This window comes from Oncorhynchus keta, unplaced genomic scaffold, assembly GCF_023373465.1.
Source record: "Oncorhynchus keta strain PuntledgeMale-10-30-2019 unplaced genomic scaffold, Oket_V2 Un_scaffold_1379_pilon_pilon, whole genome shotgun sequence".
NCBI classification, from domain to species: Eukaryota; Metazoa; Chordata; class Actinopteri; order Salmoniformes; family Salmonidae; genus Oncorhynchus; species Oncorhynchus keta.
Window position 1 is genome coordinate 2,624 of NW_026290777.1, and position 63,684 is coordinate 66,307.

The window sequence follows — 63,684 nt, forward strand, 5'->3', positions numbered from 1 at the left end:
GTAGGCAACTAGTTAGATTCAGCTGCAGGCCTGGAACAGTGATTATAATATATTCCAGGGGTAGGCAACTAGTTAGATTCAACTGCAGGCCTGGAACATGATTATAATATATTCCAGGGGTAGGCAACTAGTTAGATTCAGCTGCAGGCCTGGAACATGATTATAATATATTCCAGGGGTAGGCAACTAGTTAGATTCAGCTGCAGGCCTGGAACATGATTATAATATATTCCAGGGGTAGGCAACTAGTTAGATTCAGCTGCAGGCCTGGAACATGATTATAATATATTCCAGGGGTAGGCAACTAGTTAGATTCAGCTGCAGGCCTGGAACATGATTATAATATATTCCAGGGGTAGGCAACTAGTTAGATTCAGCTGCAGGCCGGAACAGTGATTATAATATATTCCAGGGGTAGGCAACTAGTTAGATTCAGCTGCAGGCCGGAACATGATTATAATATATTCCAGGGGTAGGCAACTAGTTAGATTCAGCTGCAGGCCGGAACAGTGATTATAATATATTCCAGGGGTAGGCAACTAGTTAGATTCAGCTGCAGGCCTGGAACATGATTATAATATATTCCAGGGGTAGGCAACTAGTTAGATTCAGCTGCAGGCCTGGAACATGATTATAATATATTCCAGGGGTAGGCAACTAGTTAGATTCAGCTGCAGGCCTGGAACATGATTATAATATATTCCAGGGGTAGGCAATTAGTTAGATTCAGCTGCAGGCCTGGAACATGATTATAATATATTCCAGGGGTAGGCAACTAGTTAGATTCAGCTGCAGGCCTGGAACAGTGATTATAATATATTCCAGGGGTAGGCAACTAGTTAGATTCAGCTGCAGGCCGGAACAGTGATTATAATATATTCCAGGGGTAGGCAACTAGTTAGATTCAGCTGCAGACCTGGAACATGATTATAATATATTCCAGGGGTAGGCAACTAGTTAGATTCAACTGCAGGCCTGGAACATGATTATAATATATTCCAGGGGTAGGCAACTAGTTAGATTCAGCTGCAGGCCGGAACAGTGATTATAATATATTCCAGGGGTAGGCAACTAGTTAGATTCAGCTGCAGGCCTGGAACATGATTATAATATATTCCAGGGGTAGGCAACTAGTTAGATTCAGCTGCAGGCCGGAACAGTGATTATAATATATTCCAGGGGTAGGCAACTAGTTAGATTCAGCTGCAGGCCTGGAACATGATTATAATATATTCCAGGGGTAGGCAACTAGTTAGATTCAGCTGCAGGCCTGGAACATGATTATAATATATTCCAGGGGTAGGCAACTAGTTAGATTCAGCTGCAGGCCTGGAACATGATTATAATATATTCCAGGGGTAGGCAACTAGTTAGATTCAGCTGCAGGCCTGGAACAGTGATTATAATATATTCCAGGGGTAGGCAACTAGTTAGATTCAGCTGCAGGCCGGAACAGTGATTATAATATATTCCAGGGGTAGGCAACTAGTTAGATTCAGCTGCAGGCCTGGAACAGTGATTATAATATATTCCAGGGGTAGGCAACTAGTTAGATTCAGCTGCAGGCCGGAACAGTGATTATAATATATTCCAGGGGTAGGCAACTAGTTAGATTCAGCTGCAGGCCTGGAACATGATTATAATATATTCCAGGGGTAGGCAACTAGTTAGATTCAGCTGCAGGCCTGGAACATGATTATAATATATTCCAGGGGTAGGCAACTAGTTAGATTCAGCTGCAGGCCTGGAACATGATTATAATATATTCCAGGGGTAGGCAACTAGTTAGATTCAGCTGCAGGCCTGGAACATGATTATAATATATTCCAGGGGTAGGCAACTAGTTAGATTCAGCTGCAGGCCTGGAACATGATTATAATATATTCCAGGGGTAGGCAACTAGTTAGATTCAGCTGCAGGCCGGAACAGTGATTATAATATATTCCAGGGGTAGGCAACTAGTTAGATTCAGCTGCAGGCCTGGAACAGTGATTATAATATATTCCAGGGGTAGGCAACTAGTTAGATTCAGCTGCAGGCCGGAACAGTGATTATAATAAATTGTACACTGCAAATTGACCACAACTAAGCCCCAAAATGTACTTAAAAATAACAATAATTTCATACCTTCATTACATTGAGACACAATCACATGTCTTTACCCACTGTTGAATCAATGTGGAACAGACGTTGGAATTGATGCCCCTGCAGCAGCAGTGTTGTAGTACAGTCTGTATCTCGATGTCGAATCCATTTTCATTCGGGTCTTGACTCGCTCGTTCTCGGACAATGAGGACTCGTAAATTCTCTTCCCGAGATCAGCGGGGTAAGACAAATGATCAGGTCCCATTCAGTCAGTGCATGAAACCTCTTGGCCAGGTCAAATATCCACACTCCTTTCATAATACATTATCACCCATTGAAACCTGGGCTTTCTATTTGACACCTAACATTACTGTCCTTTTTATTTTTGTTGAATAATATCCTCAAACCTTATCGCGCTCGTTTGTCCTCTAGTAGGGAAGAGTGGGGGAAATATTTTGAAAGTAGCGCACTCACAGTTAGTAAGAGAGAGGAAGAGGAGTAAGTGGAGACTGACAAAAGTTATAAGACGTTTTGTATTTCTGTCTATTTATTTAGAGAACCGTTTGATAGTTAGTTTGATTGATCGTTAGTGATAATTTGTGGAGAGTCTCTTCAGAATGCATTCTGATGTTGTTCTGAAATATAAACACAGAAATACTGGAAATTTAGAACTTTTCTGGTGGTGATTTGACACAATTACAATCATGGTGTTGAGTTGGACTAGCAGTGTTCTGGTGTTGAGCTGGACTAGCAATGTTCTGGTGTTGAGCTGGACTAGCATTGTTCTGGTCTTGAGCTGGACCAGCATTGTTCTGGTGTTGAGCTGGACAAGCATTGTTCTGGTGTTGAGCTGGTCTAGCATTGTTCTGGTGTTGAGCTGGACTAGCGCTGTTCTGGTCTTGAGCTGGACCAGCATTGTTCTGGTGTTGAGCTGGACTAGCGCTGTTCTAGTGTTGAGCTGGACCAGCATTGTTCTGGTGTTGAGCTGGACTAGCGTTGTTCTGGTGTTGAGCTGGACTAGCATTGTTCTGGTCTTGAGCTGGACCAGCATTGTTCTGGTGTTGAGCTGGACTAGCATTGTTCTGGTGTTGAGCTGGACTAGCAGTGTTCTGGTGTTGAGCTGGACTAGCAGTGTTCTGGTGTTGAGCTGGACTAGCAGTGTTCTGGTGTTGAGCTGGACTAGCGCTGTTCTGGTCTTGAGCTGGACTAGCAGTGTTCTGGTGTTGAGCTGGACTAGCAGTGTTCTGGTCTTGAGCTGGACTAGCAGTGTTCTGGTGTTGAGCTGGACTAGCAGTGTTCTGGTGTTGAGCTGGACCAGCATTGTTCTGGTGTTGAGCTGGACTAGCGCTGTTCTGGTCTTGAGCTGGACTAGCGCTGTTCTGGTGTTGAGCTGGACTAGCGCTGTTCTGGTGTTGAGCTGGACTAGCAGTGTTCTGGTCTTGAGCTGGACTAGCAGTGTTCTGGTGTTGAGCTGGACTAGCGCTGTTCTGGTCTTGAGCTGGACTAGCGCTGTTCTGGTCTTGAGCTGGACTAGCGCTGTTCTGGTCTTGAGCTGGACTAGCAGTGTTCTGGTGTTGAGCTGGACTAGCAGTGTTCTGGTCTTGAGCTGGACTAGCAGTGTTCTGGTGTTGAGCTGGACTAGCGCTGTTCTGGTCTTGAGCTGGACTTGTTTAGCAGTGTTCTGGTGTTGAGCTGGACTAGCAGTGTTCTGGTGTTGAGCTGGACTAGCAGTGTTCTGGTGTTGAGCTGGACTTTAGCAGTGTTCTGGTGTTGAGCTGGACTAGCTAGCACTGTTCTGGTCTTGAGCTGGACTAGCAGTGTTCTGGTGTTGAGCTGGACTAGCAGTGTTCTGGTGTTTGGCTGGACTAGCAGTGTTCTGGTGTTGAGCTGGACTAGCAGTGTTCTGGTGTATTTTGAGCTGGACTAGCTAGCACTGTTCTGGTCTTGAGTTGGACTAGCGCTGTTCTGGTTTGAGTTGGACTTGTTTTGCTGTATTTTCCAGGTCTTGTTCTGGAATCTGTCTCAAGTGGTTTTTATTTTATTTTTTTCTTCTTTTTTAAAAATTCCTGGAAATTTTACAGCCTCTTTTGACCAAAAACTAATATCCCCCAAAGATCACTCCAGAGGGTTGTTTTGGCCCTATTCTATTGTTGACCCTCAATATGTCTTCGTTTTTCCATTGTCTCTTTCAGGTCTTGTCAGAGGCACAAATTATTTCCTTACATCAGAGGCAGGTTTGATAAACAAGTATTTTCCCCCACAAACCTTTATTTCTAATTTCAACATGCACTATTCGGACTGTGGTTTCCATTTCCGTAGTGTTTTTCCAGAGGCAGTGTTGTGGTTTCTGTATTTTCCAGAGGCAGTGTTGTGGTTTCTGTATTTTCCAGAGGCAGTGTTGTGGTTTCCGTATTTTCCAGAGGCAGTGTTGTGGTTTCTGTATTTTCCAGAGGCAGTGTTGTGGTTTCTGTATTTTCCAGAGGTAGTGTTGTGGTTTCCGTATTTTCCAGAGGCAGTGTTGTGGTTTCCATATTTTCCAGAGGCAGTGTTGTGGTTTCCGTATTTTCCAGAGGTAGTGTTGTGGTTTCCGTATTTTCCAGAGGTAGTGTTGTGGTTTCCGTATTTTCCAGAGGTAGTGTTGTGGTTTCTGTATTTTCCAGAGGTAGTGTTGTGGTTTCCGTATTTTCCAGAGGCAGTGTTGTGGTTTCTGTATTTTCCAGAGGCAGTGTTGTGGTTTCTGTATTTTCCAGAGGCAGTGTTGTGGTTTCCATATTTTCCAGAGGCAGTGTTGTGGTTTCCGTATTTTCCAGAGGTAGTGTTGTGGTTTCCGTATTTTCCAGAGGCAGTGTTGTGGTTTCCGTATTTTCCAGAGGTAGTGTTGTGGTTTCTGTATTTTCCAGAGGCAGTGTTGTGGTTTCCGTATTTTCCAGAGGTAGTGTTGTGGTTTCTGTATTTTCCAGAGGCAGTGTTGTGGTTTCCGTATTTTCCAGAGGTAGTGTTGTGGTTTCCGTATTTTCCAGAGGTAGTGTTGTGGTTTCCGTATTTTCCAGAGGCAGTGTTGTGGTTTCCGTATTTTCCAGAGGCAGTGTTGTGGTTTCCGTATTTTCCAGAGGCAGTGTTGTGGTTTCCGTATTTTCCAGAGGTAGTGTTGTGGTTTCCGTATTTTCCAGAGGTAGTGTTGTGGTTTCCGTATTTTCCAGAGGCAGTGTTGTGGTTTCCATATTTTCCAGAGGCAGTGTTGTGGTTTCCATATTTTCCAGAGGCAGTGTTGTGGTTTCCGTATTTTCCAGAGGTAGTGTTGTGGTTTCCGTATTTTCCAGAGGCAGTGTTGTGGTTTCTGTATTTTCCAGAGGCAGTGTTGTGGTTTCTGTATTTTCCAGAGGCAGTGTTGTGGTTTCCATATTTTCCAGAGGCAGTGTTGTGGTTTCCGTATTTTCCAGAGGCAGTGTTGTGGTTTCCGTATTTTCCAGAGGCAGTGTTGTGGTTTCCATATTTTCCAGAGGCAGTGTTGTGGTTTCCATATTTTCCAGAGGCAGTGTTGTGGTTTCTGTATTTTCCAGAGGCAGTATTGTGGTTTCTGTATTTTCCAGAGGCAGTGTTTTCCATATTTTCCAGAGGCAGTGTTGTGGTTTCTGTATTTTCCAGAGGCAGTGTTGTGGTTTCTGTATTTTCCAGAGGCAGTGTTGTGGTTTCCGTATTTTCCAGAGGCAGTGTTGTGGTTTCTGTATTTTCCAGAGGCAGTATTGTGGTTTCTGTATTTTCCAGAGGCAGTGTTGTGGTTTCTGTATTTTCCAGAGGCAGTATTGTGGTTTCTGTATTTTCCAGAGGCAGTGTTTTCCATATTTTCCAGAGGCAGTGTTGTGGTTTCTGTATTTTCCAGAGGCAGTGTTGTGGTTTCCATATTTTCCAGAGGCAGTGTTGTGGTTTCCTTATTTTCCAGAGGCAGTGTTGTGGTTTCTGTATTTTCCAGAGGCAGTGTTGTGGTTTCTGTATTTTCCAGAGGCAGTGTTGTAGTTTCCGTATTTTCCAGAGGCAGTGTTGTGGTTTCTGTATTTTCCAGAGGCAGTGTTGTGGTTTCTGTATTTTCCAGAGGCAGTGTTGTGGTTTCTGTATTTTCCAGAGGCAGTGTTGTGGTTTCTGTATTTTCCAGAGGCAGTGTTGTGGTTTCTGTATTTTCCAGAGGCAGTGTTGTGGTTTCTGTATTTTCCAGAGGCAGTGTTGTGGTTTCTGTATTTTCCAGAGGTAGTGTTGTGGTTTCTGTATTTTCCAGAGGCAGTGTTGTGGTTTCTGTATTTTCCAGAGGCAGTGTTGTGGTTTCCGTATTTTCCAGAGGCAGTGTTGTGGTTTCCATATTTTCCAGAGGCAGTGTTGTGGTTTCCATATTTTCCAGAGGCAGTGTTGTGGTTTCTGTATTTTCCAGAGGCAGTGTTGTGGTTTCCGTATTTTCCAGAGGCAGTGTTGTGGTTTCCGTATTTTCCAGAGGCAGTGTTGTGGTTTCCATATTTTCCAGAGGCAGTGTTGTGGTTTCTGTATTTTCCAGAGGCAGTGTTTTCCATATTTTCCAGAGGCAGTGTTGTGGTTTCTGTATTTTCCAGAGGCAGTGTTGTGGTTTCCGTATTTTCCAGAGGCAGTGTTTTCCATATTTTCCAGAGGCAGTGTTGTGGTTTCTGTATTTTCCAGAGGCAGTGTTGTGGTTTCTGTATTTTCCAGAGGCAGTGTTGTGGTTTCTGTATTTTCCAGAGGCAGTGGTTTCCGTATTTTCCAGAGGCAGTGTTGTGGTTTCTGTATTTTCCAGAGGCAGTGTTTTCCGTATTTTCCAGAGGCAGTGTTGTGGTTTCTGTATTTTCCAGAGGCAGTGTTGTGGTTTCTGTATTTTCCAGAGGCAGTGTTGTGGTTTCTGTATTTTCCAGAGGCAGTGTTGTGGTTTCTGTATTTTCCAGAGGCAGTGTTGTGGTTTCTGTATTTTCCAGAGGCAGTGTTGTGGTTTCTGTATTTTCCAGAGGCAGTGTTGTGGTTTCTGTATTTTCCAGAGGCAGTGTTGTGGTTTCTGTATTTTCCAGAGGCAGTGTTGTGGTTTCTGTATTTTCCAGAGGCAGTGTTGTGGTTTCCGTGGTTTTTTCCAGAGGCAGTGTTGTGGTTTCTGTATTTTCCAGAGGCAGTGTTGTGGTTTCCGTATTTTCCAGAGGCAGTGGTTTCTGTATTTTCCAGAGGCAGTGTTGTGGTTTCTGTATTTTCCAGAGGCAGTGGTTTCTGTATTTTCCAGAGGCAGTGTTTTCCGTATTTTCCAGAGGCAGTGTTTTCCGTATTTTCCAGAGGCAGTGTTTTCCGTATTTTCCAGAGGCAGTGTTTTCCGTATTTTCCAGAGGCAGTGTTTTCCGTATTTTCCAGAGGCAGTGTTGTGGTTTCCATTGTAGACTGTGTTGTATTCACACATCCAGAGAGACTGTGGATGTTTCATTATTAAACTCATTCTGCTTTAGTGGAAACCACATCACCGTCATCATGCCGACGGTGGTCCTGGTGGACACGTCTCTGTCCATGACGCGGCCGGTCTCTCTGGACCAGTGTTCCGAGGAGTTGCAGAGGAAGAACCTAGCTGTGGCCGGACTCACCATGCTGTTTGAGCACATGGCTAACAACTACAGACTGGAATTCACTTCTCTAGTGGCCTTCTCTTCCCTGTGGGAGCTACTGGTACCTTTCACCAGGGACTACAACACCCTACAGGTACACAGGTCTGGCTAACTACCAGGGACTACAACACCCTACAGGTACACAGGTCTGGCTAACACCAGGGACTACAACACCCTACAGGTACACAGGTCTGACTAACACCAGGGACTACAACACCCTACAGGTACACAGGTCTGACTAACACCAGGGACTACAACACCCTACAGGTACACAGGCCTGGCTAACACCAGGGACTACAACACCCTACAGGTACACAGGTCTGGCTAACACCAGGGACTACAACACCCTACAGGTACACAGGTCTGGCTAACACCAGGGATTACAACACCCTACAGGTACACAGGTCTGGCTAATACCAGGGACTACAACACCCTACAGGTACACAGGTCTGGCTAACACCAGGGACTACAACACCCTACAGGTACACAGGTCTGGCTAACACCAGGGACTACAACACCCGACAGGTACACAGGTCTGGCTAATACCAGGGACTACAACACCCTACAGGTACACAGGTCTGGCTAACACCAGGGACTACAACACCCTACAGGTACACAGGTCTGGCTAACACCAGGGACTACAACACCCTACAGGTACACAGGTCTGGCTAACACCAGGGACTACAACACCCGACAGGTACACAGGTCTGGCTAACACCAGGCACTACAACACCCTACAGGTACACAGGTCTGGCTAACACCAGGGACTACAACACCCTACAGGTACACAGGTCTGGCTAACACCAGGGACTACAACACCCTACAGATACACAGGTCTGGCTAACACCAGGGATTACAACACCCTACAGGTACACAGGTCTGGCTAACACCAGGGACTACATCACCCTACAGGTACACAGGTCTGGCTAACACCAGGGACTACAACACCCGACAGGTACACAGGTCTGGCTAACACCAGGGACTACAACACCCTGCAGGTCTGGCTAACACCAGGGACTACAACACCCTACAGGTACACAGGTCTGGCTAACACCAGGGACTACAACACCCTGCAGGTCTGGCTAACACCAGGGACTACAACACCCTACAGGTACACAGGTCTGACTAACACCAGGGACTACATCACCCTACAGGTACACAGGTCTGACTAACACCAGGGACTACAACACCCTACAGGTACACAGGTCTGACTAACACCAGGGACTACAACACCCTACAGGTACACAGGTCTGACTAACACCAGGGACTACAACACCCTGCAGGTACACAGGTCTGACTAACACCAGGGACTACAACACCCTACAGGTACACAGGTCTGACTAACACCAGGGACTACAACACCCTGCAGGTCTGGCTAACACCAGGGACTACAACACCCTGCAGGTACACAGGTCTGACTAACACCAGGGACTACAACACCCTGCAGGTACACAGGTCTGACTAACACCAGGGACTACAACACCCTACAGGTACACAGGTCTGACTAACACCAGGGACTACAACACCCTACAGGTACACAGGTCTGACTAACACCAGGGACTACAACACCCTGCAGGTCTGGCTAACACCAGGGACTACAACACCCTGCAGGTACACAGGTCTGACTAACACCAGGGACTACAACACCCTGCAGGTACACAGGTCTGACTAACACCAGGGACTACAACACCCTACAGGTACACAGGTCTGACTAACACCAGGGACTACAACACCCTGCAGGTACACAGGTCTGACTAACACCAGGGACTACAACACCCTACAGGTACACAGGTCTGGCTAACACCAGGGACTACAACACCCTACAGGTACACAGGTATGACTAACACCAGGGCTTGGAGGCAATATGGTAGTAGCTCTACTTGTTCTCTGATTGGCTAGATATATTTTAGACATTGGTTATGCCTGTCCAATGTTTCAGATCTGATGAAGTGTGCAGCCAGGGTAATGTTCTGTGCAGCCAGGGTAATGCAGCCAGGGTAATGCAGCCAGGGTAATGCAGCCAGGGTAATGCAGACAGGGTAATGTTCTGTGCAGCCAGGGTAATGTTCTGTGCAGCCAGGGTAATGTTCTGTGCAGCCAGGGTAATGTTCTGTGCAGGCAGGGTAATGTTCTGTGCAGACAGGGTAATGTTCTGTGCAGCCAGGGTAATGCAGCCAGGGTAATGTTCTGTGCAGCCAGGGTAATGCTCTGTGCAGCCAGGGTAATGCTCTGTGCAGGCAGGGTAATGTTCTGTGCAGCCAGGGTAATGCAGCCAGAGTAATGTTCTGTGCAGCCAGGGTAATGTTCTGTGCAGACAGGGTAATGTTCTGTGCAGCCAGGGTAATGTTCTGTGCAGACAGGGTAATGTTCTGTGCAGACAGGGTAATGTTCTGTGCAGCCAGGGTAATGTTCTGTGCAGGCAGGGTAATGCAGCCAGGGTAATGTTCTGTGCAGCCAGGGTAATGTTCTGTGCAGGCAGGGTAATGTTCTGTGCAGCCAGGGTAATGTTCTGTGCAGCCAGGGTAATGTTCTGTGCAGCCAGGGTAATGTTCTGTGCAGCCAGGGTAATGTTCTGTGCAGCCAGGGTAATGTTCTGTGCAGCCAGGGTAATGCAGCCAGTGTAATGTTATGTGCAGCCAGGGTAATGCAGCCAGGGTAATGTTCTGTGCAGACAGGGTAATGCAGACAGGGTAATGTTCTGTGCAGGCTGGGTAATGTTCTGTGTGGACAGGGTAATGTTCTGTGCAGACAGGGTAATGCAGCCAGGGTAATGTTCTGTGCAGACAGGGTAATGCAGACAGGGTAATGTTCTGTGCAGACAGGGTAATGTTCTGTGCAGACAGGGTAATGTTCTGTGCAGGCAGGGTAATGTTCTGTGCAGACAGGGTAATGTTCTGTGCAGCCAGGGTAATGTTCTGTGCAGGCAGGGTAATGTTCTGTGCAGCCAGGGTAATGTTCTGTGCAGCCAGGGTAATGTTCTGTGCAGACAGGGTGATGTTCTGTGCAGCCAGGGTAATGCAGCCAGGGTAATGTTCTGTGCAGCCAGGGTAATGTTCTGTGCAGCCAGGGTAATGTTCTGTGCAGACAGGGTAATGTTCTGTGCAGACAGGGTAATGTTCTGTGCAGACAGGGTAATGTTCTGTGCAGACAGGGTAATGCAGCCAGGGTAATGTTCTGTGCAGCCAGGGTAATGTTCTGTGCAGCCAGGGTAATGCCAGGGTAATGTTCTGTGCAGCCAGGGTAATGCAGACAGGGTAATGCAGCCAGGGTAATGTTCTGTGCAGCCAGGGTAATGCAGCCAGGGTAATGTTCTGTGCAGCCAGGGTAATGCAGCCAAGGTAACACTCCTCTGCTCTGCTGTGCAGGAAGCCCTGAACAACCTGGAGGACTATGACAAGACGTGTCTGGAGTCAGCTTTACATGGAGTCAGCAACGTGGTGCAGCAGGAGTGGGGCCACGCCTGTCCCACACAGGTACTATATCAAACCATGATGGTACCACACAGGTACTATATCAAACCACACCTGTCCCTAACAAACAGGTACTATAACAAACCATGCCTGTCCCACACAGGTACTATATCAAACCACGCCTGTCCCACACAGGTACTATAACAAACCACGCCTGTCCCACACAGGTCCTGTCCCACACAGGTACTATATCAAACCACGCCTGTCCCACACAGGTACTATATCAAACCATGCCTGTCCCACACAGGTACTATATCAAACCACGCCTGTCCCACACAGGTACTATATCAAACCACGCCTGTCCCACACAGGTACTATATCAAACCATGACTATGACTGGTCCACCTAGCTATCTGTAGATGAATGTTCTGACTATGACTGGTCCACCTAGCTATCTGGAGATGAATGTACTGACTATGACTGGTCCACCTAGCTATCTGGAGATTAATGTACTGACTATGACTGGTCCACCTAGCTATCTGAAGATGAATGTACTGACTATGACTGGTCCACCTAGCTATCTGGAGATGAATGTACTGACTATGACTGGTCCACCTAGCTATCTGGAGATGAATGTACTGACTATGACTGGTCCACCTAGCTATCTGAAGATGAATGTAGTGACTATGACTGGTCCACCTAGCTATCTGAAGATGAATGTACTGACTATGACTGGTCCACCTAGCTATCTGAAGATGAATGTACTGACTATGACTGGTCCACCTAGCTATCTGGAGATGAATGTACTGAATGTCCTGACTATGACTGGTCCACCTAGCTATCTGGAGATGAATGTACTGACTATGACTGGTCCACCTAGCTATCTGAAGATGAATGTACTGACTATGACTGGTCCACCTAGCTATCTGATGAATGTACTGACTATGACTGGTCCACCTAGCTATCTGGAGATGAATGTACTGACTATGACTGGTCCACCTAGCTATCTGGAGATGAATGTACTGACTATGACTGGTCCACCTAGCTATCTGGAGATGAATGTACTGACTATGACTGGTCCACCTAGCTATCTGAAGATGAATGTAGTGACTATGACTGGTCCACCTAGCTATCTGAAGATGAATGTACTGACTATGACTGGTCCACCTAGCTATCTGAAGATGAATGTACTGACTATGACTGGTCCACCTAGCTATCTGGAGATGAATGTACTGACTATGACTGGTCCACCTAGCTATCTGGAGATGAATGTACTGACTATGACTGGTCCACCTAGCTATCTGAAGATGAATGTAGTGACTATGACTCTGAAGATGAATGTAGTGACTATGACTGGTCCACCTAGCTATCTGAAGATGAATGTACTGACTATGACTGGTCCACCTAGCTATCTGAAGATGAATGTACTGACTATGACTGGTCCACCTAGCTATCTGGAGATGAATGTACTGAATGTCCTGACTATGACTGGTCCACCTAGCTATCTGGAGATGAATGTACTGACTATGACTGGTCCACCTAGCTATCTGGAGATTAATGTACTGACTATGACTGGTCCACCTAGCTATCTGAAGATGAATGTACTGACTATGACTGGTCCACCTAGCTATCTGATGAATGTACTGACTATGACTGGTCCACCTAGCTATCTGGAGATGAATGTACTGACTATGACTGGTCCACCTAGCTATCTGGAGATGAATGTACTGACTATGACTGGTCCACCTAGCTATCTGGAGATGAATGTACTGACTATGACTGGTCCACCTAGCTATCTGAAGATGAATGTAGTGACTATGACTGGTCCACCTAGCTATCTGAAGATGAATGTACTGACTATGACTGGTCCACCTAGCTATCTGAAGATGAATGTACTGACTATGACTGGTCCACCTAGCTATCTGGAGATGAATGTACTGACTATGACTGGTCCACCTAGCTATCTGGAGATGAATGTACTGAATGTCCACCTGACTATGACTGGTCCACCTAGCTATCTGGAGATGAATGTACTGACTATGACTGGTCCACCTAGCTATCTGAAGATGAATGTACTGACTATGACTGGTCCACCTAGCTATCTGAAGATGAATGTACTGACTATGACTGGTCCACCTAGCTATCTGGAGAGATGAATGTACTGACTATATGACTGGTCCACCTAGCTATCTGGAGATGAATGTACTGACTATGACTGGTCCACCTAGCTATCTGGAGATGAATGTACTGACTATGACTGGTCCACCTAGCTATCTGGAGATGATGATGTACTGGAGATGAATGTACTGTGACTGGTCCACCTAGCTATCTGGAGATGAATGTACTGACTGTGACTGGTCCACCTAGCTATCTGGAGATGAATGTACTGACTATGACTGGTCCACCTAGCTATCTGGAGATGAATGTACTGACTATGACTGGTCCACCTAGCTATCTGGAGATGAATGTACTGACTATGACTGGTCCACCTAGCTATCTGGAGATGAATGTTCTGACTATGACTGGTCCACCTAGCTATCTGAAGATGAATGTACTGACTATGACTGGTCCACCTAGCTATCTGGAGATGAATGTACTGACTATGACTGGTCCACCTAGCTATCTGGAGATGAATGTTCTGACTATGACTGGTCCACCTAGCTATCTGGAGATGAATGTACTGACTGTGACTGGTCCACCTAGCTATCTGGAGATGAATGTACTGACTATGACTGGTCCACCTAGCTATCTGAAGATGAATGTACTGACTATGACTGGTCCACCTAGCTATCTGGAGATGAATGTACTGACTATGACTGGTCCACCTAGCTATCTGAAGATGAATGTACTGACTGTAAGTCACTCTGGATAAGAGCGTCTGATAAATTGCTAAAATGTTCAATGCAGGTGAATGTTGGTGAATATGGCTGCAGTTTTCCTCATGGCCACCAGGTGGTGCTCTCTGAGACACTCCCTACACATATTACATTGATTATTGATCTGGTGGCCACCAGGTGGTGCTGAATATCTGAGACACTCCCTACACACTATTACATTGATTATTGATCTGGTGGCCACCAGGTGGTGCTCTCTGAGACACTCCCTACAGACTATTACATTGATTATTGATCTGGTGGCCACCAGGTGGTGCTCGTTGAGACACTCCCTACCCACTATTACATTGATTATTGATCTGGTGGCCACCAGGTGGTGCTCGTTGAGACACTCCCTACAGACTATTACATTGATTGTATATTATTGATCTGGTGGCCTACAGGTGGTGTTGGTAACAGACGGGTCTCTGGGGATCGGTAAAGGCTCTCTGAGACACTCCCTACAGACTCTGAAAGGACGACCGGAGGATAAGAAGTTCCCCTTGCCCTTCCCTTTCCCTGCCAAGCTGTTCATCATGTGCATCGCTAACGCAGAGGAGGTAGGACAGCACTACTCTGAATAGCTACTGATTGTCCTTATAGACCTGATCATAGCTGGTTGTTTAATTGTAAGGTTAGTAAAGGGCAGTAGCTAGATATAGGGGCTAGTGTTGCGCCTGGTTGTTTAATTGTAAGGTTAGTTAAGGGCAGTAGCTAGATATAGGGGCCGGTGTTGCGCCTGGTTGTTTATTTGTAAGGTTAGTTAAGGGCAGTAGCTAGATATAGGGGCCGGTGTTGCACCTGTACATCTTAGACAACAAGCAGATGCACTATGAAACAACTATCTGCTACTGTGTGTTGACAAGGTGACTGATAGGGCTGCACGGTTAATTCGATTTTTATCAAAATTGAGAACTTGATATGGCCAATATCCATATCGCTGTCTGTAACGCTACTTTAGAAAATTAAAAAAATTAAAAACATTTAGGTTGATTGGTCAAGTTGAGGGAGTTCTCTCTCCATCTCTTTTGGCCAATCCCAATCCCACACACAGCAAGCCCCGCCCCTCTCACTCAACCAGGCAGTTCCTCTAGATTCACTCTGCACCTATTGACCAATCAGCACGCAGTCAACAGATTGTTTCAAACAAGAATGACGCAGCTTTCCACATTGCATCTTAATATAAATCTATTTTTTCTATATTATTTGTGTAGTTAGTGGGTGTAGTTAGTGGGTGTAGTTAGTGGGTGTAGTTAGTGGGTGTAGTTAGTGGGTGTAGTTAGTGGGTGTAGTTGGTGGGTGTAGTTGGTGGGTGTAGTTGGTGGGTGTAGTTAGTTGGTGTTAGTGGGTGTAGTTAGTGGGTGTAGTTAGTGGGTGTAGTTAGTGGGTGTAGTTAGTAGGTGGGTGTAGTTGGTGGGTGTAGTTGGTGGGTGTAGTTGGTGGGTGTAGTTAGTTGGTGTAGTTAGTGGGTGTAGTTAGTTGGTGTAGTTAGTTGTAGTTAGTGGGTGTAGTTAGTGGGTGTAGTTAGTGGGTGTAGTTAGTTGGTCTTAGCAAGCTGCAAATGTGTCTCTAAAAAAAAAAATGGTGTTAGCCTCTAATGCTAATGCTAATGCTTGCTAGCTGATTCTACCTGATGTTCTGTTCGCTACCAGAGACCACTGGACTCTCCACTGATATCCCCTGTTGTTCTATAGTTACAGATGACAGACACGATGCATAACCTGGAGCGGCTGCTCCAGCTGAACGGAGGAGACGGACAGATCTTCACTATGGAAGGACAGCTCTGTCTGAAGAGTGTCCAGTCCATGTTCGGGTGCGTATGTCAAAACTCTGCATGTTACGTCTCAGGGTGGAAGCTAAATCTGAACTAGTGGAAACGACACAAGCGCCTGGCCCTTTCTCTGGGACCGAGCTCGGTCTTTGGTCGGGACGATTACCGTGTAACTGCGTAACCGACTGTTATAGATGAAGGTCGTCATGAAATAACAGTCCAAACAGAAAGGGTTTGTGGTAACGTACAGCTGACTGAAGACGTCTCATTCGATTGAGTCAGTTTCTGTGGTAACGTGGATTCTTAACTCCCCATTAAGTCGATGTCCGTGATGGAGAGAGAGATCTATCCACCACATCCCCATTAATAATCTGTCAGGTTAAGATAGAGAGAGAGAGATCTATCCACCACATCCCCATTAATAATCTGTCAGATTAAGGTGGAGAGAGAGATCTATCCACCACATCCCCATTAATAATCTGTCAGGTTAAGATAGAGAGAGAGAGATCTATCCACCACATCCCCATTAATAATCTGTCAGGTTAAGATGGAGAGAGAGATCTATCCACCACATCCCCATTAATAATGTGTCAGGTTAAGATGGAGAGAGAGATCTATCCACCACATCCCCATTAATAATCTGTCAGGTTAAGATGAGAGAGAGAGATCTATCCACCACATCCCCATTAATAATCTGTCAGGTTAAAATGGAGAGAGAGATCTATCCACCACATCCCCATTAATAATCTGTCAGGTTAAGATGGAGAGAGAGAGATCTATCCACCACATCCCCATTAATAATCTGTCAGGTTAAGATGGAGAGAGAGATCTATCCACCACATCCCCATTAATAATCTGTCAGATTAAGATGGGAGAGAGATCTATCCACCACATCCCCATTAATAATCTGTCAGGTTAAAATGGGAGAGAGAGATCTATCCACCACATCCCCATTAATAATCTGTCAGGTTAAGATGGAGAGAGAGATCTATCCACCACATCCCCATTAATAATCTGTCAGGTTAAGATGGAGAGAGAGATCTATCCACCACATCCCCATTAATAATCTGTCAGGTTAAGATGGAGAGAGAGATCTATCCACCACGTCCCCATTAATAATCTGTCAGATTAAGATGTATATGGAGACTGTTTAGTGCCAAAAGCAAGAGGTTAAATACATGTAAGTCTGTCCTAGATCTCTGGTGTTGGACAGACGCTTCAAAAACTTCCTTTAGATTTTTGGGGAGGGGGACCATTGTTCCATGTAGTGAATCTGTTATTCAATGTGTTTCTATTGGCTAATAGCAGTAAGGACTCTCTGTTATTCAATGTGTTTCTATTGGCTAATAGCAGTAAGGACTCTCTGTTATTCAATGTGTTTCTATTGGCTAATAGCAGTAAGGACTCTCTGTTATTCAATGTGTTTCTATGGGCTAATAGCAGTAAGGACTGTCTGTTATTCAATGTGTTTCTATGGGCTAATAGCAGTAAGGACTATCTGTTATTCAATGTGTTTCTATTGGCTAATAGCAGTAAGGACTATCTGTTATTCAATGTGTTTCTATGGGCTAATAGCAGTAAGGACTATCTGTTATTCAATGTGTTTCTAATAGCAGTAAGGACTGTCTGTTATTCAATGTGTTTCTAATGGCTAATAGCAGTAAGGACTATCTGTTATTCAATGTGTTTCTATGGGCTAATAGCAGTAAGGACTATCTGTTATTCAATGTGTTTCTATGGGCTAATAGCAGTAAGGACTGTCTGTTATTCAATGTGTTTCTAATGGCTAATAGCAGTAAGGACTATCTGTTATTCAATGTGTTTCTATTGGCTAATAGCAGTAAGGACTATCTGTTATTCAATGTGTTTCTATTGGCTAATAGCAGTAAGGACTCTCTGTTATTCAATGTGTTTCTATTGGCTAATAGCAGTAAGGACTCTCTGTTATTCAATGTGTTTCTATTGGCTAATAGCAGTAAGGACTCTCTGTTATTCAATGTGTTTCTATGGGCTAATAGCAGTAAGGACTATCTGTTATTCAATGTGTTTCTAATGGCTAATAGCAGTAAGGACTATCTGTTATTCAATGTGTTTCTATTGGCTAATAGCAGTAAGGACTATCTGTTATTCAATGTGTTTCTATGGGCTAATAGCAGTAAGGACTATCTGTTATTCAATGTGTTTCTATGGGCTAATAGCAGTAAGGACTATCTGTTATTCAATGTGTTTCTATGGGCTAATAGCAGTAAGGACTATCTGTTATTCAATGTGTTTCTATGGGCTAATAGCAGTAAGGACTATCTGTTATTCAATGTGTTTCTATTGGCTAATAGCAGTAAGGACTATCTGTTATTCAATGTGTTTCTAATAGCAGTAAGGACTATCTGTTATTCAATGTGTTTCTATTGGCTAATAGCAGTAAGGACTATCTGTTATTCAATGTGTTTCTATTGGCTAATAGCAGTAAGGACTATCTGTTATTCAATGTGTTTCTATTGGCTAATAGCAGTAAGGACTATCTGTTATTCAATGTGTTTCTAATAGCAGTAAGGACTATCTGTTATTCAATGTGTTTCTATGGGCTAATAGCAGTAAGGGCTATCTGTTATTCAATGTGTTTCTATGGGCTAATAGCAGTAAGGACTCTCTGTTATTCAATGTGTTTCTAATAGCAGTAAGGACTATCTGTTATTCAATGTGTTTCTATGGGCTAATAGCAGTAAGGACTATCTGTTATTCAATGTGTTTCTATTGGCTAATAGCAGTAAGGACTATCTGTTATTCAATGTGTTTCTATTGGCTAATAGCAGTAAGGACTATCTGTTATTCAATGTGTTTCTATTAGCTAATAGCAGTAAGGACTATCTGTTATTCAATGTGTTTCTATTGGCTAATAGCAGTAAGGACTATCTGTTATTCAATGTGTTTCTATGGGCTAATAGCAGTAAGGACTATCTGTTATTCAATGTGTTTCTATTGGCTAATAGCAGTAAGGACTATCTGTTATTCAATGTGTTTCTAATAGCAGTAAGGACTATCTGTTATTCAATGTGTTTCTATTGGCTAATAGCAGTAAGGACTATCTGTTATTCAATGTGTTTCTATGGGCTAATAGCAGTAAGGACTATCTGTTATTCTATGTGTTTCTATGGGCTAATAGCAGTAAGGACTATCTGTTATTCAATGTGTTTCTAATGGCTAATAGCAGTAAGGACTATCTGTTATTCAATGTGTTTCTATTGGCTAATAACAGTAAGGACTATCTGTTATTCAATGTGTTTCTATGGGCTAATAGCAGTAAGGGCTATCTGTTATTCAATGTGTTTCTATTGGCTAATAGCAGTAAGGACTATCTGTTATTCAATGTGTTTCTATTGGCTAATAACAGTAAGGACTATCTGTTATTCAATGTGTTTCTATGGGCTAATAGCAGTAAGGACTATCTGTTATTCAATGTGTTTCTATGGGCTAATAGCAGTAAGGACTATCTGTTATTCAATGTGTTTCTATTGGCTAATAGCAGTAAGGACTATCTGTTATTCAATGTGTTTCTATTGGCTAATAGCAGTAAGGACTATCTGTTATTCAATGTGTTTTCTAATAGCAGTAAGGACTATCTGTTATTCAATGTGTTTCTAATAGCAGTAAGGACTATCTGTTATTCAATGTGTCTCTATGAGCTAATAGCAGTAAGGACTATCTGTTATTCAATGTGTTTCTAATAGCAGTAAGGACTATCTGTTATTCAATGTGTTTCTATGAGCTAATAGCAGTAAGGACTATCTGTTATTCAATGTGGTTCTATTGGCTAATAGCAGTAAGGACTATCTGTTATTCAATGTGTTTCTATTGGCTAATAGCAGTAAGGACTATCTGTTATTCAATGTGTTTTCTAATAGCAGTAAGGACTATCTGTTATTCAATGTGTTTCTAATAGCAGTAAGGACTATCTGTTATTCAATGTGTTTCTATTGGCTAATAGCAGTAAGGACTGTCTGTTATTCAATGTGTCTCTATGAGCTAATAGCAGTAAGGACTATCTGTTATTCAATGTGTTTCTATGGGCTAATAGCAGTAAGGACTATCTGTTATTCAATGTGTTTCTATTGGCTAATAGCAGTAAGGACTATCTGTTATTCAATGTGTTTCTATGGGCTAATAGCAGTAAGGACTATCTGTTATTCTATGTGTTTCTATGGGCTAATAGCAGTAAGGACTATCTGTTATTCAATGTGTTTCTAATGGCTAATAGCAGTAAGGACTATCTGTTATTCAATGTGTTTCTATTGGCTAATAACAGTAAGGACTATCTGTTATTCAATGTGTTTCTATGGGCTAATAGCAGTAAGGGCTATCTGTTATTCAATGTGTTTCTATTGGCTAATAGCAGTAAGGACTATCTGTTATTCAATGTGTTTCTATTGGCTAATAACAGTAAGGACTATCTGTTATTCAATGTGTTTCTATGGGCTAATAGCAGTAAGGACTATCTGTTATTCAATGTGTTTCTATGGGCTAATAGCAGTAAGGACTATCTGTTATTCAATGTGTTTCTATTGGCTAATAGCAGTAAGGACTATCTGTTATTCAATGTGTTTTCTAATAGCAGTAAGGACTATCTGTTATTCAATGTGTTTCTAATAGCAGTAAGGACTATCTGTTATTCAATGTGTTTCTAATAGCAGTAAGGACTATCTGTTATTCAATGTGTCTCTATGAGCTAATAGCAGTAAGGACTATCTGTTATTCAATGTGTTTCTAATAGCAGTAAGGACTATCTGTTATTCAATGTGTTTCTATGAGCTAATAGCAGTAAGGACTATCTGTTATTCAATGTGTTTCTATTGGCTAATAGCAGTAAGGACTATCTGTTATTCAATGTGTTTTCTAATAGCAGTAAGGACTATCTGTTATTCAATGTGTTTCTAATAGCAGTAAGGACTATCTGTTATTCAATGTGTTTCTATTGGCTAATAGCAGTAAGGACTGTCTGTTATTCAATGTGTCTCTATGAGCTAATAGCAGTAAGGACTATCTGTTATTCAATGTGTTTCTATGGGCTAATAGCAGTAAGGACTCTCTGTTATTCAATGTGTTTCTATGAGCTAATAGCAGTAAGGACTATATGTTATTCAATGTGTTTCTATGGGCTAATAGCAGTAAGGACTCTCTGTTATTCAATGTGTTTCTAATAGCAGTAAGGACTCTCTGTTATTCAATGTGTTTCTAATAGCAGTAAGGACTCTCTGTTATTCAATGTGTTTCTATTGGCTAATAGCAGTAAGGCCTATCTGTTATTCAGTGTGTTTCTATGGGCTAATAGCAGTAAGGACTATCTGTTATTCAATGTGTTGCTATTGGCTAATAGCAGTAAGGCCTATCTGTTATTCAGTGTGTTTCTAATGGCAGTAAGGACTCTCTGTTATTCAATGTGTTTCTATGGGCTAATAGCAGTAAGGACTATCTGTTATTCAATGTGTTGCTATTGGCTAATAGCAGTAAGGACTATCTGTTATTCAATGTGTTTCTATGGGCTAATAGCAGTAAGGACTATCTGTTATTCAATGTGTTTCTATTGGCTAATAGCAGTAAGGACTATCTGTTATTCAATGTGTTTCTATTAGCTAATAGCAGTAAGGACTATCTGTTATTCAATGTGTTTCTATTGGCTAATAGCAGTAAGGACTATCTGTTATTCAATGTGTTTCTATGGGCTAATAGCAGTAAGGACTATCTGTTATTCAATGTGTTTCTATTAGCTAATAGCAGTAAGGACTATCTGTTATTCAATGTGTTTCTAATAGCAGTAAGGACTATCTGTTATTCAATGTGTTTCTATGGGCTAATAGCAGTAAGGACTATCTGTTATTCAATGTGTTTCTATGGGCTAATAGCAGTAAGGACTATCTGTTATTCAATGTGTTTCTATGGGCTAATAGCAGTAAGGACTCTCTGTTATTCAATGTGTTTCTAATAGCAGTAAGGACTCTCTGTTATTCAATGTGTTTCTATTGGCTAATAGCAGTAAGGACTCTCTGTTATTCAATGTGTTTCTAATAGCAGTAAGGACTCTCTGTTATTCAATGTGTTTCTATGGGCTAATAGCAGTAAGGACTCTCTGTTATTCAATGTGTTTCTAATAGCAGTAAGGACTCTCTGTTATTCAATGTGTTTCTATTGGCTAATAGCAGTAAGGGAATACCCCCTGTATTGGACAAAAATGAATGGCATGTCATTGGCATCGACAAACCATATACACATTGGCCAATACCACCCAATTCGGCGTTGATTCATCCAAAGTGTATTGCAAATGCCATATGGTAATTGCCAGTTGTAACACTTTAAAAATTCAACAGGGGGCAAATGCGCTCCACCGGGGTTTTTCATATTGGATATGTAACCCAAATTAATGTCCAAAAGTAAAATTTTGAAAAAATGAAATTTTTTTCAAAAACTTATCACCCCTTAAAAAAGTGCTTTCTGGACCGTTTTTCGAAATTCTTTCGATTTTTTTGTCAATTACACATGTGTAAGAACTGTATGAATATACTTTTGTCCAATTTTATTATCATAATTTTTTAATTTTTTTTTATATGCGCATAAGGAATATGTTTTGTCCAATTCCAATATGATTTCATAGGAAGTCAAAAGTCAAAAGTCAAAAATGTCAAAATTTTGTAAAAACTTCACACACCCATAAAAAGTGCTTTCTGGACCGTTTTTCGAAATTCTTTCGATTTTTTTGTCAATTACACATGTGTAAGAACTGTATGAATATACTTTTGTCCAATTTTATTATCATAATTTTTTTTTTTTTTTTACATGCGCATAAGGAATATGTTTTGTCCAATTCCAATATGATTTCATAGGAAGTCAAAAGTCAAAAGTCAAAAATGTCAAAATTTTGTAAAAACTTCACACACCCTTAAAAAAGTGCTTTCTGGACCGTTTTTTGAAATTCTTTCAATTTTTTGTCAATTACACATGTGTAAGAACTGTTTGAATATACTTTTGTCCAATTTTATTATCATATTTTTTTATATATTTTTTTTTAAATTGTGCATAAGGATTTTTTTGTGGGCCAAATGACGTAAGAAATTTGACATGCTCAAAAATCCTGCAGAAATGCAAAATTGACTGGCCTGATGAACTCGGGATGGCCGGGCAGTGATAGTTGTTCCTTTCCATCACTCGTTGTGTTGACTTCATCATGTCCATTTTGTGATGTTTTTTCACTATATAATCATATTGCAAGTGCACGTGCATTTGCAATATGTTTCAATGTGCATTTACCATATGAAATTTGACCTTGCTCAAAAATGCAAAATTGACTGGTCTGATGAACACAGGATGGCCGAGCAGTGATAGTTGTACATTTCCATCACTCGTTGTGTTGATTTCATCATCTCCGTTAGGTGATGTTTTTACACTATAGAATCATATTGCAAATGCACGTGCATTGTTGTGCAACTGGTAACCCAAAAATAAAAATATGGTTGTAAATGCATTTACCGGGTCTATTATCCATGCCCGCATGGGAGTACCCTTAATCTATGGGGGCAGTCCTGAGTGCTTTATGGACTGTTTAAAATATTCTGATGGATACGCATGTTGTGCAACTGGTGATTGAAAATAGGCACCTGGTAACCCAAAAATGAAAATATGGTTGTGAATGCATTTACCGGTCATTCTGATATTAATGCCCGCTATGGGAACACAGGATGGCCGAGCAGTGATAGTTGTACATTTCCATCACTCGTTGTGTTGATTTCATCATGTCCATTAGGTGATGTTTTTACACTATAGAATCATATTGCAAGTGCGCGCGCATTTGCAATATGTTTCAATGTGCATTTACCATATGAAATTTGAAATGCTCAAAAATGCAAAATTGACTGGTCTGATGGACACAGGATGGCCGAGCAGTGATAGTTGTACATTTCCATCACTCGTTGTGTTGATTTCATCATGTCCATTAGGTGATGTTTTTTCACTATAGAATCATATTGCAAGTGCACGCGCATTTGCAATATGTTTCAATGTGCATTTACCATATGAAATTTGACATGCTCAAAAATGCAAAATTGACTGGTCTGATGAACACAGGATGGCTGAGCAGTGATAGTTGTACATTTCCATCACCTGTTGTGTTGATTTCATCATGTCCATTTGTTTATGTTTTCTCACTTTTGCAAAGTCACTGTGCATTTGCAATATGGTTCAATGGGCAGGTACCATCACGAATTTGTCATGCTATAAAAATCCTGCAGGAATGTGAAATTGACTGGTCTGATGAACACAGGATGGCCGAGCAGTGATAGTTGTACATTTCCATCACTTGTTGTGTTGATTTCATCATGTCCATTAGGTGATGTTTTTTCACTATAGAATCATATTGCAAATGCACGTGCATTGTTGTGCAACTGGTAACCCAAAAATTAAAATATGGTTGTAAATGCATTTACCGGGACTCCTATTATCCATGCCCGCTATGGGAGTACTATAGAATGGGGGCAGTCCTGAGTGCTTTATGGACTGTTTAAAATATTCTGATGGATACGCATGTTGTGCAACTGGTGATTGAAAATAGGCACCTGGTAACCCAAAAATGAAAATATGGTTGTAAATGCATTTACCGGTCATTCTGATATTAATGCCCGCTATGGGAACACAGGATGGCCGGGCAGTACATTTCCATCACTACAGTTGATAGTTGTACATTTCCATCACTCGTTGTGTTGATTTCATCATGTCCATTAGGTGATGTTTTTACACTATAGAATCATATTGCAAGTGCGCGCGCATTTGCAATATGTTTCAATGTGCATTTACCATATGAAATTTGACATGCTCAAAAATGCAAAATTGACTGGTCTGATGGACACAGGATGGCCGAGCAGTGATAGTTGTACATTTCCATCACTCGTTGTGTTGATTTCATCATGTCCATTAGGTGATGTTTTTCACTATAGAATCATATTGCAAGTGCGCGCGCATTTGCAATATGTTTCAATGTGCATTTACCATATGAAATTTGACATGCTCAAAAATGCAAAATTGACTGGTCTGATGGACACAGGATGGCCGAGCAGTGATAGTTGTACATTTCCATCACTGTTGTGTTGATTTCATCATGTCCATTAGGTGATGTTTTTTCACTATAGAATCATATTGCAAAGTGCGCGCGCATTTGCAATATGTTTCAATGTGCATTTACCATATGAAATTTGACATGCTCAAAAATGCAAAATTGACTGGTCTGATGGACACAGGATGGCCGAGCAGTGATAGTTGTACATTTCCATCACTCGTTGTGTTGATTTCATCATGTCCATTAGGTGATGTTTTTACACTATAGAATCATATTGCAAGTGCGCGCGCATTTGCAATATGTTTCAATGTGCATTTACCATATGAAATTTGACATGCTCAAAAATGCAAAATTGACTGGTCTGATGGACACAGGATGGCCGAGCAGTGATAGTTGTACATTTCCATCACTCGTTGTGTTGATTTCATCATGTCCATTAGGTGATGTTTTTTCACTATAGAATCATATTGCAAGTGCGCGCGCATTTGCAATATGTTTCAATGTGCATTTACCATATGAAATTTGACATGCTCAAAAATGCAAAATTGACTGGTCTGATGGACACAGGATGGCCGAGCAGTGATAGTTGTACATTTCCATCACTCGTTGTGTTGATTTCATCATGTCCATTAGGTGATGTTTTTACACTATAGAATCATATTGCAAGTGCGCGCGCATTTGCAATATGTTTCAATGTGCATTTACCATATGAAATTTGACATGCTCAAAAATGCAAAATTGACTGGTCTGATGAACACAGGATGGCTGAGCAGTGATAGTTGTACATTTCCATCACTCGTTGTGTTGATTTCATCATGTCCATTTGTTTATGTTTTCTCACTTTTGCAAAGTCACTGTGCATTTGCAATATGGTTCAATGGGCAGGTACCATCACGAATTTGTCATGCTATAAAAATCCTGCAGGAATGTGAAATTGACTGGCCCGATGAACTCGGATAGCTGGGCAGTGATTCTGGTTCATCTCCATGGCTCGTTAGGGTTGATTTCAGAATGTCACTTTTGGTGATGGTCCCTCTCCGTTTAAACATATTGCTAATGTACAAAAGTCAACTAGCAAGTCAGTGTCCATCAGTCAATTAGATGTCATTTTGACACCAAACTGATACCAATTGACACCAAACCCACTTTTTCCAACTCATTTAGAAGCCAACTATCATATATGTCAGAGCAGGCCCATAATTCACAGCGCCTTTAGTTTAAAACATAATAAAAACGTAAAACACATAGTTACGTTCTAGCTGCGGGTCCAGGTCAGACATTATGTGAAGGCCTATGTGAGGCGACCCCGAATCCCGAGTTTCGGCTCGATAGGTCCTTCGGTGCCCGAGTAAAACCCTAATTGGTGCTGAAAATCCACTTTTTCCATGCCTTGCTATGGGGTCCTTGAATGAGCTATCGGACCGAAACGTTGGGGTCCGTCTCTATGGGCCGAGCCGGTTCCAATGCACCTAGTCTTGTGTCTCTGAGACTTTTCTAAATGTCGCCATTTTCGTAATGGTCAAAATGAATTGAAATCATTGCAAATGTACGAGGCTATTTCTCGGTCCGAGAACCTTCTAGAGCCACCTAACTCACCACGCACTATCGACCCGAGGTCTAGAACAGGTTTCTAAAGTTTCGGAACTCTAGGTCTGACGGTTCTTTTAGCTCGAACAAAGCTAACTATTGGAGGCACTGTCTGTCTCTACAACCCCCAATACGTCCCTCCTTCCAAGTTGTGTGTCTGTGTGATTTAGTTTTCCTTTGAAATTTTATGGGAAAAATGACTGATTTACAGTTCATGGGGGTTGCCTAATCACACATATGAAGTTTTGGACAGATCTGACTTTTTTAACCCCTCGAAACAGCCCCTGAGACACCAATTAAGGCACTTCCGGTTGGCACAGGAAGCTATAAGTCAACACATATCCTCACTGGGCTATGCTTTTACAGAATCCTGTGTTTTAAGTCCTTACGTTAAGAATTGACTGATTTACACAGGGTTGAATGCACTATGTCTATCAAACTGCAGGCAGGTAATGGAAAAACACTTTTAGGGTGATTTTAACCACTTCCGGTTGGTCCAGGAAGCCTAGAATCAACACAGGTAGACCTCATACTGGCCTGATGGACTGTTATCAAAGACAGGTTCATACGGCATTCATAACCCATATAGACTTCAGGTTGAATTTAGGGGTGCAGGCAATGTATTCCTATGGGGAGAGAAATCAATGCAAACTTTTGAAGTAAACACCATCTTTTAACTATTAAGGGTTAATGCCACACTGTCAACGTTAGGCTTGCACGGATCGGAAGGACCTTAGGAACATACCTGAGGTCGAATTGTGCTTCTCACCCTAACGGTTCTCTCACTGTCACCCAAAAGCAAATGACGTTGTGGGGCAGGCTTCATTTTGGGCCTACTTTTCTAATGGTCGCTGCGCTCAGACCGAGCGAGCTACGGTCAAGCGGGATATCTCGTTGAACTCGGCACGGCCTAGAGATTATGTTTATGCCATTGCCTGCTCTCTGTGTCTTTGAGAACCGCACTTTTTCACTCCATCCTTGCTGTGTGTGCGTGTGAGAGCTTTTCTTTGACATCTGTTGGGAGAAATGACTGATTTACAGTTCATGAGGGTTACCTAGTCACACATATGAAGTTTTGAAAAGATCTGACCTTTTAACCCTTGGAAACTGCCACTGTGACATCATTAAAGGCACTTCCGGTTGGCACAGGAAGCTATAAGTAAACCCATGTCTTGATTGACATAGAAACTTACAGAATCCTGAGTTTTAAGTCCTTACGTTAAGAATTGACTGATTTACACAGGGTTGAATGCACTATGTCTATCAAACTGCAGGCAGGTAATGGAAAAACACTTTTAGGGTGATTTTAACCACTTCCGGTTGGTCCAGGAAGCCTAGAATCAACACAGGTAGACCTCATACTGGCCTGATGGACTGTTACCAAAGACAGGTTCATACGGCATTCATAACCCATATAGACTTCAGGTTGAATTTAGGGGTGCAGGCAATGTATTCCTATGGGGAGAGAAATCAATGCAAACTATTTGAAGTAAACACCTTCTTTTAACTATTAAGGGTTAATGCCACACGGTCAACGTTAGGCTTGCACGGATCGGAAGGACCTTAGGAACGTACCTGAGGTCGAATTGTGCTTCTCACCCTAACGGTTCTCTCACTGTCACCCAAAAGCAAATGACGTTGTGGGGCAGGCTTCATTTTGGGCCTACTTTTCTAATGGTCGCTGCGCTCAGACCGAGCGAGCTACGGTCAAGCGGGATATCTCGTTGAACTCGGCACGGCCTAGACATTATGTTTATGCCATTGCCTGCTCTCTGTGTCTTTAAGAACCACACTTTTTCACTCCATCCTTGCTGTGTGTGCGTGTGAGAGCTTTTCTTTGACATCTGCTGGGAGAAATGACTGATTTACAGTTTAGGAGGGTTACCTGGTCACACATATGAAGTTTTGGAGAGATGTGACTTTTCTAACCCTTCAAAACAGACAGTGTGACCCAATTAAAGGCACTTCCGGTTGGCACAGGAAGCTATAAGTAAACACATGTCTTGATTGACATAGCCACTTACAGAATCCTGAGTTTTAAGTCTTTAAGTTAAGAATTGACTGATCTACACAGGGTTGAATGCACTATGTCTATCAAACTGCATGCAGTGTATGGATCAACACTGATAAGGTGATTTCAACCACTTCCGGTTGCTTCAGGAAGCTTATAATTGGCACAGGTAGACCTCATAGTGGTCTGATGGACTGTCATAGAAGACAGGTTCATAAGTCATTCATAACCCACATAGGCTTCAGGTTGAATTTAGGGGTGCAGGCAATGTATTCCTATGGGGAGAGAAGTCAATGCAAACTCTTTGAAGTAAACACCTTATTTTAACTATTAAGGGTTAATGCCACACGGTCAAGGTTAGGCTTGCACGGATCGGGAGGACCTCAGGAACGTACCTGAGGTCGAATTGTGCTTCTCACCCTAACGGTTCTCTCACTGTCACCCAAAAGCAAATGACATTGAGGGCCAGGCTTCCTTTTGCGCCTTCTTTTTTCAAGGTCGCTGCACTCAGAGCGAGCTACGGTCAAGCGGGGCGTCTCGTTGAACTCTGCACAGCCTGGAGACTATGGTGATGCCATTTTTTGTGTTGATTTCAGAATGCCATTTTGGTGATGGTCCCTCTCCGTTTAAACATATTGCTAATGTACAAAAGTCAACTAGCAAGTCAGTGTCCACCAGTCAATTAGATGTCATTCTGACACCAAACTGATACCAATTGACACCAAACCCACTTTTTCCAACTCATTTAGAAGCCAACTATCACATATGTCAGAGCAGGCCCATAATTCACAGCGCCATTAGTTTAAAACATAATAAAAACGTAAAACACATAGTTACGTTCTAGCTGCGGGTCCAGGTCAGACATTATGTGAAGGCCTATGTGAGGCGACCCCGAATCCCGAGTTTCGGCTCGATAGGTCCTTCGGTGCCCGAGTAAAACCCTAATTGGTGCTGAAAATCCACTTTTTCCATGCCTTGCTATGGGGTCCTTGAATGAGCTATCGGACCGAAACGTTGGGGTCCGTCTCTATGGGCCGAGCCGGTTCCAATGCACCTAGTCTTGTGTCTCTGAGACTTTTCTAAATGTCGCCATTTTCGTAATGGTCAAAATGAATTGAAATCATTGCAAATGTACGAGGCTATTTCTCGGTCCGAGAACCTTCTAGAGCCACCTAACTCACCACGCACTATCGACCCGAGGTCTAGAACAGGTTTCTAAAGTTTCGGAACTCTAGGTCTGACGGTTCTTTTTAGCTCGAACAAAGCTAACTATTGGAGGCACTGTCTGTCTCTACAAACCCCAATACGTCCCTCCTTCCAAGTTGTGTGTCTGTGTGATTTAGTTTTCCTTTGAAATTTTATGGGAAAAATGACTGATTTACAGTTCATGGGGGTTGCCTAATCACACATATGAAGTTTTGGACAGATCTGACTTTTTTAACCCCTCGAAACAGCCCCTGAGACACCAATTAAGGCACTTCCGGTTGTCACAGGAAGCTATAAGTCAACACATATCCTCACTGGGCTATGCTTTTACAGAATCCTGAGTTTTAAGTCCTTACGTTAAGAATTGACTGATTTACACAGGGTTGAATGCACTATGTCTATCAAACTGCAGGCAGGTAATGGAAAAACACTTTTAGGGTGATTTTAACCACTTCCGGTTGGTCCAGGAAGCTTAGAATCAACACAGGTAGACCTCATACTGGCCTGATGGACTGTTACCAAAGACAGGTTCATACGGCATTCATAACCCATATAGACTTCAGGTTGAATTTAGGGGTAAAGGCAATGTATTCCTATGGGGAGAGAAATCAATGCAAACTTTTTGAAGTAAACACCATCTTTTAACTATTAAGGGTTAATGCCACACTGTCAACGTTAGGCTTGCACGGATCGGAAGGACCTTAGGAACATACCTGAGGTCGAATTGTGCTTCTCACCCTAACGGTTCTCTCACTGTCACCCAAAAGCAAATGACGTTGTGGGGCAGGCTTCATTTTGGGCCTACTTTTCTAATGGTCGCTGCGCTCAGACCGAGCGAGCTACGGTCAAGCGGGATATCTCGTTGAACTCGGCACGGCCTAGACATTATGTTTATGCCATTGCCTGCTCTCTGTGTCTTTAAGAACCACACTTTTTCACTCCATCCTTGCTGTGTGTGCGTGTGAGAGCTTTTCTTTGACATCTGCTGGGAGAAATGACTGATTTACAGTTCACGAGGGTTACCTAGTCACACATATGAAGTTTTGAAAAGATCTGACCTTTTTAACCCATGGAAACTGCCACTGTGACACCATTAAAGGCACTTCCGGTTGGCACAGGAAGCTATAAATAAACTCATATCATGATTGGGGTATGCCTTTACAGAATCCCGAGTTTTAAGTCTTTACGTTAAGAACTGAGTTATTTACGGAGGGTTTAGTGAGTGTGTGTTATTTCAGAAAATCATAGAAAATCACAGAAATCTCGCAGAGCTCCGCAGCACACTTTAAAAAGATTCGTAAGAACAACCTGCAACTGGATCTGTAACCGTTGAAAAAAAAAAACACCTATCCGTGAACATCACCAAGGTGTCGTTGTACGATTTCTCTTAAATGACGATAGATAAATGGCTGGTTCTTTTTTATTGACACCGGAGGCTCCTTGACTTTGACGTGAAGTGGAAAAATAATTTCTCTATTTTCATTTTGGACCTTTAATCCCAGATAAATGGCCATAACTCAAAAACCGTTGAGGCCTAGACGCCATCTTGTTCGGGGCCAACTGCCCATTATGCCGCCCCTACGCTCACCGAGTTTCGGCTTCTAAATATTTTCAGTTTTCGAGATAAGGCCCCGTCGTGAATCGTGATGTTTTGTAGCAATAGCCATATGATTGCTTATGCCCTCTTGTGGGAATTTCCGGGACATGGGAAAAATGACATAAATCTTATTATTTTTGTAAAACGGAAACCGAATGTCCGACAACGTTCATTTGATGACTTCCTGGTAGGTCCGGCCCTGCCGCTCGGCCCGACGCCGTCCGCGAATTTTACAAACGATTTCGGACGTCTAGTAAGGGACCGTACATTTGCAATATGGACTTTCTCACTAACCATACAGGTACTGCCGAATTCTTCCCTTAAGGTATGTAAGGACTGTCTGTTATTCAATGTGTTTCTATGGGTTAATAGCAGTAAGGACTGTCTGTTATTCAATGTGTTTCTATGGGTTAATAGCAGTAAGGACTATCTGTTATTCAATGTGTTTCTATGGGCTAATAGCAGTAAGGACTGTCTGTTATTCAATGTGTTTCTATGGGCTAATAGCAGTAAGGACTCTCTGTTATTCAATGTGTTTCTAATAGCAGTAAGGACTCTCTGTTATTCAATGTGTTTCTATGGGCTAATAGCAGTAAGGACTCTCTGTTATTCAATGTGTTTCTAATAGCAGTAAGGACTCTCTGTTATTCAATGTGTTTCTATTGGCTAATAGCAGTAAGGACTGTCTGTTATTCAATGTGTTTCTATGGGTTAATAGCAGTAAGGACTATCTGTTATTCAATGTGTTTCTATGGGCTAATAGCAGTAAGGACTGTCTGTTATTCAATGTGTTTCTATGGGCTAATAGCAGTAAGGACTATCTGTTATTCAATGTGTTTCTATTGGCTAATAGCAGTAAGGACTATCTGTTATTCAATGTGTTTCTATGGGCTAATAGCAGTAAGGGCAAAAATATTTTTCATCAAATACTTTTTTTGATACTTCAAGTGGACCTTAAAATTCAACATCAAATAGCTAAATGATTCTTGGTTTGTCCTTAAAATAATTCAATATAGCTCAGTAGAACCCTTTCCCCAGACCGTTAATGGGTTAACAACGTGATTTCCTCTTGTTGCTCCTCGTTGAAACAAGCAAGGTGTTGTAGCAAACTAATCTTTACAGCAGCAACACAGCAGAAATAGAATGAATAGAACAGGCTTGGAACCTCGAACCCTGGGGATTTGTCATGGTTACACTCGACAATGGCTGCCTGGTATTGTGATGCAATCATTTCCATGGTAATGTAGAATGTTCACTCAAATTATGTTAATTGCTTTGTCTCATGCAAATGGAATGGTTTTTTGTTTGTATTGTCAGTTGAGTTGAATCAACAAATCACAGCACATTTTGATGGGTTCACTTCCTGCTTTACTTCCTGCTTTGCTTCTATGGGTACTTCTATAGGTGAAGAGAAAATGTGTGTAAATCAAAATATATATATTTTGCTATTCAAAAGGTTATTACGGTGACTGCAGTCAGTTGGCTGGCCAATAACTATCATCCCAAATTCCATGAACGTCACAGCCGCAGCTCGTTCTTTCTCTCAGCTTGTGGCTTGTTTCTCCTTAATGGTCAAACTGATCTGTCTGTCCAGGAGTCTGATAGATGAGGTCTACTGCCCCTTCCATGCTGCGCTGTGTGTTGTTGTTTTACACACTGTCTGTGTGTGTGTGTGTGTGTGTGTGTGTGTGTGTGTGTGTGTGTGTGTGTGTGTGTGATACAGACGTCTGATAGATGAGGTCTACTCCCCGTTCCCTGCTGTACTGCGTTGTGGGAACCTGGCATCCGATGTCCAGGTGTTCCCCAGACCTGAGCCTGTGTTCCTGGATGAAGAAATCGACCCTATGCCCCGACACATCCTCACAGGTACCTAACAGACTCTCTAAATCGACCCTATGCCCGACACATCCTCACAGGTACCAAACAGACTCTCTAAATCGACCCTATGCCCCGACACATCCTCACAGGTACCTAACAGACTCTCTAAATCGACCCTATGCCCCGACACATCCTCACAGGTACCTAACAGACTCTCTAAATCGACCCTATGCCCCGACACATCCTCACAGGTACCTAACAGACTCTCTAAATCGACCCTATGCCCCGACACATCCTCACAGGTACCTAACAGACTCTCTAAATCGACCCTATGCCCCGACACATCCTCACAGGTACCTAACAGACTCTCTAAATCGACCCTATGCCCCGACACATCCTCACAGGTACCTAACAGACTCTCTAAACCGACCTTATGCCCCGACACTTCCTCACAGGTACCTAACAGACTCTCTAAATCGACCCTATGCCCCGACACATCCTCACAGGTACCTAACAGACTCTCTAAATCGACCCTATGCCCCGACACATTCTCACAGGTACCTAACAGACTCTCTAAATCGACCCTATGCCCCAACACATGCTCACAGGTACCTAACAGACTCTCTAAATCGACCCTATGCCCCGACACATCCTCACAGGTACCTAACAGACTCTCTAAATCGACCCTATGCCCCGACACATCCTCACAGGTATCTAACAGACTCTCTAAATCGACCTTATGCCCCGACACATCCTCACAGGTACCTAACAGACTCTCTAAATCGACCCTATGCCCCGACACATCCTCACAGGTACCTAACAGACTCTAAATGATGGAGTAGCCCAATCAGAGCTCTGACCTCAATCCAGTCAGTGGAGTGACCCAATCAGAGCTCTGACCTCAATCCAGTCAGTGGAGTGACCCAATCAGAGCTCTGACCCCAATCCAGTCAGTGGAGTGACCCAATCAGAGCTCTGACCCCAATCCAGTCAGTGGAGTGACCCAATCAGAGCTCTGACCCCAATCCAGTCAGTGGAGTGACCCAATCAGAGCTCTGACCCCAATCCAGTCAGTGGAGTGACCCAATCAGAGCTCTGACCCCAATCCAGTCAGTGGAGTGACCCAATCAGAGCTCTGACCCCAATCCAGTCAGTGGAGTGACCCAATCAGAGCTCTGACCCCAATCCAGTCAGTGGAGTGACCCAATCAGAGCTCTGACCCCAATCCAGTCAGTGGAGTGACCCAATCTGAGCTCTGACCCCAATCCAGTCAGTGGAGTGACCCAATCAGAGCTCTGACCCCAATCCAGTCAGTGGAGTGACCCAATCAGAGCTCTGACCCCAATCCAGTCAGTGGAGTGACCCAATCAGAGCTCTGACCCCAATCCAGTCAGTGGAGTGACCCAATCAGAGCTCTGACCCCAATCCAGTCAGTGGAGTGACCCAATCAGAGCTCTGACCTCAATCCAGTCAGTGGAGTGACCCAATCAGAGCTCTGACCCCAATCCAGTCAGTGGAGTGACCCAATCAGAGCTCTGACCTCAATCCAGTCAGTGGAGTGACCCAATCAGAGCTCTGACCCCAATCCAGTCAGTGGAGTGACCCAATCAGAGCTCTGACCCCAATCCAGTCAGTGGAGTGACCCAATCAGAGCTCTGACCTCAATCCAGTCAGTGGAGTGACCCAATCAGAGCTCTGACCCCAATCCAGTCAGTGGAGTGACCCAATCAGAGCTCTGACCTCAATCCAGTCAGTGGAGTGACCCAATCAGAGCTCTGACCCCAATCCAGTCAGTGGAGTGACCCAATCAGAGCTCTGACCCCAATCCAGTCAGTGGAGTGACCCAATCAGAGCTCTGACCCCAATCCAGTCAGTGGAGTGACCCAATCAGAGCTCTGACCTCAATCCAGTCAGTGGAGTGACCCAATCAGAGCTCTGACCCCAATCCAGTCAGTGGAGTGACCCAATCAGAGCTCTGACCCCAATCCAGTCAGTGGAGTGACCCAATCAGAGCTCTGACCCCAATCCAGTCAGTGGAGTGACCCAATCAGAGCTCTGACCCCAATCCAGTCAGTGGAGTGACCCAATCAGAGCTCTGACCCCAATCCAGTCAGTGGAGTGACCCAATCAGAGCTCTGACCTCAATCCAGTCAGTGGAGTGACCCAATCAGAGCTCTGACCCCAATCCAGTCAGTGGAGTGACCCAATCAGAGCTCTGACCCCAATCCAGTCAGTGGAGTGACCCAATCAGAGCTCTGACCCCAATCCAGTCAGTGGAGTGACCCAATCAGAGCTCTGACCCCAATCCAGTCAGTGGAGTGACCCAATCAGAGCTCTGACCCCAATCCAGTCAGTGGAGTGACCCAATCAGAACTCTGACCCCAATCCAGTCAAACATTTGTGCCATGACTTAAAATTTGCTGTCCATCAATGCTTCCCAAGAAACTTGCCAGAGCTTTGAACAGTTTTGTAGAAAATGACGGTCAAATATAATACAAATATAATCTAGGTGTGCAAAGTTGGTAGCGACCTATCCCAGCAGGCTCACAGCTAATGGCTGACCCAAGATGCTTCCACCAAGTGTCATCTAAGGGGAGGTTGAGAATGATCCAATTATGACATTTCAGTTTTGTGTTTTTGGTGTGTAGATTAGTGGCAAAAGTCCTTATTTAAATGCATAAAACTCTTGAGTCACTGTCACAACAAAATATAAACAGAAGTTCAAGAGGTTTGCAGACTCTAGGCGCTGTATGTTCTCTACCATCCCAGTCACCTGACTTCGTCATCTTCACTTCAACTGTGTTCAACTCTCTCTTACGGACTTTCCCACGTTCTTGATAAACTATCACAGTTCATTGATTTAGATGTGTTATTGCACGTTGTGTATACTGCCATTCCACTTCAAGCTGCCAATAACTAGGTGCCAAACTGTGTTCCAGATCTGGAGATAGTTGGTTTCATAGAGATAGGAGACATCTCCAGTCCTCCTGTCATGTCCAGACACCTGGTCCTGCCTATCGCTGTCAATAAAGGTTAGTTACCGCTTCTAACTAATACCACACATGGTGTTCTAACCTTCTAGAATATCCTTCTAAATTACTGTTGTCATGTTCTAAAATAGTTTTATATTATAAAAGACTGTTCTAATGTTCTAAATGAGTGTTCTAAAAGACTGTTCTAATGGTCTAAAAGAGTGTTCTAAAATGAGTGTTCTAATGTTCTAAAAGAGTGTTCTAAAATGAGTGTTCTAATGAGTTTTATTGTTGTGTTCTTGGTTCCAGAGGTGGATGACGTGGGTCCAGGAACCACAGAGGAGCCAGAGGAGGAGACATCAGCCAACCAGCAGGCAGGGAAGGTCCCCAACTTCTGTGTCCTACTCCATGGCAGTCTGAAGGTGGAGGGCATGGTGGCGCTGGTGCAGCTGGGGTAAGATAGTACTATGTTCTGTTATAACACATTATAGAGGTTCATAACGTGCTTATAGCAGGTTATAGAGGGCATGGTGTCTCTGGGTAAGATATTAATGTTTTATTCTTTTCTCTCTCAATTCAATTTGCTTTATTGGAGATTTACAATATTAACAATTACAATATTGATTATTATTATTTTAAACGGGACAATAGGAACAAAGATAACTCAGGATCAAAATAACCAACTCGTTGAACGATAACAATAAGTATACAGTAGAGGACATGTGCAGGTTGATTGGTCTGTCAGACACTGTCTCTCATCTTATGGCAGGCAGCAATGTAGTGCGCTGCCAACCCACAGCTCTCTGCGACCTCCCCCAACAGGACGGGTAGCCCTATCCTCATCAGAGAGCTCTTTGATGTAGTGGTCTGCCAACCCACAGCTCTCTGCCAACCCACAGCTCTCTGCGGCCTCCCCCAACAGGACGGGTAGCCCTATCCTCATCAGAGAGCTCTTTGATGTAGTGGTCTGCCAACCCACAGCTCTCTGCGTCCTCCCCCAACAGGACGGGTAGCCCTATCCTCATCAGAGAGGTCTTTGATGTAGTGGTCTGCCAACCCACAGCTCTCTGCGTCCTCCCCCAACAGAACGGGTAGCCCTATCCTCATCAGAGAGGTCTTTGATGTAGTGGTCTGCCAACCCACAGCTCTCTGCGTCCTCCCCCAACAGAACGGGTAGCCCTATCCTCATCAGAGAGGTCTTTGATGTAGTGGTCTGCCAACCCACAGCTCTCTGCGTCCTCCCCCAACAGGACGGGTAGCCCTATCCTCATCAGAGAGCTCTTTGAAACGTGGAATAAGGGTTTCAGATCTGGGGAAATTACACTCTGTAACTGTTTAATATTTGTAACATTTTCTCTCTGTAGCCCAGAGTGGTATGGTATGCTGTACTCCCAGGCAGACAGCAAGAAGAAGTCTAATCTGATGATGTCTCTGTTTGAGCCTGGACCTGAGCCTTTACCCTGGCTGGGCAAGGTGTCTCAGCTAGGACCTATATCAGGTAGCTAATCAAACGGTTAATTAACCCCCCGAACCTGTCCAGAGATCTACCAGCTGACAATGGTAGCTTGATTTTCTGACCTTTTAACCTCTCTCTCTTTCAGATGCAGCTGAGAACCCGTACGGGGAGGATGACAGTAAGAGTCCTTTCCCACTGCAGCCTAAGATCAAACGCAGCTACGCTCAGAACGTCACTGTCTGGATCAAAGCTAGCGGACTGCAGGTACAGATAACGGGCTGTAGAAATAGAAGCTAGCCGACTGCAGGTACAGATAACGGGCTGTAGAAATAGAAGCTAGCCGACTGCTGGTACAGATAACGGGCTGTAGAAATAGAAGCTAGCCGACTGCTGGTACAGATAACGGGCTGTAGAAATAGAAGCTAGCGGACTGCAGGTACAGATAACGGGCTGTAGAAATAGAAGCTAGCGGACTGCAGGTACAGATAACGGGCTGTAGAAATAGAAGCTAGCGGACTGCAGGTACAGATAACGGGCTGTAGAAATAGAAGCTAGTGGACTGCAGGTACAGATAACGGGCTGTAGAAATAGAAGCTAGCCGACTGCAGGTACAGATAACAGGCTGTAGAAATAGAAGCTAGCCGACTGCGGGTACAGATAAAGGGCTGTAGAAATAGAAGCTCGCGGACTGCAGGTACAGATAACGGGCTGTAGAATTAGAAGCTAGCCGACTGCTGGTACAGATAACGGGCTGTAGAAATAGAAGCTAGCGGACTGCAGGTACAGATAACGGGCTGTAGAAATAGAAGCTACGGACTGCGGGTACAGATAACGGGCTGTAGAAATGGAAGCTAGCGGACTGCAGGTACAGATAACGGGCTGTAGAAATAGAAGCTAGCGGACTGCAGGTACAGATAACGGGCTGTAGAAATAGAAGCTAGCCGACTGCAGGTACAGATAACGGGCTCCTGATAGCCGAGTGGAATTACGAAAGACCATGATTGGAGATGTGTTAAGGCCTCACTGTAAGGATTATGTTGATTGGTTGAGAGGTGCTTGACTTCCTGTGTGTCAACCAATCAACAGACTGATGTGCAGAAGATCCTGAGGAACGCCAGGAAACTGCCAGAGAAGACTCAGACATTCTACAAGGTAGTCACTGTCTGAGACATACAAACAATCACCCATAGAAGGTCATATTTGGGGCCTCCCGGGTGGTGCCGTGGTCTAGGTCACTGCATCGCAGTGCTAGCTGTGCCACCAGAGACTCTGGGTTCGAGCCCAGGCTCTGTTGCAGCCGGCCGCGACCGGGAGGTCCGTGAAAAGGGGGTAAAATTCTAAATGAAAAATAATACATAAAAATAATAAATAAGGTAATATTCAACAGTGAGAAAGTTCTGGGATGGATACCTAAGGTTTCCTGATTTAACCTGGGTCATGTTCAATGGTCGCAAACATGGAGGTAGAATCATTTTCCGTTGCAAAACGTTTTACAACGTTTTGATGTTGTGCCCTAATGAACACAATCCTGGTTCTGACTGCCTATTATTATGTTCACTCGATAATGGAGGTAAACTGATCTATTCATTCTATAATGGAGGTAAACTGATCTATTCATTCTATAATGGAGGTAAACTGATCTATTCACTCTATAATGGAGGTAAACTGATCTATTCACTCTATAATGGAGGTAAACTGATCTATTCACTCTATAATAGAGGTAAACTGATCTATTCACTCTATAATGGAGGTAAACTGATCTATTCATTCTATAATGGAGGTAAACTGATCTATTCACTCTATAATGGAGGTAAACTGATCTATTCACTCTATAATGGAGGTAAACTGATCTATTCATTCTATAATGGAGGTAAACTGATCTATTCATTCTATAATGGAGGTAAACTGATCTATTCATTCTATAATGGAGGTAAACTGATCTATTCATTCTATAATAGAGGTAAACTGATCTATTCATTCTATAATGGAGGTAAACTGATCTATTCATTCTATAATAGAGGTAAACTGATCTATTCATTCTATAATGGAGGTAAACTGATCTATTCACTCTATAATGGAGGTAAACTGATCTATTCATTCTATAATGGAGGTAAACTGATCTATTCACTCTATAATGGAGGTAAACTGATCTATTCACTCTAATGGGTGAAACTGATCTATTCACTCTATAATAGAGGTAAACTGATCTATTCACTCTATAATGGAGGTAAACTGATCTATTCACTCTATAATGGAGGTAAACTGATCTATTCACTCTATAATAGAGGTAAACTGATCTATTCACTCTATAATGGAGGTAAACTGATCTATTCACTCTATAATAGAGGTAAACTGATCTATTCATTCTATAATGGAGGTAAACTGATCTGTCCACTCTATAATGGAGGTAAACTGATCTATTCATTCTATAATGGAGGTAAACTGATCTATTCATTCTATAATGGAGGTAAACTGATCTATTCACTCTATAATGGAGGTAAACTGATCTATTCATTCTATAATGGAGGTAAACTGATCTATTCACTCTATAATGGAGGTAAACTGATCTATTCATTCTATAATGGAGGTAAACTGATCTATTCACTCTATAATGGAGGTAAACTGATCTATTCATTCTATAATGGAGGTAAACTGATCTATTCACTCTATAATAGAGGTAAACTGATCTATTCATTCTATAATGGAGGTAAACTGATCTATTCATTCTATAATGGAGGTAAACTGATCTATTCACTCTATAATAGAGGTAAACTGATCTATTCATTCTATAATGGAGGTAAACTGATCTATTCATTCTATAATGGAGGTAAACTGATCTATTCATTCTATAATGGGTGTGAACTGATCTATTCATTCTATAATAGAGGTAAACTGATCTATTCACTCTATAATGGAGGTAAACTGATCTATTCATTCTATAAGAGGTAAACTGATCTATTCACTCTATAATGGAGGTAAACTGATCTATTCATTCTATAAGAGGTAAACTGATCTATTCATTCTATAATGGGTGTGAACTGATTTATTCATTATATAATGGAGGTAAACTGATTTATTCATTATATAATGGAGGTAAACTGATCTATTCATTCTATAATGGAGGTAAACTGATCTATTCACTCTATAATGTGTGTAAATTAATTCCTCTATATGTTGTCTATTGCTAGCAGCACCATTTCACATTCTGGGTCTGTAAATATACAGTTGAAGTCGGAAGTTTACATACATCTTAGCCTAAATATATTTAAACTCAGTTTTTCACTATTCCTGACATTTAATCTTAGTAAAAATTCCCTGTCTTTGGTCAGTTAGGATCACCACTTTATTTTAAGAATGTGAAATGTCAGAATAATACTAGTGTGATTTATTTCAGCTTTTATTTCTTTCTTCACATTCCCAGTGGGTCAGAAGTTTACATACACTCAATTAGTATTTGGTAGAATTGCCTTTAAATTGTTTAACTTGGGTCAAACGTTTCGAGTAGCCTTCCACAAGCTTCCCAGAATAAGTTGGGTGAATTTTGTCCCATTCCTCCTGACAGAGCTGTGTAACTGAATCAGGTGTGTAGGCCTCCTTGCTCGCACACACTTTTTCAGTTCTGCCCACAAGTTTTCTATAGGACTGATGTCAGGGCTTTGTGATGGCCACTCCAATATTTTGCCACAACTTTGAAGTATGCTTGGGGTCATTGTCCATTTGGAAGACCCATTTGCGACCAAGCTTTAACTTCCTGACTGATGTCTTGAGATGTTGCTTTAATATATCAACATAATTGTCCATCCTCATGATGTCATCTATTTTGTGAAGTGCACCAGACCCTCCTGCAGCAAAGCACCCGCACAACATGATGTTGGGATGGTGTTCTTCGGCTTGCAAAGCATCCCCCATTTTTTATTTTTGTTTCATCAGACCAGAAGACATTTCTCCAAAAAGTACAATCTTTGTCCCCATGTGCAGTTGCAAACTGTCTTTTTTTTATGGCGGTTTTGGAGCAGTGGCTTCCACCATGCTGAGCGGCCTTTCAGGTTATGTCGATATAGGACTCATTTTACTGTGGATATAGATACTTTTGTACCTGTTTCCTCCAGCATCTTCACAAGGTCCTTTGCTGTTGCTCTGGGATTGATTTGCACTTTTCGCACCAAAGTACGTTCATCTCTAGGAGACAGAACGCGTCTCCTTCCTGAGCGTTATGACGACTGCGTGGTCCCATGGTGTTTATACATGCGTACTGTTGTTTGGACAGATGAACATGGTACCTTCAGGCGTTTGGAAATTGCTCCTGAGGTCTTGTCTGATTTCTTTTGATTTTCCCGTTATGTCAAGCAAAGAGACACTGAGTTTGAAGGTTGGTCTGGAAATACATCCACACCAACTGACGTCAATTAGCCTATCAGAAGCTTCTAAAGCCATGACATCATTTTCTGGAATTTTCCAAGCTGTTTAAAGGCACAGTAAACTTCTGACCCACTGGAATTGTGATACTGTAAATGAATCTGTCGGAAAAATGACTTAGATGTGGTTGAAAAACAAGTTTTAATGTCTCCAACTGTACTTGGTGAATAAAAGTGATGTTTATTTAGTTGCGTGTCTCCATCTGCCCACCAGGAGCTGAACCGTCTGCGGAAGGCAGCGCTGGCGTTTGGTTTCTGGGAGCTGCTGAAGGGCGTGGCAGAGCTGTTAGAGAGGAGTGTACCCTGCTGCCAGACACTGCTCACCCCGACGCAGCCTTCCAGCTATCACACGCTGCCAAGCAGCTTAAACTGGCCTCCACAGGAGACTCCCAGTACGCTGCCTTCGACCAGAACATCAACCCCATGCACACCGACTTCTCTGGGGGAGGAGCTGGCATGTAGAGGAAGGAAGACTGCTTCTGCCCGTTGTGTCCTCTCTAATGCCCAGGAAGCCGAGTCCTCTCTAATGTCCAGGAAGCCCCGAGTCCTAGTAGATGTTGGCCTGTGTCCTCTCTAATGCCCAGGAAGCTCAGATTCAAGTAGAGATGTTGGCCTGTGTCCTCTAATGCCCAGGAAGCTCAGATTCAAGTAGAGATGTTGGCCTGTGTCCTCTAATGCCCAGGAAGCTCCGATTCAAGTAGAGATGTTGGCCTGTGTCCTCTCTCACGCCCAGGAAGCTCCCAATACAGCTTTGTAAGTGTTAGTTGCTCAGTGAAACTCCATATTTGGTGAGTAACTATCTTAATTTACTCCCGTTACAGCCAGTATGTCATTTCAGAAAATATCGAAAAACCCCTTTGGCACCTCCAATGAGGCTTTTCCCCCCCTCGATTCCTTGTACATTTGTATTTAGACCTAATAATGAATGAAATAATGTATTTTGACAATTTGAATCTGAGCTTCCTGGGTTGTTAGAGAGGAGCCCCGTCATGCTCAACATCTCTAAATCCTATAGGCTCTGGTCTAAAGTAGTGCACTATATAGGGAATAGGGAATAGGGCTCTGGTCTAAATTAGTGCACTATATAGGGAATAGGGTGCTGTTTCAGACTACTAGAATGGCACACCAACTGTTTAAAGTTAAGGCTTCACATGTGTTTTTGACCATATCGTTTTTATAACTTTCCTAATGAATAAATGAAAAAAAAAAAAGGTTTATTTTTTCCAACGATGAGTATTTTTTTATTAATCTTTACACAATTTACCCAGGAAGTGGAGCTGCTCATATTGATTGACGTGACAAAAACATACATCTTATGTGACTTTCCCCTGAGGATGTTTGTTAGCAGGAAAACGTCTTACTACAACGGAAAATTCCAAGGTTCTCCTAACTGGGACTTCTGGAAATGTTGAGGAAAAATACTGGAATTTAGTCAACCTAGATGAGATGATGGGAAGCAGAGGTTGTTGGAGGTCAAATATAAAAAAAAAAAGTCAGTTAGACTTCCTCTTCTTGGTCCGGAACCTCTTCCGCCTCTGTTTGTACAGGTGGCGGAAATTGATGAGAAGCCCTGCAAACACAACAGACGAATATTGTTAAGTCATAAGTTGATGAACTCTTTATATATGAGGGTGTGGCCGATGTTACATGTACACAGCCTTTAAAGATGGACACCTCAATATTGTCACAAAGAGTAATTACCCTATAACTGCAAAGGTGGACAGTATGTATATTGATCCATTTTTTCACAACTCACCGATGACCATGAGAGGTAGGTAGATATAGAGGACACAGGAGAAGCTGGCAGAGGAGCCCAGGGCCTCAGGTAGAGGGATACTGAACAGTCTGCTCTGGTCAAACACTGAGATGGACTGGACCACTGCAACCGCTGGAGAGGGGGGAAAGAGAACTGCTGAGTAAATGGACTGGACCACTGGAGAGGTAGGGGGGGAGAGGGAACTGTTGAGTAATATGTTACCCAGGTATTCTGTCCATTCTTCAGGCTTCCCATTGCCTCTTAGTATTACTGTACACCCGTAAACTAACTCACCTTCAGCCAGCACCCCCAGAGGGTACAGGACTATCCCAACGGTGTCCCTATAAACTAACGCACCCCCAGAGGGTACAGGACTATCCCAACGGTGTCCCTATAAACTAACGCACCCCCAGAGGGTACAGGACTATCTGACGGTGTCCCTATAAACTAACGCACCCCCAGAGGGTACAGGACTATCTGACGGTGTCCCTATAAACTAACGCACCCCCAGAGGGTACAGGACTATCTGACGGTGTCCCTGTAAACTAACGCACCCCCAGAGGGTACAGGACTATCCCAACGGTGTCCCTGTAAACTAACGCACCCCTAGAGGGTACAGAACTATCTGACGGTGTCCCTGTAAACTAACGCACACCCAGAGGGTACAGGACTATCCCAAAGGTGTACCCGTAAACTCACCTTCAGCCAGCACCCCCAGAGGATACAGGGGTATCCAGACGGTGTACCTCAGCCAGGTGATCGTCTTCCACTCTGTGTCGATACAACCCAGCATGTAGAATGGATACCTGGGGGGAGGAATGGATTTTCATTGGGGGGAAAAATGGCATCCTGAAAACAAGAAGTAAAGCATACATTTTCTTTGCTGTTATTCATGAGCTACACACAGAGATCTGTGTCAGTGTTGTGGAATAAAAGAGGGTAACATCTACAGAGGAAACTGGACAGATAACTCTACCATTGAATCTTACGCATGGCTGAGGAAGGTTCTTGACGATCGGCCATTTTGCTTCCACAGCCATACAACACACACACAGAGAGCATGAATGACCCCTTTATGTACAGTAGGCTTATAATCCCACCTAAACATCTCTATAGCACTCCAGAGGTAGAAGACAGTATATACCACCTAAACATCTCTATACCACCTAAACATCTCTATACCCACCTAAAGATCTCTATACCACCTAAACATCTCTATACCCACCTAAACATCTCTATACCCACCTAAACATCTCTATACCCACCTAAAGATCTCTATACCCACCTAAAGATCTCTATAGCGCTCCAGAGGTAGAAGACAATATATACCACCTAAACATCTCTAAAACCACCCCAGAGGTAGAAGACAGTATATACCACCTAAACATCTCTATACCCACCTAAACATCTCTAAAACCACTCCAGAGGTAGAAGACCGTATATACCACCTAAAGATCTCTATAGCGCTCCAGAGGTAGAAGACAGTATATACCACCTAAACATCTCTATACCCACCTAAACATCTCTATACCCACCTAAACATCTCTATACCCACCTAAACATCTCTATACCCACCTAAACATCTCTATACCCACCTAAACATCTCTATACCCACCTAAACATCTCTATACCCACCTAAACATCTCTATACCACCTAAACATCTCTATACCCACCTAAACATCTCTATACCCACCTAAACATCTCTATACCCACCTAAACATCTCTATACCCACCTAAACATCTCTATACCCACCTAAACATCTCTATACCCACCTAAACATCTCTATACCCACCTAAACATCTCTATACCCACCTAAACATCTCTATAGCGCTCCAGAGGTAGAAGACAGTATATACCACCTAAACATCTCTATACCCACCTAAAGATCTCTATACCCACCTAAAGATCTCTATACCCACCTAAAGATCTCTATACCCACCTAAAGATCTCTATACCCACCTAAAGATCTCTATACCCACCTAAAGATCTCTATACCCACCTAAACATCTCTATACCCACCTAAAGATCTCTATACCCACCTAAAGATCTCTATACCCACCTAAAGATCTCTATACCCACCTAAAGATCTCTATAGCGCTCCAGAGGTAGAAGACAAAGAAGACCACTGGTTTGTTGTGCATCTCCTGCAGGCTGCCGAGGATGATGAAGAGGATGAAGTTCCTACCAATCACCTGGAGATGAAGAGCACCACAGTACAGAGTCACAAACACCAGAGAGACTGACAGAAAGATGTCAACTCCACAGTACACAGAGTCACAAACACCAGAGAGACTGATAGAAAGATGTCAACTCCACAGTACAGAGTCACAAACACCAGAGAGACTGGTGACTGACTCCACGTAGAACGTTAGAAAAATCATTAAAACCGTTGTTAACACCTAATAACAAGTAAACTACCTGTGTTGTAGAGTGATAAACGACCACAGTAAACTACCTGTGTTGTAGAGTGATGAACGACCACAGTAAACTACCCGTGTTGTAGAGTGATGAACGACCACAGTAAACTACCTGTGTTGTAGAGTATGATAAACGACCACAGTAAACTACCCGTGTTGTAGAGTGATAAACGACCACAGTAAACTACCTGTGTTGTAGAGTATGATAAACGACCACAGTAAACTACCTGTGTTGTAGAGTATGATAAACGACCACAGTAAACTACCCGTGTTGTAGAGTGATGAACGACCACAGTAAACTACCTGTGTTGTAGAGTATGATAAACGACCACAGTAAACTACCCGTGTTGTAGAGTATGATAAACGACCACAGTAAACTACCCCTGTGTTGTAGAGTATGATAAACGACCACAGTAAACTACCCGTGTTGTAGAGTGATGAACGACCACAGTAAACTACCTGTGTTGTAGAGTATGATAAACGACCACAGTAAACTACCCGTGTTGTAGAGTGATGAACGACCACAGTAAACTACCTGTGTTGTAGAGTATGATAAACGACCACAGTAAACTACCTGTGTTGTAGAGTGATGAACGACCACAGTAAACTACCCTGTGTTGTAGAGTGATGAACGACCACAGTAAACTACCTGTGTTGTAGAGTATGATAAACGACCACAGTAAACTACCCGTGTTGTAGAGTGATGAACCACCACAGTAAACTACCTGTGTTGTAGAGTATGATAAACGACCACAGTAAACTACCCGTGTTGTAGAGTGATGAACGACCACAGTAAACTACCTGTGTTGTAGAGTATGATAAACGACCACAGTAAACTACCCGTGTTGTAGAGTGATGAACGACCACAGTAAACTACCTGTGTTGTAGAGTATGATAACTACCCGTGTTGTAGAGTATGATGAACGACCACAGTAAACTACCTGTGTTGTAGAGTCTGATGAACGACCACAGTAAACTACCCGTGTTGTAGAGTATGATAAACGACCACAGTAAACTACCCCTGTGTTGTAGAGTATGATGAACGACCACAGTAAACTACCTGTGTTGTAGAGTATGATGAACGACCACAGTAAACTACCTGTGTTGTAGAGTATGATAAACGACCACAGTAAACTACCTGTGTTGTAGAGTGATAAACGATCACAGTAAACTACCCGTGTTGTAGAGTATGATAACGACCACAGTAAACTACCCGTGTTGTAGAGTCTGATGAACGACCACAGTAAACTACCCGTGTTGTAGAGTATGATAAACGACCACAGTAAACTACCCCTGTGTTGTAGAGTATGATGAACGACCACAGTAAACTACCTGTGTTGTAGAGTATGATGAACGACCACAGTAAACTACCCGTGTTGTAGAGTATGATAAACGACCACAGTAAACTACCCGTGTTGTAGAGTATGATAAACGACCACAGTAAACTACCTGTGTTGTAGAGTATGATAAACGACCACAGTAAACTACCTGTGTTGTAGAGTATGATTGATAAACGACCACAGTAAACTACCTGTGTTGTAGAGTATGATAAACGACCACAGTAAACTACCTGTGTTGTAGAGTATGATTGATAAACGACCACAGTAAACTACCCCTGTGTTGTAGAGTATGATAAACGACCACAGTAAACTACCCCTGTGTTGTAGAGTATGATAAACGACCACAGTAAACTACCTGTGTTGTAGAGTATGATAAACGACCACAGTAAACTACCTGTGTTGTAGAGTATGATAAACGACCACAGTAAACTACCTGTGTTGTAGAGTATGATAAACGACCACAGTAAACTACCTGTGTTGTAGAGTATGATTGATAAACGACCACAGTAAACTACCTGTGTTGTAGAGTATGATAAACGACCACAGTAAACTACCTGTGTTGTAGAGTATGATAAACGACCACAGTAAACTACCTGTGTTGTAGAGTATGATTGATAAACGACCACAGTAAACTACCTGTGTTGTAGAGTATGATAAACGACCACAGTAAACTACCTGTGTTGTAGAGTATGATTGATAAACGACCACAGTAAACTACCCGTGTTGTAGAGTATGATAAACGACCACAGTAAACTACCCCTGTGTTGTAGAGTATGATAAACGATGACAGTAAACTACCCCTGTGTTGTAGAGTATGATGAACGACCACAGTAAACTACCCCTGTGTTGTAGAGTATGATAAACGACCACAGTAAACTACCTGTGTTGTAGAGTATGATTGATAAACGACCACAGTAAACTACCCCTGTGTTGTAGAGTATGATGAACGACCACAGTAAACTACCTGTGTTGTAGAGTATGATGAACGACCACAGTAAACTACCTGTGTTGTAGAGTATGATAAACGACCACAGTAAACTACCTGTGTTGTAGAGTGATAAACGATCACAGTAAACTACCCGTGTTGTAGAGTATGATAACGACCACAGTAAACTACCCGTGTTGTAGAGTATGATAAACGACCACAGTAAACTACCTGTGTTGTAGAGTATGATTGATAAACGACCACAGTAAACTACCTGTGTTGTAGAGTATGATAAACGACCACAGTAAACTACCTGTGTTGTAGAGTATGATTGATAAACGACCACAGTAAACTACCTGTGTTGTAGAGTATGATAAACGACCACAGTAAACTACCTGTGTTGTAGAGTATGATTGATAAACGACCACAGTAAACTACCCGTGTTGTAGAGTATGATAAACGACCACAGTAAACTACCCCTGTGTTGTAGAGTATGATAAACGATGACAGTAAACTACCCCTGTGTTGTAGAGTATGATGAACGACCACAGTAAACTACCTGTGTTGTAGAGTATGATAAACGACCACAGTAAACTACCTGTGTTGTAGAGTGATAAACGACCACAGTAAACTACCCCTGTGTTGTAGAGTCTGATGAACGACCACAGTAAACTACCCGTGTTGTAGAGTATGATAAACGACCACAGTAAACTACCCGTGTTGTAGAGTATGATGAACGACCACAGTAAACTACCTGTGTTGTAGAGTATGATTGATAAACGACCACAGTAAACTACCTGTGTTGTAGAGTATGATTGATAAACGACCACAGTAAACTACCTGTGTTGTAGAGTATGATAAACGACCACAGTAAACTACCTGTGTTGTAGAGTATGATGAACGACCACAGTAAACTACCTGTGTTGTAGAGTATGATGAACGACCACAGTAAACTACCCCTGTGTTGTAGAGTATGATAAACGACCACAGTAAACTACCCGTGTTGTAGAGTATGATGAACGACCACAGTAAACTACCTGTGTTGTAGAGTATGATAAACGACCACAGTAAACTACCCGTGTTGTAGAGTATGATAAACGACCACAGTAAACTACCTGTGTTGTAGAGTATGATGAACGACCACAGTAAACTACCTGTGTTGTAGAGTATGATGAACGACCACAGTAAACTACCCGTGTTGTAGAGTATGATAAACGACCACAGTAAACTACCCGTGTTGTAGAGTATGATAAACGACCACAGTAAACTACCCCTGTGTTGTAGAGTATGATAAACGACCACAGTAAACTACCCGTGTTGTAGAGTATGATAAACGACCACAGTAAACTACCCGTGTTGTAGAGTATGATAAACGACCACAGTAAACTACCCCTGTGTTGTAGAGTATGATAAACAACCACAGTAAACTACCCGTGTTGTAGAGTATGATAAACGACCACAGTAAACTACCCGTGTTGTAGAGTATGATGAACGACCACAGTAAACTACCCGTGTTGTAGAGTATGATAAACGACCACAGTAAACTACCTGTGTTGTAAAGTGATGAACGACCACAGTAAACTACCTGTGTTGTAGAGTATGATGAACGACCACAGTAAACTACCCGTGTTGTAGAGTGTGATGAACGACCACAGTAAACTACCTGTGTTGTAAAGTATGATAAACGACCACAGTAAACTACCTGTGTTGTAAAGTATGATAAACGACCACAGTAAACTACCTGTGTTGTAGAGTATGATGAACGACCACAGTAAACTACCTGTGTTGTAGAGTATGATGAACGACCACAGTAAACTACCCGTGTTGTAGAGTATGATAAACGACCACAGTAAACTACCTGTGTTGTAGAGTATGATAAACGACCACAGTAAACTACCTGTGTTGTAGAGTATGATAAACGACCACAGTAAACTACCCCTGTGTTGTAGAGTCTGATAAACGACCACAGTAAACTACCCGTGTTGTAGAGTATGATAAACGACCACAGTAAACTACCTGTGTTGTAAAGTGATAAACGACCACAGTAAACTACCCCTGTGTTCCCTGATGCTGTCCGTGTTGAAGTGGCGTTTGTGCCAACAGCGAATGCTCAGATTGAAAGTAGAGTACCTGAAAACAAAGACAGTACCATACCTGTATAAAGGCAGGAACCACCGCAGCCTTGACCACTCCAAACATAGCATTGAGGACTTCTACACTGGCTAATATTTGGCAGAAAAACATCACGTCGGAGATGGTGTAGAATGTGTCATAGAGAGAATCTGAAAGGGGGGGGGGGGACAGTTGAAAATATATGGTCATGCCATGTCCTTCACTGCCAGAGTTGACCATTTACACTGTTTTCTGAACAAATGCAAACTCAGCCAGACTGGCTCAAACAAGCTCATGTCTAACTGAAGTGATTCACCTTGTCATGTCTAACTGAAGTGATTCACCTTGTCCCAGTATAAAGAGTCATATGGTCATGTCTAACTGAAGTGATTCACCTTGTCATGTCTAACTGAAGTGATTCACCTTGTCATGTCTCACTGAAGTGATTCACCTTGTCATGTCTAACTGAAGTGATTCACCTTGTCATGTCTAACTGAAGTGATTCACCTTGTCATGTCTCACTGAAGTGATTCACCTTGTCATGTCTCACTGAAGTGATTCACCTTGTCATGTCTAACTGAAGTGATTCACCTTGTCATGTCTAACTGAAGTGATTCACCTTGTCATGTCTAACGGAAGTGATTCACCTTGTCATGTCTAACTGAAGTGATTCACCTTGTCCCAGTATAAAGAGTCGGATGGTCATTTCTAACTGAAGTGATTCACCTTGTCCCAGTATAAAGAGTCGGATGGTCATTTCTAACTGAAGTGATTCACCTTGTCATGTCTAACTGAAGTGATTCACCTTGTCATGTCTAACTGAAGTGATTCACCTTGTCATGTCTAACTGAAGTGATTCACCTTGTCATGTCTAACTGAAGTGATTCACCTTGTCCCAGTATAAAGAGTCATATGGTCATGTCTAACTGAAGTGATTCACCTTGTCATGTCTAACTGAAGTGATTCACCTTGTCCCAGTATAAAGAGTCATATGGTCATGTCTAACTGAAGTGATTCACCTTGTCATGTCTAACTGAAGTGATTCACCTTGTCATGTCTAACTGAAGTGATTCACCTTGTCATGTCTAACTGAAGTGATTCACCTTGTCATGTCTCACTGAAGTGATTCACCTTGTCATGTCTAACTGAAGTGATTCACCTTGTCATGTCTAACGGAAGTGATTCACCTTGTCATGTCTAACGGAAGTGATTCACCTTGTCATGTCTAACTGAAGTGATTCACCTTGTCCCAGTATAAAGAGTCGGATGGTCATTTCTAACTGAAGTGATTCACCTTGTCCCAGTATAAAGAGTCATATGGTCATGTCTAACTGAAGTGATTCACCTTGTCATGTCTAACTGAAGTGATTCACCTTGTCCCAGTATAAAGAGTCATATGGTCATGTCTAACTGAAGTGATTCACCTTGTCATGTCTAACTGAAGTGATTCACCTTGTCCCAGTATAAAGAGTCATATGGTCATGTCTAACTGAAGTGATTCACCTTGTCCCAGTATAAAGAGCCGGATGGTCATGTTGACGAAGATCCAGGAGAAGCCCAAGAACTGAACCAGGTTGTAGGTGAACAGAAAAGCTTTCTTCAGAGTGATGTATGCTGGGAAGAAATTCACAATATAGGTCACATGTCACATTCTCTGCCTGTATTTCTTACACATAAAAATACAGTGTGTTATACTCACAGTCCTCCGACAGCCTTGACTCCATGTTCAGTCGATTCTTTTTCTCCTCCTGGAAAGTTACAACAGACGAACGCAACGAATATATATACAGTAAGTGTTCTATATTATTATATTGTTATGAATCAATTATAGCATATAAATGTGAAGTAGTCACTGTCACAATGTGCTAATGATGCTCTTCCCTCACCGCAGAGACAGACAGGCAGGCAGACAGGCAGGCAGACAGGCAGGCAGACAGGCAGACACACAAACAGACAGACAGGCAGGCAGACACAGGCAGACAGGCAGGCAGACACACAGACACTCTCATTAATGAGCCTTATCTGCTGTAACACCAAATGTATCCTGACATCCTGAATTAGCATTACAGGACTTTACCTTCTCCCGTAGCTCCATCTCAGCGTCAGACTCGTCCATCCAGCGGTCGAAGTCAGGAGCCAGGAACAGAGGTTTCTTCTCCTGTAGGGTGAGTCTGTCCCACCAGCCACTCAGCTGCTTACGCACTGTGATGTTAACCTGGCGTTGTGTCGACCTGTGGCTCACCTGGAGAACACATGATATCTATTAGATTAGAATAACCAACCACACACACACACACACACACACACACACACACACACACACACACACACACACACACACACACACTCTAGTAAAAACAGTCTATTATTCAGAATAGTCTAGTTAACAGTATATTATTATTCAGAATATTCCATCTAGTAAACAGTACCTCTGTCTTCACAGCATTAAGAAACGGCAGACTAAACTCATAATCATTCTGTCCTCTTGCTCCATGGCCCTGGGCTGGAAACAAAGAAACAAAATGATCATTTGTTTCTTCAAAGCCATGCTCTAATGGTAGGTGAATGAGTCTTCAAAGCCATGCTCTAATGGTAGGTAGGTGAATGAGTCTTCAAAGCCATGCTCTAATGGTAGGTAGGTGAATGATTCTTCAAAGCCATGCTCTAATGGTAGGTGAATGAGTCTTCAAAGCCATGCTCTCATGGTAGGTGAATGAGTCTTCAAAGCCATGCTCTAATGGTAGGTAGGTGAATGAGTCTTCAAAGCCATGCTCTAATGGTAGGTGAATGAGTCTTCAAAGCCATGCTCTAATGGTAGGTAGGTGAATGAGTCTTCAAAGCCATGCTCTAATGGTAGGTGAATGAGTCTTCAAAGCCATGCTCTAATGGTAGGTAGGTGAATGAGTCTTCAAAGCCATGCTCTAATGGTAGGTAGGTGAATGATTCTTCAAAGCCATGCTCTAATGGTAGGTGAATGAGTCTTCAAAGCCATGCTCTCATGGTAGGTGAATGAGTCTTCAAAGCCATGCTCTAATGGTAGGTAGGTGAATGAGTCTTCAAAGCCATGCTCTCATGGTAGGTGAATGAGTCTTCAAAGCCATGCTCTAATGGTAGGTAGGTGAATGAGTCTTCAAAGCCATGCTCTCATGGTAGGTAGGTGAATGAGTCTTCAAAGCCATGCTCTCATGGTAGGTAGGTGAATGAGTCTTCAAAGCCATGCTCTCATGGTAGGTAGGTGAATGATTCTTCAAAGCCATGCTCTAATGGTAGGTGAATGAGTCTTCAAAGCCATGCTCTAATGGTAGGTGAATGAGTCTTCAAAACCATGCTCTCATGGTAGGTGTCTTCTAGTTGATAATACTGTAATAAAGAATACGTACCCCTGAATTGGAGGACATTATCATGCACGCTGATGTCAATATTCTGCAAGAGAAGAGAAGACAGTACAGACTACATTATGAGTTGCTCCTCTTTAGACTCTACCAAAGAGGATACAGACTACATCATGAGTTAAAGTTGCTCCTCTTTAGACTCTACCAATGAGGATACAGACTACATCATGAGTTAAAGTTGCTCCTCTTTAGACTCTACCAAAGAGGATACAGACTACATCATGAGTTAAAGTTGCTCCTCTTTAGACTCTACCAACGAGGATACAGACTACATCATGAGTTAAAGTTGCTCCTCTTTAGACTCTACCAACGAGGATACAGACTACATCATGAGTTAAAGTTGCTCCTCTTTAGACTCTACCAATGAGGATACAGACTACATCATGAGTTAAAGTTGCTCCTCTTTAGACTCTACCAATGAGGATACAGACTACATCATGAGTTAAAGTTGCTCCTCTTTAGACTCTACCAACGAGGATACAGACTACATCATGAGTTAAAGTTGCTCCTCTTTAGACTCTACCAACGAGGATACAGACTACATCATGAGTTAAAGTTGCTCCTCTTTAGACTCTACCAATGAGGATACAGACTACATCATGAGTTAAAGTTGCTCCTCTTTAGACTCTACCAACGAGGATACAGACTACATCATGAGTTAAAGTTGCTCCTCTTTAGACTCTACCAAAGAGGATACAGACAACTGGTTTGTGTTGTCGATGCAAATGAAAGCAGTCAGGACTCGTTATCAGCCCCTAGTCTATCTGTGAAGAGGAAGTCTCGCTGTGTCAAAACACTATCTTCAAACACCATCTCCATGCACTTAACATGTAGACCACACTGATGTTATTTACCACCTCTGAACAGGCCCGCTAGCCACCTCTGAAGAAGCCCGCTAGCCACTCTGAAGAAGTTATTATGGACACATCACAGTGACTCAGTTATTATGGACACATCACAGTGACTCAGTTATTATGGACACATCACAGTGACTCAGTTATTATGGACACATCACAGTGACTCAGTTATTATGGATACATCATTCTCAGAAACACAAGCATACAATTGTATTTATATTATATTCTGGGGCGGTAGGGTAGCCTAGTGGTTAGAGCGTTGGGTCAGTAACCAGCAGGTAGCCTAGTGGTTAGAGCGTTGGGCCAGTAACCAGCAGGTAGCCTAGTGGTTAGAGCGTTGGGTCAGTAACCAGCAGGTAGCCTAGTGGTTAGAGCGTTGGGTCAGTAACCAGCAGGTAGCCTAGTGGTTAGAGCGTTGGGTCAGTAACCAGCAGGTAGCCTAGTGGTTAGAGCGTTGGGCCAGTGACCAGCAGGTAGCCTAGTGGTTAGAGCGTTGGGTCAGTGACCAGCAGGTAGCCTAGTGGTGAGAGCGTTGGGCCAGTAACCAGCAGGTAGCCTAGTGGTTAGAGCGTTGGGTCAGTAACCAGCAGGTAGCCTAGTGGTTAGAGCGTTGGGCCAGTGACCAGCAGGTAGCCTAGTGGTTAGAGCGTTGGGCCAGTGACCAGCAGGTAGCCTAGTGGTTAGAGCGTTGGGTCAGTGACCAGCAGGTGGCCTAGTGGTTAGAGCGTTGGGTCAGTAACCAGCAGGTGGCCTAGTGGTTAGAGCGTTGGGTCAGTAACCAGCAGGTAGCCTAGTGGTTAGAGCATTGGGTCAGTAACCAGCAGGTAGCCTAGTGGTTAGAGCGTTGGGCCAGTAACCAGCAGGTAGCCTAGTGGTTAGAGCGTTGGGTCAGTGACCAGCAGGTAGCCTAGTGGTTAGAGCGTTGGGCCAGTGACCAGCAGGTAGCCTAGTGGTTAGAGCGTTGGGTCAGTGACCAGCAGGTAGCCTAGTGGTGAGAGCGTTGGGCCAGTAACCAGCAGGTAGCCTAGTGGTTAGAGCGTTGGGTCAGTAACCAGCAGGTGGCCTAGTGGTTAGAGCGTTGGGTCAGTAACCAGCAGGTAGCCTAGTGGTTAGAGCGTTGGGTCAGTAACCAGCAGGTAGCCTAGTGGTTAGAGCGTTGGGCCAGTAACCAGCAGGTAGCCTAGTGGTTAGAGCGTTGGGCCAGTAACCAGCAGGTAGCCTAGTGGTTAGAGCGTTGGGCCAGTAACCAGCAGGTAGCCTAGTGGTTAGAGCGTTGGACTAGTAACCAGCAGGTAGCCTAGTGGTTAGAGCGTTGGGCCAATAACCAGCAGGTAGCCTAGTGGTTAGAGCGTTGGGCCAGTGACCAGCAGGTAACATAGTGGTTAGAGTGTTGGGCCAGTAACCAGCAGGTAGCCTAGTGGTGAGAACGTTGGGCCAGTAAACAGCAGGTAGCCTAGTGGTTAGAGCGTTGGGCCAGTAACCAGCAGGTAGACTAGTGGTTAGAGTGTTGGGCCAGTAACCAGCAGGTAGCCTAGTGGTTAGAGCGTTGGACTAGTAACCAGCAGGTAGCCTAGTGGTTAGAGCGTTGGGCCAGTAACCAGCAGGTAGCCTAGTGGTTAGAGCGTTGGGCTAGTAACCAGCAGGTAGCCTAGTGGTTAGAGTGTTGGGCCAGTAACCAGCAGGTAGCCTAGTGGTTAGAGCATTGGACCAGTAAACAGCAGGTAGCCTAGTGGTTAGAGTGTTGGGCCAGTAACCAGCAGGTAGCCTAGTGGTTAGAGCGTTGGGCCAGTAACCAGCAGGTAGCTTAGTGGTTAGTGTTGGGCCAGTAACCAGCAGGTAGCCTAGTGGTTAGTGTTGGGCCAGTAACCAGCAGGTAGCCTAGTGGTTAGAGCCAGTAACCAGCAGGTAGCCTAGTGGTTAGAGCGTTGGGCATTGGGCCCAGTAACCAGCAGGTAGCCTAGTGGTTAGAGCGTTGGGCCAGTAACCAGCAGGTAGCCTAGTGGTTAGAGCGTTGGGCCAGTAACCAGCAGGTAGCCTAGTGGTTAGAGCGTTGGGCCCAGTAACCAGCAGGTAGCCTAGTGGTTAGAGCGTTGGACTAGTAACCAGCAGTAACCAGCAGGTAGCCTAGTGGTTAGAGCGTTGGGCCAGTAACCAGCAGGTAGCCTAGTGGTTAGAGCGTTGGGCCAGTAACCAGCAGGTAGCCTAGTGGTTAGAGCCAGTAACCAGCAGGTAGCCTAGTGGTTAGAGCGTTGGACTAGTAACCAGCAGGTAGCCTAGTGGTGGTTAGAGCAGGTAGCCTTGGTTGGGCCAGTAACCAGCAGGTAGCCTAGTGGTTAGAGAGCGTTGGACTAGTAACCAGCATAACCAGCAGGTAGCCTAGTGGTTAGAGTGTTGGGTCAGTGACCAGCAGGTAGCCTAGTGGTTAGAGCGTTGGGTCAGTAACCAGCAGGTAGCCTAGTGGTTAGAGCGTTGGGTCAGTAACCAGCAGGTAGCCTAGTGGTTAGAGCGTGGGTCAGTAACCAGCAGGAGCCTAGTGGTTAGAGTGTTGGACTAGTAACCAGCAGGTAGCCTAGTGGTTAGAGCGTTGGGCCGGTAACCAGCAGGTAGCCTAGTGGTTAGAGCGTTGGGCCGGTAACCAGCAGGTAGCCTAGTGGTTAGAGCGTTGGACTAGTAACCGAAAGGTTGCAAGATCAAATCCCTGAGCTGACAAGGTACAAATCTGTCGTTCTGCCCCTGAACAGGCAGTTAACCCACTGTTCCTAGGCCGTCATTGAAAATAAGAATTTGTTCTTAACTGACTTGCCTAGTTAAATAAATCAAAATGATTTTCTATAATGCAATGATAGCCTACTCAGTCACATTAGGGCTACATCCTCATGCTAAGGGTCGATTCTCAACCCAATGTGAACTTCGGAGTACAGTGTTTGTGAGCGGTGTATTTATTGCCTCTGGGTGACAGGTCATCTCTACTCACCTGCGCGTCAATCAGCTCCACTCGCAGGTAGATGTCCTCATGCCGCTGAGCCCAGTAGACGTGAGGAGTCAGCGTCTGCTGCATCGCACCTGTTGAGAATATCAGCGCAATTCACGAAAGCATAAAAAAAAAAAAAACTAAAATAACATGCCGGACGATGTGTCTCTCTTGCGGAAGCCGTCGAGGAGCCAGAATATTCTATGGACCTAGCGTGCACGCTCACGAAAGGTCGTTGCGATACGTGCTCGTTCACCAGTCACTGTTGGTCACGTGGTGTCAATGTTTACGGAAGCTGCATCATGCGAAGTTTATAGAGGCTAAAAGTTGGCGATATTTTGCGTATTCTTGGCAATCAGCATGCTCCTAATAACGTGTTGAAGTTGTTTTTTTTTTTTTGTAGTGATCGTTTTCCAGCTAACATGCAGGCGGAATCACCCGTAACGTCTCCGACATTTGATTTGTTAGACTCGTGTGGTAAATTTCGTGTGCTGGTTGGGGTCACGGGTAGTGTGGCAGCGCTCAAAGTGCCTCTGTTGGTCTCCCAACTTCTAGAGTTGCCCGGGGTAAGTAGATAGGCATCTAACTGGGATGTATTTCCTGCTAGCTATATTTGGATTCATTTTTTAAAATAATTTTTTAAAATGAACTATTAATTATTATATATATAGTTATGTATATATATATTTGTATTTATTTTGATTTATTAGAGAAAGAAGAAAAATGCCATATATATATATATATATATATAACCCACTGTTATATATATATAAAAATGCTATATTTTTATATATATAATAAATAATATTGCATATTTTTATATAATATATTTGGATTCATGAGTCAGCGTTACTCAAACAGGTCAACCGTTGCTCTCTGTGACCTGCACATTATACCGCTGGAGGACGATGTGCACCTTGTATCAAACCAAATCTATCGCTGTATTGTCAAGAGGGTTATTGTGCCATTTAATGGAAACTGACGGGGAAATTCCATACGCAAATAATGATTTACAGATTTATAGTCACGACGTTACACTTGTAATATCAGGTAATCTCAGCATTAACGTAACAGGTTAATGCTACCACATCCGGTTTTCAGCAGAAAAGGAAGCTAGGTTGAATTAGCTCTATCCCGAAAATCTGTTATGTAGATAGGCCTAGATAATCAACACTTCTAATAGCAGGTCATATTGAGGCCGAGCTAAATTATCAAACCCCTTTACCTGCCCAATAAATTTATCAACTTCAGTTTACCTTGAAGAATATCAGAATGTCAAATTATGGACGTTTGTAGAGGCACAAACAGAGGTAAATCATAGATAAGGTTCGGACATCAGCCACAAAAAAAAAAAAAAATCCTCATATCTGGACTGTAAACACTGCAATATAATTCATAATTCATCTATTTGTTCATGCTTTCATGTGATGGTTCTATTTTGGGAGTGCCACTGTATAAGACAATATAAAACATGTATTCCCTACCTGAGAATAGTAAACCCCCTTTACTGGCTCAAATAGCTGACCAATCAGCCTGTTACCAACCCTTAGTAAACTTCTGGAAAAAAATGGTGTTTGACCAGAAACAATGCTATTTCACAGTAAACAAATTGACAACAGACTTTCAGCTTATAGGGAAGAACACTCAACAAGCACAGCACTTACACAGATGACTGATGATTGGCTGAGAGAAATTGATGATCAAATGATTGTGGGGGCTGTTTTGTTAGACTTCAGTACAGCTGTTTACATTATTGATCATAGTCTACTGCTGGAAAAAACGTCTGTGCTATGGCTTTACACCCCCTGCTATAATGTTGTTAAAGAGATACCTACCAAGGAATAAGTCGAAACTAAAAGCATTGTATTTGGGACAAATCAAACACTAAATCCTAAACCTCAACTCAATTGTGTAATGAATAATGTGGAAATTGAGCAAGTTGAGGTGACAACTGCTAGGAGGAACCCTGGATTGTAAACTGTCATGGTCAGAACGTAGCTACAACAGTAGCTAAGATGGGGAGAAGTCTGTCCATAATAAAGCGCTGCTCTGCCTTATCAACACTATCAACAAGGAAGGTCCTACAGGCCCTAGTTTCTACCTTCTTAACAGCACTATCAACAAGGCAGGTCCTACAGTCCCTAGTTTCTACCTTCTAAACAACACTATCAACAAGGAAGGTCCTATAGGCCCTAGTTTCTACCTTCTTAACAACACTATCAACAAGGCAGGTCCTACAGGCCCTAGTTTCTACCTTCTTAACAACACTATCAACAAGGCAGGTCCTACAGGCCCTAGTTTCTACCTTCTTAACAACACTATCAACAAGGCAGGTCCTACAGGCCCTAGTTTCTACCTTCTTAACAACACTATCAACAAGGCAGGTCCTACAGGCCCTAGGTTCTACCTTCTTAACAACACTATCAACAAGGCAGGTCCTACAGGCCCTAGTTTCTACCTTCTTAACAACACTATCAACAAGGCAGGTCCTATAGGCCCTAGTTTCTACCTTCTTAACAACACTATCAACAAGGCAGGTCCTACAGGCCCTAGTTTCTACCTTCTTAACAACACTATCAACAAGGCAGGTCCTATAGGCCCTAGTTTCTACCTTCTTAACAACACTATCAACAAGGCAGGTCCTACAGGCCCTAGTTTCTACCTTCTTAACAACACTATCAACAAGGCAGGTCCTACAGGCCCTAGTTTCTACCTTCTTAACAACACTATCAACAAGGCAGGTCCTATAGGCCCTAGTTTCTACCTTCTTAACAACACTATCAACAAGGCAGGTCCTACAGGCCCTAGTTTCTACCTTCTTAACAACACTATCAACAAGGCAGGTCCTAGGCCCTAGTTTCTACCTTCTTAACAACACTATCAACAAGGCAGGTCCTACAGGCCCTAGTTTCTACCTTCTTAACAGCACTATCAACAAGGCAGGTCCTACAGGCCCTAGTTTCTACCTTCTTAACAGCACTATCAACAAGGCAGGTCCGACAGGCCCTAGTTTCTACCTTCTTAACAACAGTATCAACAAGGCAGGTCCTACAGGCCCTAGTTTCTACCTTCTTAACAACACTATCAACAAGGCAGGTCCAACAGGCCCTAGTTTTGTGTCACCTGGACTACTGTTCAGTCGTGTGGTCAGGTGCCACAAAGAGGGACTTAGGAAAATTGCAATTGGCTCAGAACAGGGCAGCATGGCTGGCCCTTGGATGTACACAGAGAGCTAATATGAATAATATGCATGTCAATCTCTCCTGGCTGAAAGTGGAGGAGAGATTGACTTCATCACTACTTTATTTATGAGAGGTATTGACATGTTGAATACACCGTAACTGATGCAGCAGTAGAATCAGATTATTTTTTAATAGATAAAAATACACCTTATGGAACAGTGGGGACTGTGAAGAGACACACACAGGCACAGACACATGCACACACAAACACGATAACACACACACACACATAGGCACAGACACATGCACACACACACACGATAACACACACACACATAGGCACAGACACATGCACACACAAACACGATAACACACACACACACAGGCACAGACACATGCACACACACACACGATAACACACACACACATAGGCACAGACACATGCACACACAAACACGATAACACACACACTATACGTACAGATACACAGTACACATGACAAGACACACACACACACATACATGTTGTATTGTAGATATGTGGTAGTAGAGTAGTGGTCTGAGGGAACACACTAATGTATTGTAGAGTAGTGGTCTGAGGGAACACACTTAATGTATTGTAGAGTAGTGGTCTGAGGGAACACACTTAATGTATTGTAGAGTAGTGGTCTGAGGGAACACACTTAATGTATTGTAGAGTAGTGGTCTGAGGGAACACACTTAATGTATTGTAGAGTAGTGGTCTGAGGAACACACTTAATGTATTGTAGAGTAGTGGTCTGAGGGAACACACTTAATGTATTGTAGAGTAGTGGTCTGAGGGAACACACTTAATGTATTGTAGAGTAGTGGTCTTAATGTATTGTAGAGTAGTGGTCTGAGGGAACACACTTAATGTATTGTAGAGTAGTCTGGTCTGTAGTGGTCTGGGAACACACTTAATGTATTGTAGAGTAGTGGTCTGAGGGAACACACTTAATGTATTGTAGAGTAGTGGTCTGAGGGAACACACTTAATGTATTGTAGAGTAGTGGTCTGAGGAACACACTTAATGTATTGTAGAGTAGTGGTCTGAGGGAACACACTTAATGTATTGTAGAGTAGTGGTCTGAGGGAACACACTTAAGGTAGGGTATGGGGAACACACTTAATGTATTGTAGAGTAGTGGTCTGAGGGAACACACTTAATGTATTGTGAGTAGTGGTCTGAGGGAACACACTTAATGTAGTGAGTGATCACACCCATATTTGAAAAGGTAGGGTATAGGGGCTAGGGGTTGATCCTAGGGTATAGGGGTGAGGGGTTGATTCTAGGGTATAGGGGCAAGGGGTTGATCCTAGGGTATAGGGGCTAGGGGTTGATCCTAGGTATAGGGCTAGGGGTTGATCCTAGGGTATAGGGGCAAGGGGTTGATTCTAGGGTATAGGGGGTTGATCCTCTAGGGGCTAGGGTTGATCCTAGGTATAGGGGGGTTGATCCTAGGGTATAGGGGCTAGGGGTTGATCCTAGGGGATAGGTGGGGCTAGGGTTGATCCTAGGGTATAGGGGCTAGGGGTTGATCCTAGGCAGAAGGGGCTAGGGGTTGATCCCAGGGAGAGGTGGTAGGGATTAGGGGTTGATCCTAGGGGAGAGGTGGTAGGGATTAGGTTGATCCCAGGGGAGAGGTGGTTGGGATTAGGATTAGGTTGATCCCAGGGGAGAGGTGGTAGGGATTAGGGGTTGATCCCTAGGGAGAGGTGGTTGGGATTAGGTTTGATCCCAGGGGAGAGGTGGCTGGGATTAGGGTTGATCCCAGGGGAGAGGTGGTAGGGATTAGGGTTGATCCTAGGGGAGAGGTGGTAGGGATTAGGGGTTGATCCCAGGGGAGAGGTGGTTGGGATTAGGTTGATCCCAGGGGAGAGGTGGTAGGGATTAGGGGTTGATCCTAGGGGAGAGGTGGTAGGGATTAGGGGTTGATCCTAGGGGAGAGGTGGTAGGGGATTAGGGGCTGATCCCAGGGAGAGGTGGTTGGGATTAGGGGTTGATCCCAGGGGAGAGGTGGTAGGGATTAGGGTTTGATCCTAGGAGAGGTGGTTGGGATTAGGGGCTGATCCTAGGGGAGAGGTGGTTGGGATTAGGGGTCGATCCCAGGGGAGAGGTGGTAGGGATTAGGGTCGATCCTAGGGGAGAGGTGGTAGGGATTAGGGGTTGATCCTAGGGGAGAGGTGGTTGGGATTAGGGTTGATCCTAGGGGAGAGGTGGTAGGGATTAGGGGTTGATCCTAGGGGAGAGGTGGTTGGGATTAGGGGATCCCAGGAGGTGGATCCTAGGGGATCCTAGGTGGTTGGGATTAGGGTCGATCCCAGGGGAGAGGTGGTAGGGATTAGGGCTGATCCTAGGGGGAGAGGTAGGGATTAGGGTTGATTAGGGGAGAGGTGGGCTGATCCTAGGGGAGAGGTGGTTGGGATTAGGGTTTGATCCCAGGGAGAGGTGGTAGGGATTAGGGGTTGATCCTAGGGAGAGGTGGTAGGGATTAGGGTTGATCCCAGGGGAGAGGTGGTTGGGATTAGGGTTTGATCCCAGGGGAGAGGTGGTAGGGATTAGGGTTGTAGGGAGAGGTGGTTGATTAGGGTTGATCCTAGGGGAGAGGTGGTTGGGATTAGGTTGATCCCAGGGGAGAGGTGGGGATTAGGGGTTGATCCTAGGGGAGAGGTGGTTGGGATTAGGTGGTTGGGGGGTTGGTTTTGTTTCAAAGTTGGAATAACACCCCTTATTGGTGTGTCTTCCCGTTTGCAGGTGGATGTGCGTGTTGTCACTGCAGAACAC

General features: G+C 43.4%; 2 protein-coding genes and 2 long non-coding RNA genes across 7 annotated transcripts; 2 read left to right on the plus strand and 2 right to left on the minus strand.

The window, feature by feature from the left end:
• The first annotated feature begins 7,536 nt into the window (after window positions 1-7,536).
• Window positions 7,537-43,140, plus strand: LOC118358809 (integrator complex subunit 14). The gene is given in 12 exon segments (XM_052513698.1): window positions 7,537-7,812; window positions 11,084-11,191; window positions 14,406-14,561; window positions 15,696-15,814; window positions 32,988-33,130; window positions 36,022-36,114; window positions 36,364-36,508; window positions 37,419-37,552; window positions 37,656-37,774; window positions 38,597-38,662; window positions 42,140-42,215; window positions 42,218-43,140. Coding segments are annotated over 12 exon segments (1,554 nt in total). The 5' UTR covers window positions 7,537-7,587; the 3' UTR covers window positions 42,388-43,140.
• Window positions 39,110-39,660, plus strand: LOC127927390 (uncharacterized). Its single transcript, XR_008127274.1, has 3 exons — window positions 39,110-39,200; window positions 39,381-39,530; window positions 39,651-39,660. It is a non-coding gene; the product is annotated as an uncharacterized LOC127927390 (long non-coding RNA).
• A 257-nt stretch (window positions 43,141-43,397) lies between the features above and the next one.
• LOC118359387 (very-long-chain (3R)-3-hydroxyacyl-CoA dehydratase) lies at window positions 43,398-58,254 on the minus strand. The gene is made up of 11 exons (XM_052513700.1): window positions 57,701-58,254; window positions 53,858-53,900; window positions 52,907-52,980; window positions 52,555-52,719; window positions 52,177-52,225; window positions 51,981-52,091; window positions 50,520-50,647; window positions 45,763-45,875; window positions 44,381-44,487; window positions 43,682-43,813; window positions 43,398-43,495 (listed from the first exon to the last, which is right to left on the minus strand). The coding sequence occupies exons 1-11, from the start codon at window positions 57,782-57,784 to the stop codon at window positions 43,419-43,421; spliced, it is 1,083 nt and encodes a 360-aa protein (XP_052369660.1). The 5' UTR covers window positions 57,785-58,254; the 3' UTR covers window positions 43,398-43,418.
• Window positions 47,400-50,432, minus strand: LOC127927389 (uncharacterized). Of its 4 annotated transcripts, XR_008127270.1 has the most exons (5): window positions 49,559-49,790; window positions 49,323-49,480; window positions 49,120-49,205; window positions 47,671-48,678; window positions 47,400-47,631 (listed from the first exon to the last, which is right to left on the minus strand). It is a non-coding gene; the product is annotated as an uncharacterized LOC127927389 (long non-coding RNA). The 4 variants fall into 4 exon arrangements; XR_008127271.1 differs by lacking the exons at window positions 49,120-49,205; window positions 49,559-49,790 and adding an exon at window positions 49,797-49,963 and having other exon boundaries at window positions 47,671-49,002; window positions 49,245-49,480; XR_008127272.1 differs by lacking the exons at window positions 49,120-49,205; window positions 49,323-49,480; window positions 49,559-49,790 and adding an exon at window positions 50,107-50,432 and having other exon boundaries at window positions 47,671-49,002.
• Window positions 58,255-63,684: the final 5,430 nt, after the last annotated feature.

Bases quoted from the DNA above. Each gene is read 5' to 3' on its own strand.
- LOC118359387 (XM_052513700.1), bottom strand. From the start codon at position 57,784: ATGCAGCAGACGCTGACTCCTCACGTCTACTGGGCTCAGCGGCATGAG. The intron at 52,981-53,857 runs GTACGTATTCTT...CTTTGTTTCCAG, and splicing joins TAATGTCCTCCAATTCAGGG to CCCAGGGCCATGGAGCAAGA. The intron at 45,876-50,519 runs GTATGGTACTGT...CTTCATCTCCAG, and splicing joins TGGTTCCTGCCTTTATACAG to GTGATTGGTAGGAACTTCAT.